We start from the raw sequence: 53,531 nt of genomic DNA on the forward strand, positions 1-53,531 counted from the left end.
AGTACTGAATTTCATAAATAGATTTTCTCTTAATTTCTTATACTATTCAGCTACTTTCATTCATGTATTCATCATAATATTTAGTGAATGCCTATTTCATGCTAAAAATTATTCTAGGTACATAGGATTATAACTGCAAACAAAACCAAAAAAAAAAAATGTGTGTGTATATACACATATATACTGTGACTAGACTGTGAGCACACACGAGACTTCAACTTCCTTTTTTCTTGGGGAGTATGGTTGTTCTACAGTGTTGTGTTGGTTTTGGCTGTAAATACTTTCCTCACATCTGACATCATGTGTGAGTTCTGGTGTTCCCCAAACCACTATCAATTTTAATAATTCACTAGAAGAACTCATAGAACTCCTTGAAAGTTGTATAGTCACAGTTATGGTATGTTACAAGGAAATGATACAGATCACAGTCAGCCAAGAGGAGAAGCACATACAGCAGAATCCAGAAAAAAGGCCTAAGTGTGGAGCCTCTGTTTTCCTTTCCCTGAGGAGTCATGCACAGCACTACTTCACTAGCATCAATGTGTGACAACATACATGGAATATTGCCAATAAGGAATGAATCTTGCTGTGCAGCCTTTAATGGGGCTTCATCATGGTAGGAGTAGGGCAAATACGGTTGACTGCTTACAAGACTGATCTCAGTTTCCATCTCCTCAGGAGGTAAAGCTTATATGGAATGAATGACTCAAATTTACTAGACTAAATCACATTTTTACTATCTGGCTGATCTAAGGACTTCAAAGCACTTCTATCACGTATAACATTCCAAGGGTTTAGTTACTTCCCCAAAAGAGCAAAGGTCAGGCCTCTCTTTGGATAGGATTAAGCTCTTCACTACATATATGTACACTGGTCACATACAGCTCTTATACAGGTCATATATAGTGCTTCACTACATATATATGTTTATATGCATATGATATATCTCAGGTAATGCTAAGTATTTTGACATAAAATAGGCACCAGATGTAGTTTTAAAAATTAGAATAAAGGAATAATGACAGAAGAAGTGTTGTTTTCAAATATTTCAGTGAGGAAAGCATTCACTGATTAAGGTAACATTTCATCAGAGATGCAAGTCAAACATCAAGGTGTTAACTGATTGGTTCTTGGTAAAAGCTCTCTTCTTGGCTTGTAGACAGCCTCTGTCCTCACATGGTCTTCCTTCTGAGGAAAGAGAGAGCAAGCTCTCTGGTGTCATTTGAAACATTATCTCAAACAATCCACACTATTTCCTTCTTCTTTTGTTCCTATCATCTCCAATGACTATCTAGTCCTATACTGAAAAATTCACATACTTGTATATCGGCTGTGCCCAATGGGTACACTTATTTGAACTATTCATTCCTATAATTTTAATATTAGCTGCTGCTGCTGCTAAGTCGCTTCAGTCATGTCCGACTCTGTGCGACCCCAGAGACGGCAGCCCACCAGGCTCCTCCATCCCTGGGATTCTCCAGGCAAGAACACTGAAGTGGGTTGTCATTTCCTTCTCCAGTGCATGAAAGTGAAAAGTGAAAGTGAAGTCGCTCAGTCGTGTCTGACTCTTAGCGAACCCATGGACTGCAGCCCACCAGGCTCCTCCATCCATGGGATTTTCCAGGCAAGAGTGACGGGGTGGGGTGCCATGCCTTCTCCGTAATATTACCTAGGAACTCCCAAAACATACACTCAGTCTTCTCTCTCTACACTTTTAACTCATATAGCCAACTGCTCTCTAGACATCAATTTGTATGTTTCATAGTTGCCTCAAACTCTACAATTATTAATTACATATATTAACTCAAGCCTCACCCCTCCAACGTCCCCCCACCAAAATCTTCCTCATCCTATGTTCTTTATATTTTAGGATACAGTACCTCTCTGTTGGATCATCTTTCAAATCTTCAACTTAGGAGTCACCTGACCCTTTCCTCTAATTCTCCACATTCAGTGAATTACCAAATCTTGACCATCTTTGTCCCATTCAGTTCAGTTCAGTCGCTCAGTCATGTCCGACTCTTTGCAACCCCATGAATTGCAGCATGCCAGGCCTCCCTGTACATCACCAACTCCCAGAGTTCACCCAAACTCATGTCCATCGAGTTGGTGATGCCATCCAGCCATCTCATCCTCTGTCATCCCCTTCTCCTCCTGTCCCCAATCCCTCCCAGCATCAGAGTCTTTTCCAAGGAGTCAACTCTTCACATGAGGTGGCCAAAGTATTGGAGTTTTAGCTTTAGCATCATTCCTTCCAAAGAAAACCCAGGACTGATCTCCTTTAGGATGGACTGGTTGGATCTCCTTGCAGTCCAAGGGACTCTCAAGAGTCTTCTCCAACACTACAGTTCAAAAGCATCAATTCTACGGCACTCAGCTTTCTTCACAGTCCAACTCTCACATCCATACATGACCACTGGGAAAACCATAGCCTTGACTAGATGGACCTTTGTTGGCAAAGTAATGTCTCTGCTTTTGAATATGCTATCTAGGTTGGTCATAACTTTCCTTCTAAGGAGTAAGTGTCTTTTAATTTCATGGCTGCAATCACCATCTGCAGTGATTTTGGAGCCCCCAAAAATAAAGTCTGACACTGTTTGCCCTGTTTCCCCATCTATTTCCCATGAAGTGATGGGACCAGATGCAATGATCTTAGTTTTCTGAATGTTGAGCTTTAGCGTTTCTTAATCCCAGTCCTTCTCATATTCCATCCTGTTCTGTCATCCCATTCTGTCTCCCTAAAGTCTCTCTACATCCATTCTTGCCTTCTCCATTCCTTTCTACTCAAACAGTCAAAATAATATTTCCCTGATTTAAAATGTATTATTCATTCTGTGACATGTAAGGTCTTTTATGGCCAGGCTCCTTTCTATTACTTTGGCCTTAACCATCAATTTCTTAAGTTTCAGTGTGGAATTTTCTCACTCTCCAGCATTTTCATCATCTTTATTCAAGCACAATGTTCCATCCACCTGTAATAATTTACTGCTTACCCTCTCATTCTTTAGAAAGAACTAACCTGATTCCAAAATTGTATTCTTTTGCTATAACATCTCATGGCTATTGGTGAGTAGGGGAAAAACTTTTTTCTTTACCTTATGTTTAGTTCTCTGGGACTTGGCATACTAAATTGACAAAAGATGGATTAGCAAATGAAGGAAATGAAAATCCACTTCAGTATTCTTGTCTGGAAAATCCCATGGACACAGGAGCCTGATGGGCTACAGTCCATAGGGTCACAAAGAGTCAGACACAGGTGAGCACACAAAACAGATTTAATCACATAGCTACAGGAGTTCCCAGAATTGTGCCTCAAGGCAGTGGTTAGAACTTGGCACTTATGTACCATCTTTTAGGGAAGGGAAGGAGGAGAAAGCTATTTATGGGAAAACAAATGGTTTTTACAAAAAGATAAATGTGCTTTTATGAGAATAGATGGAAGATATGATATTTTAGTTACCAAGTCTTTTTAGGTGTGATGCTGATTTGCAGTCTCCAGTGACAAAAGTCCATCTAGCCCATCTTCTCTGATTACTCTCCAAAGGAGGGGGTTTATGACAATAAAGATCTTCTGAGTTCTTCTGGGAGGCTGTGTTCTTAAGGCATTTCAAAGATTTTATGAATTCAATTGCTACGGTTCAAAATAATGTTTTCTGCCACAGAGAAGTATTCTGAACCCCTTCATATGGCATTTTCCTTTAACTCACAACGTACATTTCTTCTGCCTTTATCTTCTCTTAAAGACTATAAGCAAATGAAAGTTGATGCCATACTTGTCTTGTTCAGTGAGTATCTCCAGCACCTTTAAATCAGTATAAGTGAACCGGATAGTCCCAGGGAAATTTGCAAGCCTGTGTGGCCAAGCCACTTGATTATTCAAGAATAGCTCGTGGAAGATACTCAATGGCCTGCTCAATCAACAATAGACAGCTTCACCTGAACATAGCTTCACCTGAACATAGCTTCAGTTGAACATATCTTCAACTGCTGTTTTATTTAAATTGCCTAAGTGCTCTGCACTGAATTTGGGTAAGGAGGCTCATCCTTATCTAAGGAGGACTTTAGATAAAGGTAGTAAATAACAATAATCCTTCTAAAGAGCCAGGAACGTTCTTATACTTAATCATAGATTTGAAACAGGTGAGAGGCTGTTTTCATGCCATAGCCACTAGTTCAGAAATTTAAAAAGGAATTAATTTCTTAAAGACTTTAGGGCGAAAAAACATTCGACTCACAGGTTCTTTTACTGTGCCAACCGAGGTTTACAGGACCTACTGGGAAGCAAACTCCCAAGGGAATAAACTAAAACCCAAAACCCGTTTCTTCACATGCTGGACTTCGGGAAAGAAAACATGAGCCTTCTGCTGGCTTTCCCTCCAAAGGTATAAAGGTAAACATCTCTGAACACAACACAGATTTCACCTGCGCCAACCTGGCGACTTCCCGGGCCGACGTCGTGTGTCGTCACCGGAAACGTCTGCTTGTGACGTTAAATGTCCCTCCTTCCTGCGTTGGGCGCCGGAAGCAAAGCGGAAGTGGACGCGCACCGGCTTCCGGCCCCGGTCGCCATTTCCAGCGGTTGCAGGTACTCACGAGTTGAGGTCTGCTGGAACAATGAGCTATGACTACCATCAGAACTGGGGCCGCGATGGTGGCCCCCGCAGCTCTGGCGGGGGTTACGGAGGAAGCTATGGAGGCAGCTATGGAGGAGGCCATGGGGGGAACCGAGGCTCTGGAGGTGGCGGCGGCGGAGGGGGTGGTCGAGGCGGCCGAGGCCGACATCCCGGGCACCTGAAAGGCCGCGAAATCGGCTTATGGTACGCGAAGAAACAAGGCCAGAAGAACAAGGAAGCAGAGAGGCAGGAGGTAAACAGACTCGGTAGTGGAGGGAGGATGGGGTTGGACAGGTTTCTTTTCCAGCCTTCCCCCCAGCGCCCCCCCCCCCCGCCTTTTTTTTAAAAAACTTCTTTTTTTTTTTTTTAACTGGTGTATATGCTTTGTGAACTGCAAGTGCTAAAACTTCCTGTCGTGGATACTATAGCTGTAACGTTGGCCATGTGCATCTTACCTGGAGCTGTTGAGGTTTATGCGGGCCAAGAGTATATACTTTGCTTGAAAGACAGAGAACTGGGAACCAAATGTTAAATTGAAGGCCCATCCGGAATTAACTATATTGGGTATCACGTAGTATCTCTAGCCACCCGTTCTGTTATGATAATGTTACTTTAATTTCTTTGCCTGACGAACTCTAAAATAGCGGTTTTATACATTAAATACAGATTTGCCTGGGACAAAACTGTCAAGCACTATTTTGAATGTAGCTCCTTCGAGCTTTCATTTTAGTATTAAAATAGGCACAAACTCAGGGTTTTTATTATTACGGTGGGCTGCGGAGATTTTTGCTGATTAGCAACTCTTTGAGAAGGAAACCTAGGATCCTAGAAGTGGAAGAAGTTTCGAGAGTTGATTTGGTTTAGTCTTTTGTCTTCAGCTGGCAGTTGTTCCTTTGATTTGTATACTAAACACCTGTCTATAGTAAAGGAACCATTAAAGTTCCCCGAGTGGCCTACAATTGTAATAATTATGTGTATATGATTAAAGGGAAGTTTTCTTAATATGAGGTCTACAGTAGCTTTTTACTGACTTAAAAAGCATCTTTCATATTAGATGCAGTGTGATTGAATCACCATTTAGGCTTCTGCGTTTCAGTCATCCCATTTCTTTGTTTTCCTTTTATCTATGTCATTTTTATTAAATTTCGGGGGAGCATTATCCATTTACCTTAACAACTTACCGTTATTCTTCAAACGACATGTTTATTTGACATGCAAAAATTAGCGTGTTCATTGAGCAAACTTTTTTTTAAAGTTAAGGGAAGCATATCTAAGTCGTCTTGAAATTGGGAGAATGATTGAGTGATTGGTATTAGAGAATATACATAGTAACTTCCCAAGAACTCTTTATCAATTTTTTTTTACCTCTTTTTTCACACAAGGTTTTAGATGCTATGGAGATCTGAAAAGTATTCAAGGAGCTTACAGTCTAGTTAGAAAAATAAGAACTAAACAGATGAAACGTTAAGCAAATCAGGAAAATCTGTTATTTGTACATTGCATGATTATGAACTAAACTCCTGATTTCCACCACCTCCCAAAACCTTCTCCATTTTAGTACAAGTCACTGCCAGTTTTTCATTTGTCAAGGCCAAAGTGAGATTTGTTTTGATTCTTCTTTCATTTCAGCAAATCTGTTTTCCTTCTTATCTCAAACCTAACCACCTATCTCCACAGTAGTTACCATAGATCAAGCCACTATTTTGTTGTCTGTCCCTGAATCTTAACTGCCTGGTCTTCTATTTCTACTCCTTCCCATAAAATCTGACTCTTGTAGAGCCTTCAGTTCAGTCGCTCAGTCGTGTCCAACTCTTGGCGACTCAATGAATTGCAACATGCCAGGCCTCCCTGTCCATCACCAGCTCCTGGAGTTTACCCAGACCTATGTCCATCGAGTCGGTGATGCCATCCAGCCATCTCATTCTCTGTCCTCCCCTTCTCCTCCTGTCCTCAATTTTTCCCAGCATCAGGGTCTTTTCAAATAAGTCAGCTCTTCGCATCAGGTGGCCAAAGTATTGGAGTTTCAGCTTCAACATCAGACCTGCCAATGAACACCCAGGACTGATCTCTAGGATGATTTCTATTTCTGCTGCTGCTGCTGCTGCTAAGTCGCTTCAGTCATGTCCGACTCTGCGACCCCATAGACGGCAGCCCATCCGGCTCCTCCGTCCCTGGGATTCTCCAGGCAAGAACACTGGAGTGGGTTGCCATTTCCTTCTCCAATGGAGGAAAGTTTAAAGTGAAAGGGAAGTCGCTCAGTCGTGTCCAACTCTTAGCGACCCCATGGACTGCAGCCCACCAGGCTCCTCCGTCCATGGGAGTTTCCAGGCAAGAGTATTGGAGTGGGTTGCCAGTGCCTTCTCCGATTACTCCTCCCCGTAATATCTGACTCTTGTAGAGCCTTAGATCATCTCATTCTCTAGCTGACAGTTTGAAAGCCAGGTCACTTCTGTCTCAGTCTCATACATTTCAATCGCATCCTAATGTGTTTTCCAGGAATCTTGGTAATTTAGATTCTACATATCAGGTTTCCTTCTATGAATCATACCTTTCTGAGCTCATTTCTCAATTGATGTAATTAAAGCTTTCATAAACACACTTTTAATTTTGCTTTTTTATTATAGTTCTCATACCATTCTCTAAAATTATCTCTCCATTTTCTCTACTTTCTCTATTTCAATTTTTTGAAATATTTCAATAATTTGGCTCAGCCTCTTTTTTTGATCACTTTCAGCCCTAAATGGATTGCTTGCTTCCCAGTCAAGATTCCCATAACTTTTACCTTTTAAGTAACCTCTTTGCTTACAGTGACTGTGTTCTAATGATGCATTATTACAGTTTCAAAAGATATTTTTGAGGCTCTAATGTATTTGAAATAGTATCAGAGGCACTGTGTTAATAAGCTAGATACAGTCCACACGTTACAGACATTGTAGTGTATTAGGTGCTTTAGGGCAGTTAGAATACAATGTTTAAATAGTACGGTAAGGAAGCTAGCTATGGGCTTATCGCCTGACTCAAATTAGGAAGAGCTTAGTAGGTTCCCTAGAAAAAGAAACCCTTAAGTTGAAACTTGAGAAAGTATATTTGTGTTTGTGACTTGGGGTCTTGGAACGGGATTTTTAGGCAGAAGCAGCAGCATACACCACAGCCTAGAGGTCAGGAGGAATGTGTTCAAAGAACTGAACAAGTAAGGGCATGGCTGAGGGCACAAAACGGACTATATTTTAATTTGCAACCCAGTACTCATGTGTAACTGAACAAGACGTTTCATAAAATAATACTTAATTACCTTGTACATTGCCCTGGGGCTTTTATTTTTGTTTGTACCTTTCTGCCCTCTCTGCCTGCCCCCCTTTAATGCTGGTCATGATACTTTCATTGTACAGATAGCAGTATGAGAGGTCCTGGACTAGAAGATAAGCAGAGCTCTGACATTCTTTCCCCAAGAACTCTAGCAAGTCATTAAAGCATTTTAAGCAAAAATGAAGTGTTAGATTTGTGTTTAAATTCACTCTGGGTAGCAGCCGTATAGAGAATGGGTTGAAGAAGAGACAATCCTGGGACGAGGAGACCAATTAGGTAGTCCCTGCAGTAATTCAGGTGAGAAATGAGACCTTGAATTAGGACATTGGCAGTAGAGATGGTGGAAGTGGACGGCTTCAAGTATTTTAGAAGATAGACTCAAGATGATTTTATCTGGAGGAAGGGGAAAGCAGATTTGAATGAATGACACTAATGACTACAAAGAGCACACTTATTGGAGGAAAACGATGGGATCAGCTTAAGCACACCAAGTGTGGTATTATAGGGCATATAAGTGGTGGTTTCAGGGAAGTGGAAGGCTGTGTGGATCTGATGCCTAGAGAAATCTAGACTGCAGGTGAACACTTGACAAGTTTGTGGGACTGTGCCTAGTAGTTGGGATATAGAAGTGAATGGGAATAGTGATGGGGACAGACCTGAAATCTGTAGACCATTGCTTCTCAAACCTTAATCACCTGGCATCTTGTAAAAATGTAGAACTTGGGTGGGCTCAGATACAGCTTTTCTCACAGGCTCCCAGATGCCGTCAATACTGCTGGCCTGCTGAGCACTCAGGCTGTATAATGAAGAACAAGAAAAACTTAAGGTATGGGCTGAGGAAGAGAAGCTTGGAAGATCTAGGAAGGAGCCTTCAGAGAAGAGAAAAATAAGGATGTGGATGTTGTTTTGGAATCCAGGAGAATCCTTTAGGGAGAAAAAGAGTATATAAAAAAGTGAAAGGAATCAGTAGTGGCAAATGCTGCAATGATGTCAAGTAATGTAAGAGTTCAGAGTGTCTTGGATTTAGCAACAGTGTAATTGGTGATGAGAGCACTTTTCATGAGTTGCGGAATTAAAAACCAGATTACAGTGGAGTGCTGGAGAAGGAAAGTGGCAGAAATGGGGCACTTCCAGGCAGTTCTACAGTGGAAAGGAAGAAGAAAAGTTATGGGTGGGAGAATTCAAGGGAGGATATTTATTTTTGTTTTAAAAGTGAAGAGGTTTGACTGTGTTCAGTTCCTACCATAATGAATTGATGGTAAGGAGCCAGTGGAGAGGAAAGGTGTATTAGAGAAGACTAAATCATGTTACAGTAGTAGTAGATAGCCCATAGATCTTAATGAATTATCACAGTAAAGGTTTTCTACTCGCATTACTGGACCATTGGAGCTCACTGAAGAGTTCTCATGAAAATAAAGTCCACAGAACTTCTGCACAATAGTTTGGACAATATTGTGAGTCTCCTTTGCCAGGAGTTTCCAATTATAAGCTGAAAGAATATTTGAGAATGTCCAGAGCAGGAAGGGGATAATCAAATCAAATACCTTGATAAGTCATGAAACCTAAAATATGTGTATGAGAGTCTTCAGGCAGAGGGTGAGGTAAAGTGAAAAGTAATGTAACTGGAAGAAGGTTAGGAAGGAGACACCTACAGAAAAAGGCTAGATTCAGGTTTGGAATTTCAGCATTCCTGAATTCACTGCCGCAGCCTCTGGGGCCTCATTGTACAGAAAACCTCATTAAAAATAATTTGCCAAAAAAGTTTTATCTATTTTTCAGGGGCTATTTCATTTTTCGATCCTCTCACCTTTTTGTGAATATAAAATTAGTATTACAGGCTGAGAACTTTTTAAGTGAGACTGTTTATAATGTTAAGAGATTTAAATGCTTATTGCCACCAAAATATTTCTTACATTTTTTAACTTTTGTTTTTATCAGAACATTTGTGTTTATTAAATTTAATTGTATCTTTTAAATTTTAAGATAGGAAAAAAGTAATAACAGTATAATGTAAGGGTAGAAAGAGCACCAGAGTTTTAGTAAAGGATATAAATAATTCTTTCTTCACCAGTTATAGTAGAGATGATTTTATAGACACATAGTAGAAAAGTGTTTGGAAGGCAAGTGGGGGGTGAGTTTAACTTTCTTTTTTATGTTTGCTGAACATACATTGTGTTGCTTTTATTTTTTTAGTTGTCAGATGATTTTGCACATTTTCTCATGTTGATAAGGGTGCTTTTTCCTTTGCACAAAATAGAGAGCTGTAGTGCATATGGATGAACGTCGAGAAGAACAAATTGTGCAGCTGCTACATTCTGTGCAAACCAAGAATGATAAAGATGAAGAAGCACAGATATCCTGGTTTGCTCCTGAAGATCATGGGTAAAACAAAAAGTATTCTTTTTAAAAAAAATGAACAGAGTGACACTTGTTTTAGAGCATTTGCTTGCAAAAAATGATAATAAATATTGTTAGACTCTTCTATAAGTGTAATTTATCCTCCAAGTATTTTTTTGAGCAGGGTTAGTGAAAGATTTAAAAATCTAGGTGGTATCATTCCCACAGAAGAGTTTAATGGTAGGAATAATCTACTTACATAGAAGGCTGATGAAGTTATTATTTATTGTTCTAACTACCCACTATTGTATTTCTAAAATTCTCTTGTGGAGGAGATCTGTAAGAAGTTAAATTGCTGTTGTAGGAAATTCATAGAAACTATCATCAGGGCAAATTAGAAGTAGTTTTTCTTGGACTGGGTAATATAGCATCCCATTTGTAGCTCAGAAAGGGTAGCAGGAAGAAAATGAAGTTGTGAAATAAAACAAGGCTCAGAAAATTAGGTAAAGAAAAACACTAAGTCATTGCTATGAAGGAATGACTACTGGGTGGATTTTTATTGCTTTAACTACCACAAGGAATAACCTACTGGTAGTATCTATTTGTAGGGTAGAAAAAATTGAATTTATTATAAGAATCTAAGTATTTTCATATTGCTCTACTAAGATAAAAGAATAAGCCCTTGATTTTGGTGATTTTGAAATCATTAAACACCATATTGTTCAATTTGTTTCAGGGCTTGAGTGGATCTTTATTTAACCTTTATTACTTTTTTATTTTTTCAAAATAGATACGGTACTGAAGCTCCTGCTGAGAACAAACCAAATTCAGTAAAGAATGTTGAGCATCAAGAAAAAAAAATGATAAATCAAGAAAAGAGGCCATTTAGAATCAGGGACAAATACATTGATCGTGATTCTGAATATCTCTTGCAAGAAAATGAACCAGATGCAACTCTAGACCAACAATTATTGGAAGATTTACAAAAGAAAAAAACTGACCTTCGGTATATTGAAATGCAGGTAATGGAAGGAAAAGATTTTTACTTGTCATCTCTTCTGACACTTGATAAAAATGTATTTATGGTTAGAGGTAGCTGCCTGATATCTAAATGAGTTGAGATTTCTCAACAAGCCATCCTCTGAGAATCCCCCACCCCCACCCTACCCCTCCCACCCACCCCCTCATAGTATAGAGAAATAGTGAGAATGGAATTACACATAAGGAGCCTATCTCACAGTTTATATGGGGAAGAGAAGAAATATTTAAGAAATGGGTAGTGCAGATGAAAAAAAAATCATTCTTCAATATTTCTAGACTGTTAGTGAGATGTCATAAGAGACAGGGTGGTTAGAATTGTAAAACTGTTTTCTTCTGGAACATCTAATCCACTCTTTGCTTTTACAGATCTTAAAATTAAATCCCTCAAAAGTCATGATGTGCTTACTACGTACACTGACACTTTAAAGACAGAACTGTGGCAACTGAGTTCTCTTGAAATTTTTTCAGTATTTTCTTTTCCTGGGCAAGGTCCCTCCTGCTAAAACATGAAATTGAGTGCTTTGTGGATGTTCTAGAGATAGGTGTAATAAAATGTTCACTTTTTTTTTTAAGAGGGAATTCTGAGAGCCATATCTTTTAATGTGCAGATATGTACTGCTGTTTTTGAGAAAGGCAGATCATTGTCTCCTGTAGGAAGGAAAGGATCTTTTGGCTCAGTGAAGCTTGAATATCCTTATTAAAACAGATCAGCTGAGGTTGTCCAGGGACCAAATGCTATAGCTTTTTGATGCCTTTTGAGTAAAAATATGTATTAGGGACAGAGAAGATTTCAAGATGAAGTTATTGAGAATATTTTACCTGAGAGCTGAGCTGCTTGTGTATAACCTTAGGAACACAGAGTTAGCTGCCATCTCTGCTTTGTATGGAGGACAGAACTCAGATATTATTGAAGATGAGTGATTGATCTAGTGCAGAGAAAGTTAGGAGAAGAAATGGTTGGTCTTCCTTTTGGTCAGGCATGTTAAATGCTTCCTGTGTACCACACCATTTAAACCTCTCAGCAGCCCTGTGCAGATTACACGTGTCTGTTTCACAGGAGGAAAAAGAATCTTAGGTTCAGTGACCTACCTGTGCTTGCACAGCTAGTACCAGAACCAGGTTTAAAATTTAAGTGTTTTTAAGAGCTCAACTTTTTTTATCCTTGGTAATATGCCATATTTTTTTTCCTTTAAGTTATAATTTTTTTGATAAACGTTTTTCTACTTGCTTGATGCTTGTCATTGTGCTATTTTCCAAGATAAGTCTTGACACCTCAAATAAGCTATGTGGTAATAAAAAATACTTTTGGACTCTTAATATGTTTATCTATGATATATTTTATTTACCAGGATTATAATTTGATTATATTTATTGTAAAAAATTAAAAAAAATTTTTTTTACAATTTCAGCGTTTCAGGGAAAAGCTGCCTTCATATGGAATGCAAAAGGTAAAATTTATATACACTATTTAATATGATTTGCAAAATGCTTAAATCCATTTCTTTTAAGCTCTGAATCAAGAAGAAATATAAATTAATGAACTTTTCCCTAAAGGATAGTCTTGGAAGTTCATTTTATTCTTTTGAATTGTTGAAAGACCAAAAAAAAAAAAAAAATTCCTGAAGCAATTTTACTGAAAATTTTTCTTTATTTATGTCCATGATAGAGTTTGAAAATAGAATTTTCACTTGTAAGTTTGTTTCCTCATACAGTCACCCTGTATAGAATAATATAGTCTCCCATCCTTCCCTGACCTCTCAACCTTCCTTTGTTTTGACTTTACTTTTCTTGAGGACAGTCTGTTTTGGTCACTATGTACTTCTTTACTCAGAACAGTGCTTTACATTATATAGACCCCTAGTAAATACCTTTTGAATGAATAAATCATGGTCTGCTTCTAAGTACTTCTAGCTGTTACTTTGTTGGAATTTGTTCTGATATATACGAGGTATTAGATAAATTTTTAAATGGTGAGTTTTCAAGTTAGAGTGTTTCATAAGTTAAAAATAACTCCTAACACCCTTTTGAAGTAGTGGTGGGATGGTTTTGTTAGTACTACTAATTTGAAAATATTCATGTTTATCTATAAGAAGATCTTTCCTGAGTAGGCAGTTTTGCAGATAGTACCTGAATTTTAGCCATTTGATGTAGTTACTTAAAACTTGGCTCTGTTTTAATTATTTAAAAGGGAATAGTCTTAAATTACACTCTTCATTGTTCTCAAACAGTATACAAAAGTTGTCCTGTAGACAAAGCCCTATTTATGATTTATAACATAAATCCTTGATGTTCTGAGTAGGTTTTTTCAGGGGATTTGCCTTATATTCAATAGACCCACATGTCAACATTCTTTTTAATTAATGTTAATTCTTACATGAATTTATAAGCTGTCTCCTTTTCCTTGTGTGCTTTTCTTTAACAGAGCCATGGCTCTGTTCTTCTTAAAATTTGGTGCCTCATCTCTTGAAAACTGGTAGATCCAGATACCCAAACTGTCAGTATTGCATATAACAGAATTTTCAAATATTAATATGCTTATTAAAAGCAGTTAACCTTCAGTCGGTAAGATTCAGGTAACTTTTCAGACTTAGTCATCATGTGATGGATGTTCTTCACTTTTTTCTCCTTTTGAAATAGGAATTGGTAAATATGATTGATAACCATCAGGTAACAGTGATAAGTGGTGAAACCGGTTGTGGAAAAACCACTCAAGTTACTCAGTTCATTTTGGATAACTACATTGAAAGAGGAAAAGGATCTGCTTGCAGGATAGTTTGTACTCAGCCAAGAAGAATTAGTGCGATTTCAGTAAGTAAGCTCTCACTTGTTAAAATTCCCAACTTTTTTTTTTCCCATTCTTCTATGTAGTCTTGCTAGAAATTACTGATTTTGATTGTTGAGGTGATTCTTAATTAGGTTTAGGATGTGTTGCTATGAAAGCAAAATTTGGTTAGCAAGTATTTGGTAGTAAAGACCAAGAAATTGAATGACTTCTCTCTTATTGATAACAGATGTTTAGGAGTTGAAGATAAATTGCAAATCCAGGCAATTTTCTATAAAACTAAATGAAAAGCTGATAATGTTTATAGAATTGAGTATGAGCTTCAAATAATCTCCATCATTAGATACTTTACATTTTACTCCTTGATTCATTTAATACTGTGTTCAGCTCTTTTTTTTTCAGTGTATAGGTACTGAATGATAGCAATATTTCTGATTTTTTTTAGTGCAGTTCAGTATTAGGGTCAGAGAAGGAGATGGCACCCCACTCCAGTACTCTTGTCTGGAAAATCCCATGGACAGAGGAGCCTGGTAGGCTGCGGTCCATGGGGTCGCAAAGAGTCGGACACGACTGAGCTACTTCCCTATCACTTTTCACTTTCATGCACTGGAGAAGAAAATGGCAACCCACTCCTGTGTTCTTGCCTGGAGAATCTCAGGGATGGGGGAGCCTGGTGGGCTGCCGTCTGTGGGGTCACACAGAGTCGAACACGACTGAAGTGACTTAGCAGCAGCAGCAGCAGTATTAGGGAATAAGTCATAGAAAATAAGGTATTTGGAGTTTATTTTGAAACAGATAATAACTACATGTTTATATAGATAACATTGTGTTTAGTTAGATGACCTAGTTAAATATATGAGTTATATGTCCTGTAAAGATGTTTGGGGTTTCTTACAACATCAGGTGTACAGTACATTTACTTCAGTGTTATGTAATTCTTTGTGTAAATTTAAATTATGAAGCTTTCCGGTTGTATTTGATTTTATGATAGTGTTATTTATTACTTATTAAGTCATTTTATACAGAATCTGTGGTCAGGAACTGCATTACCAATTACAGCAACATTTTGTAGAAACTACAGTATACGTTTAAGTTATAGTTGCTAAGAGATAACTATTTTTAAAAAGTAAAGCTGCCATGTGTGTGGGAGGATAATATTCCTAGAAATGGCATAAGTTCACAGAATGGTGAAAAATAAGCCACTTTCATTGTAACACTATTATATAGCTAGACTTTGGTTAAAAATCTAATTTTATCGTTTTCACTAAAATATGACTGTCAGTTCAGTTCATTCGCTCAGTCATGTCCAACTCTGTGACCCCATGGACGGCAGCACGCTACTATAAATTGACAGTAAGGAGAAATGTTAATTAGGTTATTTCGTTGCTTATTTTCCCCCCAAGATCTGTTGATATTTAAATGGGCAGTTTAATCAACAGTAAAAAGTGAAGTAATGGTCTTAAGTTAATGTATACAGGATATGATGATTGGGAAATTTTACTTCTGAAGTATTTCTTAAAAGCTAATTGTCATTTTCTATTTCTAACCTCATAAATCACTGCTTTGTCACTAAGTGACTGTTGGTTACTTTCAGTTGCACAAATCAGTATTAGTTTATAGGATTTCATCTGTTTAGAGCTTATCTTTAGCAGCCATAATTCTAAGAACTTAACCAAGAGTTAAGAATTAAGCCTGCTAATCTACAAAAAAGAATCAGATAAGAAAGTGTATCAAGTATATAGTTACTCTCAAATCATATTCAATCTGTACGAGTTTAGATTAAAATTTCCAACTTTTTAAGACAACGATAGAGCGGACTTATGGAAAGTTGCTTTGGAAATAGTTAGGAGGGAGAGTTTCAGAGGAAATGAAAAGTAAGCATAAGCAGGTAGTCTTCAGCTCTTACAGGGAACAGTTTTAGATACCTCAGATTTTAATATGTTTCTCTTGTTATCTAATGAGTAGTATTTCAACAACTCCAGATTTTCACAGACATATAGGATATTTACTCTAAAGGAAATGTTTTCTTTGTAACTGTATTTTATTTAATTAAAGGTTGCAGAGAGAGTGGCTGCAGAAAGGGCGGAATCTTGTGGCAATGGTAATAGTACTGGATACCAAATTCGGCTCCAGAGGTAAAGAGTGTTCACTTGTTTTGTTTTTGGCCATGCCAGGCAGCTTGTGAGATCTTAGTTCACTGACCAGGGATTGAACCCAGGCCCTCAGCAGTGAAAGGGCTGAGTCCTAATCAGTGGACCACCAGAGAATTTCCAAGGATGTTCACTTCTTGTTTACAGGTGGATTTTAGTGAAACTTTGAAGTTATCAGAGATTTAAAAAAAAAAAAAAAGATTTCCCCCCAAATTTTATGCTCGTTATTGTTTTTAGAATTAACATTTGTAGTAACTGCGACATAGGCTTGCAACCCACAAAATCATTTTTTTTTGATCCAAATTCAGATTTGAATTGCCATTTTAAGATGTCTTTCGATCCCTGGGTTGGGAAGATCTCCTGGAAAAAGGAATGACTACCCACTCCAGTGTTCTTGCCTGGAAAATTCCATGGACAGAGGAGCCTGGCAGGCTACAGTCCATGGGGATCTCAAAGAATCGGACACGACTGAGGACTAACACTTTCACTTCACTTTTTTTCACGTTAAGATGTCTTTTACACTAGGAAATATTCAGAAGGATAGCATTTTTCCTGGATATGTTAGTAGACCATCACTCGCCTAAAGGAGTGGCCTCCTGTACGTTTTGGTACCACCACACAGCCTCTGACTACCTTAAGTTAGTTTGTATCTTAACCCTCACCCCCTCCACTGTATTTTTGTAGCCCTCTGCAGCTCAAGATTCTGTTTATCTTTTTAAATGAACTGATTTTCCAGTCACTAAACTGAAGTTGAGTTTCCTAAATATTTGGTCTTTTTCTGAATGCTAGGTCTTGTAAAGAAATCATTAACGTTGTATTTATAATAAAAATAACGTATAATGAACTTGAAGCTAGTATTTCTTATTATTGTGCTGTAGTAGTTCTGATAACTGAAAAATTAAGGATGAAGTTTTTCATTAAAACTGAAAGCATTTTTTAAATTGAAGATTATCTCTTAAACGTTTTGTGGTATTTAATAGTTCATCAGTAAAGAAAACCAAGAATTAATTCATGTCTTTTATTCACAGTCGGTTGCCAAGGAAACAAGGTTCTATCTTATACTGTACAACAGGAATCATCCTTCAGTGGCTTCAGTCAGACCCGTGAGTATGTTTCAACACAGGACATCTAGTTAAATAAACAACGTCAAAAGATGTCATTATTACATTGGATTTTATTGTTATGTAAAAGTAAAATGGTTCTGTTTTTGATTTTGTGCCGAATAGCAAACTTTATGCTTCTATTGTAGCCATCTGTCCAGTGTTAGTCATATCGTGCTTGATGAAATCCATGAGAGAAATCTACAGTCAGATGTTTTAATGACTGTTGTTAAAGATCTTCTCAGTTATCGACCTGACCTGAAAGTAGTATTGATGAGTGCAACATTGAACGCTGAGAAATTCTCTGAATATTTTGGTGAGTACAATTTGTTACTTTACAGAGTTATCACAAAACCACTGAATTTAGAAGCAGTTTTTAAAAAAATGTTTTTAGATGTTTAGTGATGCAAGTAGTCAATGTTTAGCAATGCATTATATTTGAATATTTATCTACTCTCTGCTGCTGCTAGTAAGTCATTTCAGTCGTGTCCGACTCTATGTGACCCCACAGATGGCAGCCCACCAGGCTCCCCCATCCCTGGGATTCTCCAGGCAAGAACACTGGAGTGGGTTGCCATTCCCTTCTCCAGTCTACCCTCTAGTAGTTTTTAAAATACTTATTTATTTTGAACTATGTTGCGTCTGTTACTGCACGGGCTTTTCTCTAGTTGTAGGGAGTAGGGGCTACTCTCTAGTTGTGGTGCGCGGGCTTCTCATTGCAGTGGCTTCGCGTTGCAGAGCACAGGCTCTAGGTCCTCAGGCTTAAATAGTTACAGTATATGAGCTCAGTAGTTGTGGCACATGAACTGCTCCAGAAGCATGTGCTGCTGCTGCTAAGTCGCTTCAGTTGTGTCCGGCTCTGTGCAACCCCCTAGACAGCAGCCCACCAGGCTCCTCCGTCCATGGGATTTTCCAGGCAAGAGTACTCAGTGGGTTGCCATTGCCTTCTCCGCCAAAAGCATGTGGGGTCCTCCCTTACCAGGATTGAACCCATGTCTTCTGCATTGGCAGGCAGATTGTTTAGCACTGAGCTACCAGGGAAGCCCTCTCTAGTAGTTTTCTAAATGGTGGCATCATCTCTGGTCTTGTATTAAAGAGATGTAGCCTTTTGGTGCTACCACCAGATAATTAAGGTGACATTAATGAAGTCAAACCACAGATTTGAAAAACTTACTAACTTCTGTTGATAGTCTTCTGTAGCTTTTATGTAGTTCAGTTCAGTTCAGTCGCTCAGTCGTGTCCGACTCTTTCTGACCCCATGAATCACAGCACGCCAGGCCTCCCAGTCCATCACTATCTCCGGGAGTTGACTCAAACTCATGTCCATCGATTCTGTGATGGCATCCAGCCATCTCATCCTCTGTCGTCCCCTTCTCCTCCTGCCCCCAATCCCTCCCAGCATCAGAGTCTTTTCCAGTGATTCAACTCTTCACATGAGGTGGCCAAAGTACTGGAGTTTCAGCTTTAGCATCATTCCTTCCAAAGAAAACCCAGGGCTGATTTCCTTTAGAATGGACTGGTTGGATCTCCTTGCAGTCCAAGGGACTCTCAAGAGTCTTCTCCAACACCACAGTTCAAACACATCAATTCTTCGGCACTCAGCCTTCTTCACAGTCCAACTCTCACATCCATACATGACCACTGGAAAAACCATAGCCTTGACCAGGTGAACCTTTGTTGGCAAAGTAATGTCTCTGCTTTTGAATATGCTATCTAGGTTGGTCATAACTTTCCTTCCAAGGAGTAAGCGTCTTTTAATTTCATGGCTGCAATCACCATCTGCAGTGATTTTTTGGAGCCCTAAAAATAAAGTCTGACACTGTTTCCACTGTTTCCCGATCTATTTCCCATGAAGTGATGTATCTCAGGCTAAAGTGGCAATTTGCTAATAACAGTGATAACTTGTGATAACTGTGGTATCAGTGATAACTGTGGAATACCTTCAGCTTGCTGGGTAGCGTATTTGGCCTATCTTCATCAATGCTCATTGATATCTTGTGAAGTAGGTGCTATTATTCTCATTGTTACAGATGGAAAACAACCTCAGAATAGTTAAGTAGCTTACCCAAGGTTGTATATTTAACAGAGGATCAGGATGATTTGAAACCAAAGTTGAGGGAATTCCCTGGGAGTTTTAGTGCTTTCACTGCTGGGACCTGGGTTCGATCCCTGGTCAGGGAACTAAGATCCCACAAGCTTCATGGAGTAGCCAAGAAATAAAAGCGAACCTAAATTTGAGTAGCTGCAGAGTACATTCTTCTAAAATTATGCCTCACTGTCTCTACTGCTTAAATTGTTTGGGGAAGGAGGAGAAATGGGAGGATGTTAAAATGGAATAGCACTGTATTTAATGTGTTTGTAATCAGCCCAGTTGGCCCTCAGAACCTGGCTTTGTTTTTGTCTCTGTCTCAGTCCTTTTGATGAGAAATCCATAACTTACATTGAGTAAGCTTGCACAGGTCAGAGACATAAGTGTACTCAGAGTTGTGCCGCTTCAGTTACTTCCATCTGTGCTGTACCTTTGGCCTTTGTTTACAGAGAATATGGTTTATTTTGTTTGGTACAGAACCTAAATAACATTTAAATAACAGTACTGAGAGACTTCTTTTTTAACTAGTGATTCTAAAATAGTAAGCAGTAGTTTAATACTTGGTTAGTTCTTGCTGTAACTACTCCTTTCTTTCACTAATCCTGGATGCCACAGAGGTCATTTCACTAAAGGCAGGTTTCACTAAAACTTAGGTTCTCATAGCACCATCTTGGCTAATGATGAAGAGAAATAGACTTAATAGGTCTTGAATCCAACTTAGAATGTGCTGTTTTTTTGTATTCTGGGTTACTTTGTAGAACTGTGAGGTGTGTATACAGTTTGGTAACGGTAAATTGCTACTGAATGAAAACTAAACTGCTGTTTTTATTAAATGAGATATGGAAAAATAAGGTATAGCTGTAAAAGTGTCAGGACCCTTTTCTGAAGTTAAAACTAATGTAGTCATTGTCCTATTTACAGTTAATTTTTTTTTTTTTACATTTGAATACAGATTTATGTTTTATCTACCATAATAGGTAACTGTCCAATGATACATATACCTGGCTTTACTTTTCCGGTTGTGGAGTATCTTTTGGAAGATATAATTGAAAAAATAAGGTAAGTAAATATTAGGAAGTAAAAGATTACTTGGTGTCTTTGAAAATCCACATTGATGCTCATACCATATTATATTACAGAGCTTGGGCTTTAGCCACATATCAGTATTGTCTAAAGACTCCTGGGCAGAAAAGTTTGTTCATTTCTGTCTTTAGTGTTAAACTTGTGTTCTGATTCTCCTCCCTGGTATTCATCCTCCTTTGCTGGCCTCCATTTCCCACCCTTTAAATATGATACTGCGCTAGAGTTCTCACCTTAGATGTTTCTCAGCATTTTATGATTTCACTGTGCAATCTTATTTTCATGATCATAGTTCTGAATTTTAAGAACTATTTTCCTACAGCTTTCAGAACTCCGGTTTCAAAACTGAATTCTTCCTGAATTCTAAACTTAAATCTATACTCAGCAGCATTCCAGTATCACAGATTTCTTGAACCTCACATTTTTCAAACAAAAACTGTCATCTTGTATTTGATTTCCACTGTGTTTCCACCAAAAAAATTAAAATAATCTATGTTGCTTAGTATGTTTTATAATGGTTGCTCCTGTTGTCTTCCACCCGGTTGTTTAAACTCTAAATCAAAGTAGCTGGTGTTTCAAGCAGTTATGTTCCATGATACGTTAACTGCTTTACATGCTTAGTAACCAGAGTACTGTAAGTCATTCTGTATCCCATCCCACTTTCCCCCATGAAAACCCTGAGAGCTTTCTCCTTGAACATAGCTTCTCGTTTTCACTTCTTCTACTTGAGGTCCTTATTATCTCTCCTATGTTAGCAGAAGAGTTTCTCTGTGGGCACTGGGGTCTTCACTCTCACAGATGCTGCCATCTGTTTTCCCCAAAACTCTGGTCATGAGTGCTTTCTTCCCTAGGGTATGGCCCTTGAGATTTCTCTTTGAAAACTAGTTGAAGAACCTTTGTTGCTTTGTCATGGCCTAAAGTGGAGTACCTCAGCTGGTATGCCTGAGTTGTGATCCTGTTCACGCTGGCCTTTAGCTGCTAGCAGGCTTCTCTAGGAGCCATCAAAATTACCTTAGTATCACTTGATGAGAGAGGGCTGAAGGCACAGACCCACAGGATCAGGTTCCAGCTTTTTAGCCTGTCTCCCCAAGGCTCTCTACAGTCTGGCCCTGTCTGTCTAGTGGCACACATTATGCCAGTTCTCCTATCCACTGTCTCTTCTATGCCAGCTTATGCCCTTTCTTTCATGACTTTATGCTTTGTTACATTCTGTTTCCTCCTTTCAGAGTTACATTTGCCACCTTTTCCACTTTTCATCTGTAAACTATTATGTAAGAACAAATGCCTGCCCATTCAGCCTTCTCTGATACCTCTCACAGTGAGTTACCTTTTCAGCAAGACTGCGAGGACACTTGTATCATATCTCTTGTACCGCTTACCTTATTGCCATGTGATGTATCTTGTTATATATGTCTCTTGCACTAGATTTCAAATTTTCAAAGTGGAAGATTTTGTCCTATGCATCTTTGTAACTAGTACGTAGCACAGTGCCTGGCCTATAGTAAACATCTGAGAACTAAAAGGACAGATGTAGAAACATTTGTGCTGAGATTTTTCAAGACTCCACAGCTAACGTGTTAAAGGAGAAAACCAGAAAGTGATGGTGGGAAGGTGAGAACAAAGATCCTACCTACTGCATAGTTTACTTGGAGAAAAGTCAGCTGAATTTTGAATGGACATTTATATAACATATTTTTGAAACTATATGGCTTTCACTGTGCACTAAGATCTGAGAAAAAACAAGGGAATGACTCATTACACAACTTCGGAGCTTGTATCTAGTTAGGGATACGTATTGGCTATTACTCTTAAGGAGTATACTCTGGTTATACTCACATGACCATAGTTTTGGGGAAAATAGATGGCAACATTTGTGAGAGTGAAGACCACAGTGCCCATAGAGAAACTCTTACACAAACATAGGAGAGAGAAAAAGGACCTTAAGTAGAAGTGAAAACGAGAAGCTATGTTCAAGGAGAAAGCTCTCAGGGTTTTCATGGGGGAAAGTGGGACGGGATACAGAATGACTTACAGTACTTTGGTTACTGTTCTGGGTAAGCGAAGAGTGTGTAAGGCAGGGATAGTGTGGACAACTCAGGAAAGCAGTGAGGTCTGCACGGCAAGGAGGGAAGTGTGTTTCAGGGAGGAACATGTTAAAGTGGAAGAGTGTATGTTGGTCTTCCATGCTCTGGTTATATCATCAATGCTTATAAATTTTTATGCTCTCCCTTCTCAGTTCTACTTTCAACCATGTGGCCCCGTTTCTTCCCATAGCACATTTACCAGTTGTTTTCTAAGGTAATAACAGGCAACGACCTGACAGCAGAAACAAAGATTGAGGGATCAGTAATCTAACGTTACAGAAGGATGAGTTGCTTTCTTAAGGTCCCTGGAAGGCAGCGAATGTACATGGAACTGTAGTTAAGGGGAGTCTGTTGAAGCAACAGATAGTATTTGTGCACTTGTTCTGTAGCCAGCGCAAGAGGGGAGGTGAAGTAGGGTGGTCATTGGATAGAAGTTTTCAGCAGAGGCCCCAGCTATTCCTTTTCCAGAGGAAGAGCTGCTCTGCAGGGAAGTAGGAAAGAAAATAGGTGAGATATTATGGAGGGTTGTGATTGGGTACTTCGGGAGGGGGGCTAAAGGTTACCTCTGATCCTATAATTGCTGGGAAGGGAGCCAGCTGTGGGTCCATCCTGCTGACTGGATTAATTTCTGTCTCAGGTTGCCCTACCTCTCGGTGGTGCCTCTATATGTATCGAAGACTTAGGGGAGTCCTGGGTCACAGGTACTGAATAGGGAAGGGGATTGATGAACTCTTTGGGGTGTCTGCTATATGTCAGGCACCGTGCTTTATCACTTCTTTTTCATTCTTACGTCAGTACTGTTGAAGAGTATTAATCTCTCAAGAAAACTAAAAGCCAGAGGCTTATACCTTGTCCAAGGTCACATGGCAGAGCACGGACATAAGTCCCATTCTGTCTGACTCACAAAGCCCATGCTTCACACCGCCCGTTCTGTCTAGATGCTCTCATCTAGGTAAACTCCTAGGGGCTTTGGGGTTAAAGTATAGGTTTATTTTTCTTTGTCTCGCTCCACTCCCATGCCTCTCAACTCACTTATGGTAGGTGACGTGCGCTGCAGCATGGAGAAGTCAAAGCATAGCACTGGACTGACTTGTAAGACATCTGAATGCTGATTCTGGCTCTGCCATTGTCTGTGTCTATAAGACCTAGCAGAGCTAAGTAGTTCTCAAGCATGAGTCTATGGATCTACAGACCATTATAAATACACTGAATCTCCTGGAGCACTAAATAAAATTGCTGGATGAGCAGACCCCAGCCAGACCTATTGTATTCAAATCACAAGGTAGAGGATTGAGGAATCTGTTTTACAAACTCCCCAAGGAATTATTTGTGCTCACATTTAGAAACCACCTATATTCAAAATCTGAGTCGTCTAGGCAAGTGTTAACTATTATTTTGAACCTATATTAATGCTAACTTCTGATATAAAAGTGAATTCAAACTTAAAGATGGTAGTTACTCTACCATTTAAATTTTTATTGCTGAAGATTATCTAGAGCTTTGACATACTTTCATAAAGAATGATTTTAATCTAAAATGTTATGTGTTTATATTTGTAAATAAATTTAACTAGCATTTACTAGAAAGTATAGTGAAGATGTTCTTTAAAATTTCTTTCTAAAATCCTAAAAAGTCAGAGATATTACTGAAAACCAATTTTAAATAAAGTGAAGCTATTTAAGAGTATTTTTATTTTAGATACGTTCCAGAACAAAAAGAACACAGATCCCAGTTTAAGAAAGGTTTCATGCAAGGGCATGTGAATAGACAAGAAAAAGAAGAAAAAGAAGCAATCTATAAAGAACGCTGGCCAGGTTATCTAAGGGAATTGAGACAAAGGTAAGTCTGTTTTTGTTTGAAAGCGAGAACATAGTGGCTGAGTGACTAAAACAAGATGCAGGTTCGTCTTGACTTTGTACATATTTAAGGGTAGCATTGTTGTTTAGTCACTCAGTGGTATCCAGCTCTTTCATTATTTAGTCACTAAATGTGGCCTGCTAGGCCTCTCTGTCCGTGGGGTTTCCCAGGCAAGAATACTGGAGTGTCATCTACATTGGCAGGCGGATTCTTTACTGCTGAGCTACCAGAGAAGCCGTGAGGATAACATTTCGAGTCTCGTAATTATAGCTGGATACTCTACTGATTTGACTTGTAAACACTGTCATAATCCCAGTATTTCTTTTTATTTATTATGTTTTCCCATTTGCAGATTGAGTTAATTTTAAAATTTTATAAATAAGTTAAATGTCAGGAAACTGTCAAGTATTTCATGACTTTATATTTGACTTGATAGGTATTCTGCAAGCACTGTAGATGTTATAGAAGTGATGGATGATGAAAAAGTTGATCTGAATTTGATTGCTGCCCTTATTCGATACATTGTTTTGGAAGAAGAGGTTAGTTTTGTTTTTCTTTAATTTTCAAAAGTGAAACATTTCAATTTCATATCAAGGACTTGAAACAATTTTCTTTTAAATGCTTTTAAAAAAATAATCTTTGGAAGAAACAGCTTTTGATACCAGGAGCAAGAATTTCAAAATACAAAATCATTTAGCAGTTTGACCTGTTTGAAGAAAAGACTCAACAAATAAAATGTCTGGATTATAAATCCTATTTTTAAAAAGCAGACTCTTTCTTTAGTTATAATTAGTAACTAAAAGTTATCTTGAGCTAATATAATTTTAACAAAGACTTAATTGTGCACAGAATTATACTCTTTATTTTGTTATGTGATCCTTTATAACAGTTATTTCCCCTCTGCATAGGATGGTGCAATATTGGTCTTTCTACCAGGCTGGGACAACATCAGCACTTTACACGATCTCTTGATGTCACAAGTGATGTTTAAATCAGGTATTTTAGAAATGTATTTTTATTGCCGTTCTAAGAATGATAGTTATGTGTAGCCTGGTTATTTTCTTTCATTTGAGCTTATTATAGTCCAAGTTGAGTTTTTTCAAAAGTTGGATTTTTTTCCCCCCCCTAAAGTTCTGGGTCAGAGATGAAGATGGTAGATACGTAGTGAAGTTCCTTATTTAGTTTTACGGTGAGACTGTTTCCCCTCTCTGCCCAAATTTGCCCAATAAAATCAAGTCTTTAGCATTTGAGGTTTTTATTTCTTCACTTACTTGTGCATTTAGTTGGGCAGAAAAGAAGTTTGAATTTATCCTCTTAGGCCAGTATTTCTCAGCTCTAACTGTACAACAGAGTTACTCATGGGACTTCTTTAAAAATGCAGACCCAGATCGCACCCTCACGCCAGATATTAGAACGTGACCTGCCAAATGTTAGAATGTGACCTGAACATCTGAAGTTTAAAGGAAAAAAAATTCTCAGATGATCTGATTGTTGAATAGGATGTTTTGAAAGATACAGCCTCTTATGTTTTAGAGAAGTGCATTGGAACGTTTTTCTCCTGTGAAATTTAAGTTATAGCTTTTTCCAGAGTCACTGTTAACTTTAGTAAAATCAAAGCAAATTCCATTTAGTATTTTAAATAGTTCTGAATATACTTCCTAGCCTTACTGTGTTGCAGTGCTTTGATACATTTTATTTTTAAAAAATACTGAAAAATATTTTGATCTAATTTTATTGGCTAAAATACTTCTTAAATCCCATCATGGTAATGCCCTCAAATCATTCACTATAATTAATTTTCTATTCTCTCACTGCAAAAATATTTTTGTCTGATTACTATGACTTCTCTATAATGAAATACTACTTTCTGTTTTCCTCATCATTGGTAACTTCTGTGTAGAAAAAGTATAGGTCATGATTAAACTATACAACCATGTAAATTTTTTTAAAACAGAAATACTTCTCTGGCTGAACCTTCCAACTTTGGCCTTTCCTTCCCCCATCATAAACTATTATATGATCTACTTTTAGTTTTAAAAATGTGAGTGTGTATGTATTTTCCAAGAAAAATGTGGAGATCATTTTGGAGGAAGTAGGGAAAGGGTGTGATGTTAAAGATTATTATAATTCATTAGCTTTCTGATTTAATTATACTCAGGGATGGAAGTATTAATTTATAGTTCTACCACCAGCTTCAGTTCAGTGCAGTTGCTGAGTCGTGTCTTACTCTTTGGAACCCCATGGACTGCAGCATGCCAGGCTTCCCTGTCCAAACACCTGGAGCTTGCTCAAACTCAAATCCATTGAGTTGGTGATGCCATCCAACCATCTCATCCTCTGTCATCCCCTTCTTCTGCCTTCAATCTTTCCCAGCATCAGTGTCTTTTCCAGTGAGTCTTTTCTTTGCATCAGGTGGCCAAAGTATAACCACCAGCTTAATTTCTCTTAAAGAAAATCTTTCAAAAATTTCAAAGAGAGTTCCAGAAAAACATTTCTGCATTATTGATTATGCCAAAGCCTTTGACTGTGTGGATCACAATAAACTGTGGAAAATTCTGAAAGAGATGGGAATACCAGAACACCTGACCTGCCTCTTGAGAAACCTCTATGCAGGTCAGGAAGCAACAGTTAGAACTGGACATGGAACAACAGACTGGTTCCAAATAGGAAAAGGAGTCCATCAAGGCTGTATATTGTCACCCTGCTTATTTAACTTCTATACAGAGTACATCATGAGAAACGCTGGGGTGGACGCAAGCTGGAATCAAGATTGCCGAGAGAAATATCAGTAACCTCAGATATGCAGATGACACCACCCTTATGGCAGAAAGTGAAGAGGAACTAAAACGCCTCTTGATGAAAGTGAAAGAGGAGAGCGAAAGTTGGCTTAAAGCTCAACATTCAGAAAACGAAGATCATGGCATCCGGTCCCATCACTTCATGGGAAATAGATGGGGAAACAGTGGAAACAGTGTCAGACTTTATTTTTTGGGGCTCCAAAATCACTGCAGGTGGTGACTGCAGCCATGAAATTAAAAAACGCTTACTCCTTGGAAGAAAAGTTATGACCAACTTAGATAGTATATTTAAAAGCAGAGACATTACTTTGCCGACTAAGGTCCGTCTAGTCAAGGCTATGGTTTTTCCTGTGGTCATGTATGGATGTGAGAGCTGGACAGTGAAGAAGGCTGAGCACCGAAGAATTGATGCTTTTGAACTGTGGTGTTGGAGAAGACTCTTGAGAGTCCCTTGGACTGCAAGGAGATCCAACCAGTCCATTCTGAAGGAGATCAGCTCTGGGATTTCTTTGGAAGGAATGATGCTAAAGCTGAAACTCCAGTACTTTGGCCACCTCATGTGAAGAGTTGACTCATTGAAAAAGACTCTGATGCTGGGAGGGATTGGGGGCAGGAGGAGAAGGGGATGACAAAGGATGAGATGGCTGGATGGCATCACTGACTCATTGGACATGAGTGAGTGAACTCCGGGATTTGGTGATGGACAGGGAGGCCTGGCATGCTGTGATTCATGATTTCGCAGAGTCGGACACAACTGAATGACTGAACTGAACTGAAATCTTTGTCATCATCTGATAATCCCATCCATAATCAGATTTTCCCTTTTTTCCCACCAAAGTATCTTTCACAACTAGCTTGCTCAGACTGTAGAAAAAGTCAGAATGATAAATCGTTTAGTTTTAGAACGGCACTCCCATCTTCCCTTTTCTTTCCTAATGGTGAAAAAGACTAGGTTCTACTTTCTGGAGATGTCTAAGTCTTTATAGTATCATTTCATTTGATCATCTCTTAATCCTGTTTTCCTGCCAACTGGAAGTTATATCTGAAGGCTTGATTCAATTCAAGTTAAGTTAAAGTGGATGTATTTCATACTGTGTCACAGAGATATGTAATTGAAGATACTCTTTGTCAAGCACTATTCGACAGCTTTTTATGATTTAGGAGGGTCATAGAGGCTGTGGGAAGCACTGTATCTCCTGAATAACAGAAGTTCTTTTTCTTGGAAAATACAGCTACCTAGGGCAGGACGGAGGAGTCTGGTGGGCTGCAGTCTATGGGGTCGCTACGAGTCAGACACGACTGAGCGACATCACTTTCACTTTTCACTTTCATGCATTGGAGAAGGAAATGGCAACCCACTCCAGTGTTTTTGCCTGGAGAATCCCAGGGAAGAGGGAGCCTGGTGGGCTGCCGTCTCTGGGGTCGCACAGAGTCGGGCACGACTGAAGTGACTTAGCAGCAGCAGCAGCAGCAGGGTCTTCTGGACATTCTTGCCAGAGATTTAAGTTAGGTTGCACTTTGGTAGCTATATCTGGCTTAAATTTACCCTTGATTCTGTAACACTCTCTCTCCTTCCTATGACAGTACTACATCAAACTGTCTGTTGACTGATAATCATGAATGGGCTTGAGCAACTTGATTTTGTAACCTAAAACTAACTATATTCCTAACAAAATTATTATTTTTTTAATGTAGGCGACTTTTGGAACGTATTACATTTTACCAATGCTATTTCATTATTTTTAAGTGGGCATGGAAATTTAATAAGTAATTTGCTTTAAAATTTAAAATTTTCTTTGATTAAAGTAGGATTACCCAAAGTCTACAAACATATTCACCCATATTAAATAAAATCCTTAGATCTTTAGTTAGTGGTGGGAATGGAGTTAATGTTTTGTTTTGTATTTTTTTTAATATAATTTGAAAAGGTTGCTACCAACTTTTCAGCATTGTATAAGAATTTAGAATTTGCAGAAAAAATATTAACAAGTATATAAAATGTATATAGTTGGTCTGATTGTACATAGGAATATAAGAATTAATGTGACTTAGCATCTGAACTCATTGTTCCATGTATTTTTTATGGAATTTTCTGCAGCTGTTTATCTTAAAGTTTAATTTTCTTCTTAATTTTCAGACAAGTTTATTATTATACCTTTACATTCTCTGATGCCAACAGTTAACCAGACACAGGTATGTTGTTAAATTTATCTTTGAAACTGAGGCAAGCTTTAAGGACTGCTTATTGTATGTTTTATTTTCTTTTATTTTTGAAAGCACATTTTAAAATAGTAATCCATACAAAAAATACTTATTTGAGAACCTTTGCAAATGAGTCTTCAGGGAATGACTGCACAAAAATTCGGATAAGAGAGGGTAATCCATGAATCACATTAGTTTCATCAGCATTAGAGAAACATTTAAAGGTTGCTTTTATCAATAGCTTGTTTGGGTTTCCTGAATAAAATAAAAAGTTATGTGAAAACCAATAAAAATAATTCAACCTGGCAATGAATAATCTATGTCATACACAATTTGATACTGAGATTTTGATTTAACAGAATTAGTACATTTATAGGCATGAGATTTCAGTGATGTATTATTAATTATGGTTTTGGATGTTTTGACTTTGTCAGATTCAGGGATCTCTAGTTAGAATGAGGAATGCATTCCCAAAGGAAAGGTAATTTTCCACTGTATTTGCAGGCCCTGGTAGAATGAGATGGATCCATTTTTTCCACTCTCTTTGTAAGAAATAATATACGTATTTTTAATGGAAGGCTTTTTACTATCTCTGCTGGTATGATGATAGTTCTGAGTAAGGCTCAGCTAGCTGGATTAGATACAGTGTGCATGTCTGAGGGAAGAGAAGAGGAAAGACAGAGCTCTTGATCCCAAAGACTGAACAAAAGAGTATCTGGTGTGGAAGTACTTCACCGCTCATGCCGTAACCATAAAATATTGATTCCTTTGCTAGAGGATATATGACTAGACTGGCAAATATTTTCTTTTATTACCATTTTTATAAATGAGACAAGTTTAGGCTGTTTTTTTTTTTTTGCTTTTCAGCCAAGTGGTGTCTACATGATGACGTAAGATGTATTATGTGAAGGGGATCTTTTTAAGTCCGTTTCAGTCTCAGTAGCTGGTATACAGTGGTACAGCCAGCTGGCATTCATTCTGATGATTGGGCACGTGCCTTGTTGGTTGGTGTCATCTGTATGTCTGTACATGCTCAGTTAATCAGTTGTGACTGACTCTTTGCAACCCAGTGGACTGTAGTCCACCAAGTTCCTCTGTCCATGGAATTTTTCAGATAAGAACACTGGAGTGGGTTGTCATTTTCTACTCCAGGATAATCCTCCCGACCCAGGGATCAAACCCTGCATCTCTTGTGTATCCCCCATTGGCAGGTAGATTCTTTACCACCAAGCCACCTGGGAAGCCCTGTTTTTATCTGTATAGTTTTTAAGTAATTCATAATTCTTTACACTTCTGTCCTTCTCCCTTAAAAAATTTGACAGCACAGTAAATGTTTGCATTCTGCAGCATTTGTTAAAATTTTTTTAAGTTACCATATTTAAATATCATATTAATAATTTTGTATATTAAATATCAAATATCAAATATCAAATATTAAATATCAAATATTAAATATCAATATTTTGTATGACTTAAATATCTATAAATTAAAATAATCTTTAAATTATAACCTTTCATTTGAAATCTCATTTGTGATAGGGTTTTGATATCTATGGGAGATTTGGTTTACCGTAAGGGAATTTTGTGATATTGAAGATGATGTATAAGATATGAATATATCTATAAATATTAGATGCATATGTCAGTGAATGAACACAAAATTGCTAAAAGTGAACAGTACTTGAAGTAATTAATTGTAAGAATGGATGTATCAGAAATTCACTCTTGGGATTTTGATGTATGTATTCTTGCAGGTGTTTAAAAGAACTCCTCCTGGTGTTCGGAAAATAGTTATTGCTACCAACATTGCAGAGACTAGGTAAAAATTGTCTTTTAATTACCAACTACTAATGATTACATTTGTTTTGAGCACCATAACAGTTAACATACCTTAATCTTTTTTTTTACAAAATACTTAGTAATTTCTTTAAACCTATTTTAATTTAGTTGCATTGAACATGGGTTTTTTTTTTTTTAACTTATACTAATGTTTTAGCCTCTTCAGAAATAGGCTTTTAAGTGATTGTTTTAAAGCTTCTCTAAAGAAGCATGAGGACTGAGGTCAGTACTTCTGGTTGAGAGTAGAATTGATAGATTGTTTGGTAATCCGTTATATATACTCTTTAAAATTATTCCGTTGGAGATACTAATACACCAATACAGTCATTGGAACAGATTGTTCTGCAGAAGCTGGTGTTAAATCATGGCACTGGAAGGCTCACAGAGCTAGTTACAAAAGTCAGCAGGCAAGCTATGAAGTTTGACTGAGGGCAGATAAGAATTGTGCACATGATCTGTAACAAGGGCACTGAGTGCTGCCATCGAAGCTGCTGATAATGCCTGTGATGCGCTGTCTGATCCCCATTTGTAAATGTGGAAGAGTGGTGAAAATCCTAAACTACTGAAATCAAGTTGATTCAATAAAAAGTGTTTTAAGATCCCTATCTGTAGATCTGATATAAGCTAATATGCTTTAGATGTGTTTTTAACAATTTTTATGTATTTGTTTTCCAAACAGCATTACCATTGATGATGTAGTTTATGTAATAGATGGAGGAAAAATAAAAGAGACGCACTTTGACACACAGAACAACATCAGTACAATGTCTGCTGAGTGGGTTAGTAAAGCTAATGCTAAACAGAGGAAAGGTCGAGCTGGAAGGTAAGATCATACCTTTGAAGTCTTGACAAAAACACCCAAAATTTTGTGTACCAAATTTATTTAAGGAAGTTCCCTTTCATCTTTTTAAAAACTTACTGAAGCATGTTTTTGCTCCGCAGCAGATGGGGGAGTCGTTTCAATCATAGTTTTTCCAAAAGGAAAAAGTATCTGTCAGGTTTTTTATTTTATGATTTTTCTACCTCTAATTCCTCAGTCTCGTTAATTAAAGTTAATATTCTTTATCTTATTAGCTATATTATCTGTGATTGTGTTTCTTTTTTAAAAAACATATTATTAATAATGATTGCTATTAATAATACCTGAATGTCAGATCATCCTCTAGAGGCTTATACACATTAACTTGCTTAATCCTCCCACAGTGCTATAAAGTAGGTTATTATCTCTATTTTGAGGGTAAAGAAGCCAAGGTATAGAGAAATAAAGTCATCTCTCCAAAGTCACACAGTGTTACAAGTAGCAGAGCCAGGAATTTGAATTTAGGTGGTTTGGTTCCACAGCCTGGGCTTCTAATCACTATACTTCACAGCTGTACTGGTTTTTCACTATGAATTACCAAGGAAAATACTTTTTCCCACTTATGTGATAGCATGAGAAATAAAAAATACCTTTTTTTTGTTTTTTTGGTTGCCCGTGGTATTTTTTGTGGTGAGCAGGAGCTGCTCTTCGCTGAAGGGCACATGCTTCTCATTGTGATGCTTTCTCTTGTTGGGGTGCACAAGCTCTAGGCGCGCGGGATTCAGAAATTGTGGCATGTGGGCTCTAGAGTGCAATCTCAGTATTTGTGGTGCATGGGCTTAGCTGTTCTGCAGCATGTGGGATCTTCTTCGACCCACGGATCGAACTTCTATCCTCTGCATTGGCAGGCAGATTCTTATTCACTGTACCACCAGGGAAGTCCAATACCTCTGTTTTAATGATTGGAGAAAAGATTTGCCTGTAACACAAATAATTGCACTTATTACTTGTTTTAATGCATACTTCAGAATATTTTACACCCTAACTCATACAAGTGATAGAATCATGTGTGGAGTTTGAAGAGTTTTTATTTTACCACTTAACATGTAGAATAAAAAGTTTTCCCATAATTTTCAGATACTAGCTTAAGTAAGGAAAGAAGAGTTAAAAAAAAAAAAATTGACAGACCATTTATCAGCCTTTTAATAAGTTTATACTATATATTTAAAGCTGTCACTCACTTGTTATAAGGTTTGCAGATTATTCCAGTATAAAGTATTGCATTGTATAGAATTCTTCATCCCCACTAACCTGGTGAAAGTTAATTGTGGAATTGCAGTGCTTTTGTTGATGTTTTTAATTGAAGTATATTTGGTTTACAATGTTGCTTTAGTTTCTGGTGTACCACACAGTGATTCAGCTTATATATGTATGTAGTATTTTAATTCAAAGGGAAAATAGTCCCCTGTGGGCTCTGTGATACAAATTTCCTTTAGCAAAGCTAATTAAGATTGATAATTATTTTGACGGCCAGTGCAAACTATTTATTATGTGGTCCTTGGTGGAGATCCTATAGATAGATTAATGGGTCCTCTGAGCCACCAGATAAGCCCATCATTCAGATCAGTAGATGCAAATAAGGGAAAAGATTGTTTCCAGCATCTCTCTGAGAGCTCATTAGATAGCACATACCTAACAGCTTTTAAAATAATTATAGGTTAACATAATACCAGGATTTGTTACATAAAGTGCTCATAAGGCTCAAAGAGATTAACCTATGTATACTGCTGATTTTGTGTCAACCAGTCTGGAATCTGTAAGAAACAGGTAACCAAATTATTGGTAGGAGGAGGGAATCCTGTCTTTTTTAGAACTAGGATTTAGGATTAGTGGATTTAAGCTTATTCAAAACAGATGAGGAAAAGGAATATATGAATAACAATGAAGTAACAAGTAAATTAGTTATGATGTGGCTTGTAAGAAATAGATATTGACTGCTTTCCCTGCCTTTTCTTTTCTCTGGAATTCTAAAAAGTCACTGATAATACTTACCTGCCCCCCTCCCCCTTGTTGTTGGGTTTTTTTCTTTTTAAAGAGTTCAACCTGGTCATTGCTATCATCTATATAACAGTCTTAGAGCAAGCCTTCTAGATGACTATCAACTGCCAGAAATTTTAAGAACGCCTTTGGAAGAACTTTGTTTACAGATAAAGGTAAATTAAGTGGGAGAATTAAACTAAGTAAGGTTCTAGTTTTCAGCATGTTTTATAGAGGAAAGTAATATGTTAATCTGCCAGAAAGAATTTAGACCACCATATGTTTTTGTGTTAGTACAGTTTGACCCTGAGCAGCCTGAAGGTTAGACTTGCCAGTTGTCTCTTCTCTGCCTCCAGAAAATGACTCACCCAGGGGTGGGTCATTGAAACAGCTTGGTTAGAGTCCGGAGTCAGACCCTAGTTCTGTTGATTCTACATGTTGTGTTTGCTGATTGAACACAAACTTTCCCCTGCACTTAAAGTTCTGTAAAATGAAAATGCAAGTACTATATTTATTGAAAAAAAAATCTGCATTGACATGAACCTATGTAGTTCAAAATCGATAAACTGTAAACTGTTTTTAAGCTTCTGTCATGTGTATATTAAACAGCTTTTAATTATATATTGCTCTAGAGCCAGACTCTCTGGGATTGAATCCCAAGTCCTGTGGCAAGCTAGTTCTTTTATATTGGGCAAATTATTTAAATTAACTTCGTAAAATTCTTAGAACAGTGCCTGGCACATGGAAAGTGTTCAATAAATCTTAGCTACTGTCACTACATCTTAAGATGCCCTCATTATAAACTACTTACCTTTTTTCAGCATCATATATTTGATAAAATTTGCCACCTTATTTTGAAGATAATTGGCAATCAACTTATTGAGATTTTAACCAGCTACTTTTCTCATTAATAGAGTTAGTGGGTGTTGAAAGTAGTATGTTGGCCTTTAAACATTTAGAATCACAAATAATTGTAACTTATTCTGGTAAAATATCTAACTGGAAAATTGTGTATATGTTTGATGCTTTATTCGAGTGAATGACATGGGAAAGACTAAACTCTATGTTCATATATGACATGTTTAATTATATTTGTCTCTCCCCAGATTTTAAGACTAGGTGGAATTGCTCACTTTCTTAGTAGGCTAATGGATCCACCATCGAATGAAGCAGTGTTACTCTCCATAAAACACCTGATGGAACTGGTAAATTTGTTTTTAAATAAATTCTAACTTAGATTTAGAGTGTTTAAGTAAAGCAAGCTAATTATGAAATTTACTCTTAATTATTGCAAAGTAGGCCAATGAGTATGCAGGACCAAATTGATTCACTATTTGGCTGTTCAGCTTTAAGTATGAAATAGGTTATAAACTGATACTGTTGTGATTTACTTATCATACTGGGCTCTTTCCACACAAGTTTTTTCATTATAGGCATGACTTAAAATTACATACAATTTTGAAAGCTTTGCATTTCAATCTTTTAAAACTTTCGAATGTTTTAGTTTCCTGTTTTGATCCTCTTCACTTGTATTCTTGAAATGAATTTGGTTGCTGTATTCTATTCTTTCTGATTTTCATAGTGTTTTTATAGCTTTGTCAAATCTAAGCAACTTAATGACAGTATGGACATCTTATAAAGGCAGCTTTTCTATTTTTGAAGGAATACTAGCAGACTTTTTCCCAGACTATATCCCGCTACCTATCATTTTCTTAACAGCTTTTTCCCGTTGGTTTATTTTATGAAGTCAGTGTTTTGAGGAACAGGTTTCATTGTCTTAGGTGCCCACTTAGTTGGTAGCCATCCCTATACAATACCATGCTGAGAAGCTGCACATGACTGGCTGTAAGTTAGTGCCCAAAGTAGAGAGAAAGAACAGAACTGTGCTGTCCAGCTTAGTATCCACTAGCCACAGGTGACTGTTTAAGTTTTGAATTAAATTACAAATTCAGTATCTTGGTCATACTCACACATTTTAGAAGTTGAATAGACACATGTGGCTATTGGTTACTGCATGAACAGTGCAGAAATGACATTCCATCAGTGCTGCAAGTTCTGTTGATTAGTGGTGGGTTAGAGGATGCTAATGGGTGTATTTTACATATTAAAAAAATTTTTTGAGCCATCTGTGTAGATAGTTTTGAGAATTTGGTCCATATGAAAACATTGAAATAAGCTTGTAATGTGAGCAATAAGTTATTTAAATGAAAAGTATTGTAACTGATCTGACCATTTTTGTTTGAATTTGGGTTAGATTTAGTGAGGTTGGCGATATTTTAGGGAACAGTATGGTTTTACTAACTGTAAAATTAAAGTCTTCCCCTCCGGATTTTTCTCTAATAGAACATAGCAATAGAGAGCTAGATGGTGATTAGAGAATCCGCTTACTTTTGGTAGAGACAGATGACCAGAGGATAGCTGGAGTCTGAAGCCAGAGTGGGTCTGACTGAATTTAAGAACCAGTCTTTACTGAGCCATTTGCAAGCAACAAAATTATGAAAAGGCCTGGGACATCCTTGCCAACAGTAGGGTCTGAAGCCTGCATTTTGAAAAAAACTTTTTTATTATGCAATGCAGAATGCCCATCCAGGATAAAAAAGCAAAACAAACCATCCAGCTTAATGATTTATTACAAAGTGAGCAGTGTTATTTTTTTTCATGTCAAGAAGTTAAGAACATCTCTGGGATACTAAAAGACCACTACCTACCCTCTCCCATCACTCCCTGAGTCTCAGAAATAATATTTATCATGACTAATGGTAGTCTTTTGCTTTTCTTGATGATTTTACCAACCAGAATACATCTCTCTAAAGAGCTCGATTTAATTTGATTCTTTATAAACTTTACAGAAATCCACATAGGATGTTGGGACTTGTGGAAAAATGGGGTTCTGAATTCTTTCAGTGAACATTGTGAAATTCATGTGCATTACTGCTTTTAGGTGTATATAGTTCATTCGCTTTCATTTCTTTATATGGCTACTGAAAGGTATTTTTGGTGGTTGTTTAATCGATAAGTTGTGTCCGCCACTTCTGTGACCCCATGGACTGCAGCCCACCAGGCTCCTCTGTCCCTGGCTTTTCCCAGGAAGGAGTACTGGAGTGGCTTGCCATTCCCCTTCTCCAGGGGACTTAACCTGCATCCCCTGCATTGGCAGGTGGATTCTTTACCACTTAGCCACCTGGGGCTTCTGGTGGCTCAAATGGTAAAGAATCTGCCTTCAATGCAGGAAACCCAGGTCTGATCCCTGGGTCTCGAAGATCTCTTGGAGAAGAGAATGGCTACCCACTCCAGTATTCTTTACTGGAGAATTCCATAGAGGAGCCTAACAGAGCCCATGGGGTTGCAAAAGAGTCCAACACAACTGAGCGACTAACACTCACACTTTCACCTGGGAAGCCCCGAAGACATTTTGCTTATTTCCAGTTTGAAGCAGTTACATACACTCGTATGAAAAGTATTTTATTGTTTCTTAGTGTACATGTTTAAGTGTTTCTCATAGGTATATGTGTAGGAGTGAATTCAGTAGGTAATGCCCAGCCATTTTCCAAAGTTGTCAAACTACTTACATTCCTACCAGGGCCAGTGGTAGGTGAGTATTCTCATTGCTCTATAGCATCACCAACCTATAGTCTTCTATTCTAAGCATGTTGATAGGTATGTTGTAGTTGAATAGTTTTAATTTGCATTACAGTGAGTACTGTTGAATTTGTATGCAGCTTTTCATGCTTCCAGCCCATTTGGATAGTCTCATTTGTAAATTTCTGGTGCCAGTTTTTGTGTTATGTTATAGGAAGTCATTATATATACTTTCTGTATACTATTGATCTGAGCCTTTTGTCAATTGTGTATTCCATATGTCTGTATTTCTACCTTATCACTTTTTACTAGTGTTTTGGTGAACAAATTCCTAATTTTAATGTGCAATATATCAGTTTTTTCTTTATTGTTACTGCTTTTTATCCTTTCATGAGTCTTTCTCTACCCTGGAGTCGTGGTGATAATACTGTTTTCAGTTTTTCTTCTTCACACTTAGAAATATAATCCATGTGCAATTGGTGTGTGTAGGCAAGGTAAGAATCAGTTTTTAGATATGTGGAACAGTTGACTGAAACTGTTAGAGAAAAGTTTATCCGTTTCCTTCTCTGCTTTGTTCTGCAGCATTGTCATCAATCAGGTGTCTGGGTTTGTCTATTTGTAGGCTCTGCTTTATTCTATTGATGTTTATTTTTCTTGAGCTGGTATCACACTGTCTTAATTACAATATTGAGTCTTAACCAAGCAAGAACATGCTCTTTCCCATTGATTTAGTTGTTTAGTCTCTTGGTGTTTCAGCATTTTCTGTGTATCATACAACTCTTTTTTTTTTTATTTTTTTTTTATTATTTTTATTTTTTTTAATTTTAAAATCTTTAATTCATACAACTCTTTAAGAGATTGAGATCTTGATTAGTGGTATTTTTGGTTTCTATTCAGACTTCAAAATTTTGCATTTTCTTGTGTGTCTGCTATACAGAAATCAAGTTGGTTTTGAATGTTGGCCTTGTTTTCATTAATGCTGTGAAACCCACTTATTCTAATAACTGTATGTAGATTTTTTTGCATACAATCACATCTATAAATAATTAGAATTTTATTTCCAGCTGTCATCCAGGATCCTTAGTACAATATTGTGCAGAAGTGATATGATAGTGTACATACAGTCTTATGTTCTTATCCTCAAAGGAAAAGCTATCAATAATTCATTGAGCATGTTCTTTGAAGATTTTTTTGTAGAAACTCAAGGAAGTTTCTGTTTTTATCAAATACCTTTTCTTCCTCTAATGAGATTATCCAGTTATGCTGCTTTTTATGTTTAATTTGTAATGTATTGAATTACATCAGTTTTTCAGATGTTAAACCAACTCTCATTCCTGAAAGAAACCTAACTTGCTGTGATTCAATTTGCCATTGTTTTAAGTTTCTCATGTATGAGGTTATTTAGTTTCCCTTTCTCCAGACGTTCCTGTCAAGCAGGAACCAAGATTATTCTAAACTCAGAAAACAAGCTTGAAAGTTTTGTGTTTTTCCCCCTAGTCTCTGAAAGAGTTTTTGTAAGATTAAGGTAATTTCTTTCATAAACTTTTAGTAGAGCTCAATATTGGCTGTGGTCCCTGTGTTGTACAGTACATCCCTGTAGTCTGTCCTACACAGTCCATTAGTTTGTACCTCTCATTCCCCTACCCCTGTAACAAACTACCAATGGGTTGCCAGAGTAATAAGAGTTTTATCGTTTGCTGTTTTTGTTGTTGTTCAGATTTTGTCATTTTGAATGTGTACTGGACATTGTATTTACAGAGATCTTTGTGGATAAAAACTTGGAACTTGGAGTGATAATTTCCTCCAGAGAGGATTTATGTTGCCTCCTCTGGTAAAAGATACTCCAGTGTTGTTCACCTCTCTAGACTTCTTTCTCTCCCCAGTTACTGGAGTTGTAATTTTTGTAATTCTTTTGTAACTCTTTTGTAAAAGAATTTTGTAATTCTTCTGTCAATGTCTTCAGGCAACTTTTCTCACGTGATGATTGGATCACATTACCTAGGGAATCAGAGCAGAAGTCACCCCCATTTGGAGGACTCTAGATGCGTCTTTTATCTCTTGCCCTGCTGTTGGTTTCATGTCTCCTAAAGTACTGCAGTTGAGGGCTGGGCATTGTATACTCTGAGTATATGTTTTGTCTTTTGGGTTCCCCGCCCCCAACAACTCTTGTACTTAGTGATTTTCTTTATCTTATTGAATGCTAATACATTATTTCTCATTTTTCTTCTAACATTTATAGCAAAGCTGAATTGTGAGTTAATTTTATTTTTGTTTGTTTAAATAAGTTTCTAACCTTTGCTGACCTCAAAACTAACGTTTTGATGACGAGAACTAAAGCTGAACAATATAAGGGCATTTGGACATGCGTGGCCTGTCACTTTTTTTTTTTTTTGAGCGAACTAAAATATGCTTTACAATGTCTGTTTTAAACATAAACTCTTACTTTACAGAATGCTTTGGATAAACAAGAAGAATTGACGCCTCTTGGAGTTCACTTGGCACGATTACCAGTTGAACCACACATTGGGAAAATGATTCTTTTTGGAGCTCTGTTCTGTTGCTTAGACCCTGTACTCACCATTGCTGCTAGTCTCAGCTTCAAAGATCCCTTTGTGATTCCACTGGTAAGAAGTATACAAATAAAAAGCTAGGTTTTTCTTTCTTTTTTTTTTTTTAACACAGGGTAGTTATTTGCTTAGATACACTTTTTATTAGAATGCCATTCTCCTTTATATACCATCAGAGCAATTTAAGCTGCCTTCATCTGTTTTTAAGGGAAAAGAAAAGGTCGCAGATGCAAGAAGAAAGGAATTGGCAAAGGATACTAAAAGTGACCACCTGACTGTTGTGAATGCATTTAAGGTAAAATGGACACATTTTAAATTTAAATTTTTAAAATATGTTATAGTTATCAGGAATAAGTTAAATTAGTGAAAATGTTTAAAATTAGGTGAACATGTGAAAAAAATTATACACTTTCCAATTTTGTGATAGTGCATTATTACATTTTCCCTTTTGGAAAAAAGTCTGTTCTTTGTGTTTTGATAACAGAACAAGTGAACAATTTATTTTAAAACATTATTTACTATTATTTATTTCCATCTTTGTCTTATTCACGTTTATGATGGAAGGTTCTTTCCTGTTCAGTAATAAACTATACCTGTATTCAGGTTTAACATTTTGATAGAGGATCATAATCATGTATACTCTTCAAGAAAGAGAGACGTTTTCTCTTACAGCCAGGCTTTTCTGAGGATAAATATGCCTCATCCATCTTTGCAACATTTAAGTGTAATTTAGGGTATGGAGACAGTATCTTTTTATTGTAGTTCTAGACTCAGTTTCCTGTTATGGGATTGTTTATGTATTTTTTTTGTTCTTTTGAGCTAATTCAGTATTTTTTTCTCCCATCTTCCTCGCTTTGCTAACTTAAAGCAAAACATATTTGTGAAGGTGAAAATATATAATAGCATTGAAATTTGTCTAACAGGGTGTTCTTTTTGATTAGTATACCATGTGCAGAATGGTGCTATTTTATGTAAATGAACAGTACATTACTTTATAATTTGCTCTTATTTGTGGAAAGAAAGGTCTGTAAATTCAGTTTTGGTTACCTCTTAATGACTAGGATCATAAGGAGTTCACGTTTTTGTAGTTTGTTATTTTTTAAATTATTTGGGTTTTTTTACAGAGAAAATTAAAAATCAGAAGGTAAACATTGTTACTAAAATAAAGACAAACTACTAAGTAATCTTTGCTTTGGGGAATAAAATTAATACTTTATTTCTTTGCCCCCTAGGGATGGGAAAAAGCTAAACAACGTGGTTTCAGATATGAAAAAGACTATTGCTGGGAATATTTTCTATCTTCAAATACATTGCAGGTAATGATGAGTGTTTTGAAGTAATTCTCATATATGTTAGATTAGGGGATATATGTATCCATTCTGTATAGTCAGCTCTATACCCAAAAGTTAATTGTGACTATCTTGTGAAGTTGAATCATACAAAATCATAGAAGAGACTATTAAATCAACTGCAGTAGCACAAGAAAAAGAGGTAAAGCATAATAAAATAATGGCTAAGAGAAGAAATAAGTCCAGAGTTTAGCAAGAAAACACAGAAGCTCGTTTACTCTTTCTGCACTCATCCTTGAGTTGCCATTTTGAAGATTTGTTCTAAAATTTTCACTGATACTTCTAAAATGTTTTAAACTCAAATAGGGCAAGTATCTCTTTTTAAACTTTAGATAGGTATTTTTATCCTGAACTGACGTAATGTAATGAGAAAACACTATTGAAGACATTTGTGAAACAGAAGAAAGTAAACAATTAAGGCAAATGCAACATCAGACACTGTGCTGAACTAGAGAAGTGATCTCAAGCCAGCAGGCGTAGGAATATCCACACCTTTTCAGCTATGTGGCATGAACTCTGGTAATGGACATTTAGCAGATCTACAAGAGGGGTAAAGAATCCAGAATCCAGCATATTTAAACTTGCCCAAACATTAACAGAATTAAAAGAAGGATAATGACAATTCTGAAAGATGCTATAGCCAATGGATAAAAGAAGGGAACCTGGCATATCTCAGCAGAAGATACAACTGTTTCATAGTTAGGAACAGTTGAAGAATGCGGTTTCAGTACAAGTTAAGAAAATAAACCAGTAAAAGGAATGAAAAGACTGCTGAGCCAAGAAGACAAATTGTAGGCCATAGCATCATAAGGAGCAAAATGGGCAATCTTTTAAAACAAAATATTACCTAGAAGGAAGGCTTGAGATAATCACAGCCTGTATATGCAGCCATGAAAGAAAAAAATAAAGCAATAAGTAAGAAGCTCATAAACAGAAGGACAGCATTGATCTATCATGAAGGTAACAGGTGTCTCTTCATAGAAAATCCAGGAGTAATTGAATATGTATTCAGAGATACATGTAAGAACATGTCCCTTGAACTACAGTATGAAAAGATAGTTAAATCCAAGTGTTATTTGAGAATACTATATCCTGTCAAGATATTCAAGTATAAAGAAAAATTACAGACATTCAAGAAAGCACTTGAAATAGGCACTCATGAGCTGACCTTGAAAACTTACTGAGTAAAATGCGTATTATGAGGTGAATCAAAAAGAATCTAGGAATGGAGAATACATGCTGAGTATACATTGAAATTATTTAAATATGGAAAAATACAAAATGGTATTGAGAATTATGGATATAGAAAAAAAGGTATTGTCCTGAACAATATAATGGTTATAGAAATCAGGAGGTAGCCTGGCGATTCAGTTGTAAGAGAAATTAGGTAGGAAAACTAAAGTCACACAATTCGTAGAAAGGATATATATTTAAAAATGACTTGGGACTTCCCTGGCAGTCCAGTGGTCAAGACTCTGAGCTCCCAATGCAGGGGACCCTGGGTCAGGGAACTAGACCCCACATGATACAACAGCAAGATCCTGCATGCCACAACTAAGACCTGGCACAGCCACATAAATAATTAAATTTTTTAAAATGACTATATTTCATAATCTATTTTAAGCTCACAAGGCTTCTTTATTAAATATCTCTTATGATTATAAAACTGTTGCATTCATCTAATTCAATTTTGTTTAATTGCCTTAAATTGAACTAAGATTAAATGCTTTTATTAAAACAGCTTCTGTACTGTTTATCGTAGTTAAGATGGCATTTTTGTCCAATTCTGATGAGTATCTGCAATATTGTTTATTTAATGATATTTCTGATGATATTGAGATTAGGGAAGTCTTTTGTACTTTCCTGTATTATTTGAATGCTTTTTATAACAAAGCATGTATTATTTTACTCATGGTCATTTTCTTAAAAACAGGAAACAGGCCTTAAGCTTTTGAACCAGGATATAATGGTAGTTAGTTCTCAGTAGTACATATGTGAATGTTATTTACTGTATGCTTTTCTGTATTTTTTTTCCCCCAAAATATGGGATGGAGAGCAGTTTTGAAAATTAGTCTTTTTGCCTAATAAAGTAATTCTGAAACATCAGTTACTCCCTACAGCAGGCAAGCCTTTTCTATAGAAGATGGGACGATTAATATTTTCAATTTAATATCCACATGTTTTCCCTGGCAGCTGCTCATCTTTGCCATTGTAATGCAAAAGCAGCCAAAGATAATACGTAGACAAGTGGGTGTGGCTTTGTTTCAATAAAACCCTGTTGACAGAAACAGATTTTTATAAATTTGTAGTTAACTATCCCCTGCTGCAGAACATCACATTTTTGCAAGAGTATTTTATAAAGCAGGGAAAGCTCACCATGAAATTTATTTATGAGTGCACACTTTATAACCCCTATAGATTTGTGTGGAAGGTATTCTAGTTCTGTTTGTTACCATTGCTCCCTAGATGCTGCATAACATGAAAGGGCAGTTTGCTGAGCATCTTCTTGGAGCTGGATTTGTAAGCAGTAGAAATCCTCAAGATCCAGAATCTAATATAAATTCAGGTACAGCAGGAAATACAGTGTAAATAACTTGCTGCTATTGTCAGTTGTATCAGTAGTTTACTTTTTTTTTTTCCCCTCTCCCTTCCCACCCCGAATAGATAATGAGAAGATAATTAAAGCTGTCATCTGTGCTGGTTTATATCCCAAAGTTGCTAAAATCCGACTAAATTTGGGTAAAAAAAGAAAAATGTAAGCATTGAAGATTATTATAATTATTTGTAGTTCTCTCAAACTTTTGAAATCATCTACTACAACACGGCTTGTGTTGTACATTTGCTCTTACTTGTAGTAGGTCCCTATTCTTAACTTTGGCTATTTAAGGGAAGGCAAACTGTTTATGGTAGATACCACTGTCCCTCACTGCACATCCCGAAGTCTGTTCCTTTGTCACCCAGTATTCACAAAGAATATTAGTAATGCCAGTGTAAACGAGCTTCCCTGGTGGCTCAGATGGTAAAGAATTCTCCTGCAGTGTGGGAGACCTGGATTTGATCCCTGGGTTGGGAAGATCCCTGGAAGAGGGCATGGCAACCCACCCCAGTATTCCTGCCTGGAGAATCCCCATGGACAGAGGAGCCTGGTGGGCTACAGTCCATGGCGTCACAAAGAATCGGACACAACTGAATGACTAAGCACGTAAATATGAGAACGGTAAGCCAGCTGTTAAAAAGCAGTACCTCAGTGGAACTTGCTTTGGAGTAGATTATGTTTCAGGATTTTTTTTTTTTCCTTTCTTATGAAACAGATAATCTTGTACTTTAGCTCTTTGGATGAAATTGTGGGGAGTTTACCTATTTTGAGAAGCAAAGTATAGCTTTAAATATAGGTCCAAATAGAGTCAGCCTCGATAGTAATTGGAGACAACAATAAGGCATATTTTTGCCCAATAAGCTAACTCATTCTATTGAAGACAAAAGAGAAACTGAAAGTCACATATGGGTTGTAGTATGTGAATTCGTGCCAGACTTTTAGAAGACACTTTAGAATTAGGTATCAGCAGTCATTAAAGTAGTCACTGGCCCAGTGGTTTAATATGTTCTAAGGAAGTCATTCCAAATGTTTTTCGCAAAGTATATTGTAAGCAACATAGATGTCTAGTAGCAGTGGGAAAATTATGGTTTTATAAGACCATATTGTATGGCATTTCTGTTAGGTGTAAAAAAAAAATCATTGTATATTGACATAAAATATTTGAACTAATGTTAGGTGAAAGAGTTGGTTGTTCTATACACATGAAAAAATATAGACCTCAAAGGCAGCCTAAAGTGCAGTCATTGTTCTAGTGCAGTGGTTCTCAGCATGGGTGATTTTCCTTCCCAGAGACCTTTGACAATTTCTGCAGACGTTGTGGTTTTATAACTGGAGACATAGGTGTTACTGGCATCTAGTACATAGAGGCCAGGGATGCTGTTAAGCATTCCACAATGCACAAGACAGTCCCCCATAACAAGGAATTCAGTAGTTAAGAATGCAGATGTTGAGAAATCTATAATGTACCTGAGAATAGGGTAACATGAATGTTAATCATTGTGATTGGATTATTCACATTTTATGTGATCTGAGTATTTTTTAACTTCAGTACTTTTTCAAATTCTTATTCATATATATCCCTAAAATGTACAGGTAGCTTAACATGTTACAAGTAGCTTAAATGTTTGAAATACATTTTGTATATCCCTCTGCCATCCTGGGAAGACTTGATGAAAAAAAATGTATCAGTAGTTCTCTTTGGATTGATGCTTTGTTTTGTAAACGTGCAGGGGTCAGCATATTTTGGCATACTGGCTGAAAAACATCTTTGTGTAAATTTTTGTTGGAACACAGCCATGCCTATTCTCTGTCTGCTTACTAGCTACATTAGCAGAGTTGAGTAGTTGTGACAGAATCCCCCCAAAGCCTAAAATACTTTGTCTCTGGTCCCATATAGAAAAAGTTTACCAAATCCTGCTGCTCTAGTGATGTAGGGTTGCAGGATGACATTGGTTAAATAGATTGTGTGGTGAGGAAAAGTAATTGATTTTATTCTAAATAATGGCTTATGGCTATGATTGATTTTATGGATCCCTAAAACCATGAAAAAGATACCCTCAAAAACAGAGGAAGCATTAATGGATTAACCCTTTATAATGTAATTACCAATGATTATATAACTACTGTTTCATATCTCCCTGTTGAATGATATTAACTAAAGACTCCTACAAATTGAGGTGAAATCTTTAACTATCAAAGGAAGGACTCCCTAAGAATGGAGAGACCGTACTGGAGCTGTGTATGTTTATTTCAAGTATTCCTGTTTTGAAATGGGGCTGGAGGTACAGTGAATGTGAGGCCATTTAAAACATATTTTAGAATAGGGTTTTAAAAATCAGAACTACGTTTTAAACAAAATTCCCCGTTTTTAATTTTACTTGTCTGGGTGTGTGACCTGTGGATTTTTTTTAATTGATCATTTCAGTTATTATGTAAATTGAGGGCAGTTTATCAGTCCATGGGGTGGTAAAGAGTCGGACACGACTGAGCGACTTCACTTTCACTTTTCACTCATGCATTGGAGAAGGAAATGGCAAACCCACTCCAGTGTTCTTGCCTGGAGAATCCCAGGGATGGGGGAGCCTGGTGGACTGCCATCTGTGGGGTTGCACAGTCGGACACGACTGAAGCGACTTAGCAGTAGTAGTATCAGTATCATGGTTCATCAGTATTATGGTTTACAGTGAGTGAGTGAGTGAAGTCGCTCAGTCGTGTCCGACTCTTTGCGACCCCTTGGACTGTAGCCTACCAGGCTCCTCTGTCCATGGGATTTTCCAGGCAATAGTACTGGAGTGGATTGCCATTTCCTTCTCCAGGGGATCTTCCCGACCCAGGGATCGAACCCGGGTCTCCCGCATTGTAGACAGACACTTTACTGTCTGAGCCACCAGGGAAGTAAAATGTACAGATTATTCTCTTGGTCTGATTCACTTAGAATTCTCTCAGGTATTTATTTCATTCTTTGTCTTTTAATGGTATATATATTAACATAATGAAGGAATATTTTGTCCCTTTTCTAACATGTTGAGTAATTAAACCTATAAGAGGATTTATTTTATGATTTAGAGTGTTCATATTTATCTGATACTTTTCCATGTCTTATTAAAGTAAAAATTCTCTTTCCTTATATATAAGTTTAGAAATATATAATGCAGAAATAAGCTAAACTCATCTGTGGAGTTTCTTTTGATTCTGGGATGGTTTGGAGTCCTCCAGAGGGTTTTTTTTTTTAACTACATTTTAACTTTTTTTAAAGGGTGAAAGTTTACACAAAGACTGATGGAGTAGTTGCTATTCATCCTAAATCTGTTAATGTGGAGCAAACAGAGTTTAACTACAACTGGCTTATCTATCACCTGAAGATGAGGACAAGTAGTGTAAGTGAATGTATAAAATAGCCATGGATCTGAGTAACAGTCTGTGTTTTAAAAATTGTTTAGTTTTCATAATTCCAAACAAGACTTGTTTTCTTAATTTTTTTTTAATTGGCGGATAATTGCTTTACAGTGTTTGGTGGTCTCTGCTGTATTATCAGCGTAAATCAGCTGTAATTATGTATATATATCCCCTCCCCGCCATTCCATCCCTCTGGGGCATCACAGTGCACCAGGCTGGGCTCCCTGTGTTATATAGCAGCTTCCCACTAGTTAGCTGTTTTATACTTGGTGTGTATATGTCAATGCTACTTTCTCAGTTTGTCTTAGCCTCTCTTCCCCCCACTGTGTCCATGAGTCTGTTCTCTACATCTGCATCTCCATTTCTTCTCTGTAAATAGGTTCATCAGTACTGTTTTTTTAGATTCCATATATATGCGTTAATATATGATATTTGTTTTTCTCTTTTTTATTTTCTTCATTCCGTGTAACAGGCTGTAGGTTCATCCGCCTTACCACAGTTGACTCAAATTCATTCCTTATTATGACTGACTCTTATTCCATTGTATGTATATACCACAACTTCTTTATCCACTCATCTGTGGATGGACATCTAGGTTGTTTTGTCCTAGCTATTGTGAACAGTGCTGCAATGAACACTGGGGTACACGTGGGATTGCTGGGTCATCTGGTAGTTTTCTTCCTAAATTTATTAAGGGATATCCTAAAAAAAATTTTTTTTCCAATAAGACTTATAATGTCCTCAAGCAAATAACCTGTACTTTTAATGTGTTTAGATCTGTTGTGATGGGTCTATTTTAATTAACAGAAGGTTATTTGATTTTCATAATTTTCTTTCAGAACCTATTTTTAAAGAAATACTGACATTTTATGGTATATAGGAGTTCACAGTGTATGAAGAATTTTATTGACTTGTCAATATAACTTATAAATACTGCTCAGAATATTAAGTGGGAATTTTGTTAATATATAAAGAAAAAGAACTTCAGCTACATTATTGTTTTGGTTTTATCACTTAGAAAAATACTTTGTTTCCAGAATAGTGCTGTTGATTGAATTGAAACAAAAATATAAAACTCCTTTGTTGTCTGAAGTAATGAAAAATGACTTGTTTAAAATTATATATATTTTTAAATTAGTCTGTAATTACACCGACAGGATGATAATAATACCTATTTTAGAAGAAAAACACTCATTGATACTAGTGATTTTACTGGATTAATGTGACAATAATCCTTTCTGACTCCTTAACTGTATTAACTTGCCTTACTTTTCATTATAGATATACTTGTATGACTGCACAGAAGTTTCCCCATACTGTCTCTTGTTCTTTGGAGGTGATATATCCATCCAGAAAGATAATGATCAGGAAACTATTGCTGTAGATGAGTGGATAATCTTTCAGTCTCCAGCAAGAATTGCCCATCTTGTTAAGGTGACTGACTTTACATGATTGTCTTTGATTCTGCATGCAAGTTAGTATACAGTCTTGTGTTTTTGTTTATCCAAGTGTTGTACATGTTACATTAAATATTTCTTGCTTTATTTCAACAGATGGAATTGTGTTGAGAAATCGATTTACAGTTTTTCTGAATTGGTTTTTGAGATAGTTATAGAGCAACCATTCTGAATAGCTAATAGCTTATGAAATTTCTTGTACCAGATCAAGTCACTTTTATTTATTACACTGTTTGATAGTACATCTGCCTTTGTTGAATGTGTATACTTTTTCCAACTTCAGGAATTAAGAAAGGAACTAGATATCCTTCTGCAAGAGAAGATTGAAAGTCCCCATCCTGTGGACTGGAAGGACACTAAATCAAGAGACTGTGCAGTACTCTCAGCTATTATAGACTTGATCAAAACACAAGAAAAAGCAACTCCCAGGAACTTGCCACCACGTTTCCAGGATGGATATTACAGCTGACAGGTTTTCTCTGGTGCCCTGAAAAGCCAATATTACAGCCATCTTCCATCACGGTTTAACTTTGGGCCAGATGCCAAACCCCAGGACATGAATAATTTTAATGTGTATAAGATAGAAACCTTCAGTAGGTAGTAAAGACTTAATGTGCATGAATTAACAGTTGTCTGTAGCTACTATAAATACACCATAAACAACAGTAAGTTCTCTGATCATACACTCTTACTGTGGTCATGTCCACATTTTGAGAATATTCCTTTTATGTACTTTGAATGTTGTACCACTTGAGAAAGTCCTTTGTTATGAAATATTAATCTTTCTGCCCATAATGATCGAGCATAGAATCAGTAAAACTAGAATGATTAGCCAAAAGCAGTGTCAGATAAGAATTTCAGCACATCCACATTTTTTCTAATGGAACTTCTGTCAGAAGTTAATTAATTTGTTGTAATAAAGTCCACTATCTAATAAAATGTACAGTGTGTAAATCTCAGCTAGCTTTTTGGCTTGGTTTCTGCATCCCCACCTGTCCCTTGGTTGGTTTGATTTTTTTTTAGTCTTTTCAGAATATATTTTTAGCCTTTTTATATCACCCTGTGCAGCATAATGTAGCAACAGAGAGCATGAGTCTAGAGCCTGACCACCTAAGTTCAGATTTTAGCACTGTCACCTACCTAAGACCTTAGGCAAATTACTTGGCTTCTCTCTGTTCCCATTTTCTTTATCTGTAAAATACAGGTAACAGTTGTGAGAATTAAATACCTTGTTATATGTAAAGTGCATAGCCTAGTGTCTGGCACGTATTGGGTACTCACTAAATGGTAGTTACGTACTCACTAAATGGTAGTTACTCGTCCATAAAATATTTTTAATGATCCATTAGGTTACGCTTTTTCTCCTCATGCTCTGAGTGCTATTTTATACTCTCAGCCAGTGGTAGCTAGTCTGACATGTACTGTGCAGCCCTGTCAGATTTAAACTAATACAAATACTGTTATTTGTCAAACAGCCTTTTCGTCCTTCCCTTCCTGTTTGCTTGTCCGTGTGTCCCGTCCTCTGTGCAGCCTTGTTCCCAGGGCTGTTGGACCCTCTTCCCCAAGGGTGAATCATGCTTGGTCTAAGCCAATCATGCATGGTCTTATTCTCCATTTAAGTAACTGTTCAGGCATGAATATGTGGACCTGTCTTCTCTGATGTCAGCTGAGAAGAGGTCTGCACCGGGGGCATCTGAGAAAGATCTTCCTCACTAATACTTCGCGGAGGAAATTCTGCACTCCTCCTTTGGACATTTTCTTGTCTGTATTTGGCACTTAGAACTGCTGTAGCCATCTTAGAATCACTAGGTTGGCTCAGCAGGCAGGTGGAAATCAGCCTTGTCCTTGATAACACTAGTGAGCTGTTGAATTATCCAACTCTGCAACTGCCCTGCACATGGACTTACTCTGATAACAGTAAACCCTTTATTGCTTTAGTTAGCCACTTTTAGTAGTCTTTTGTATAACTTGGCAGAAAGCGTGTTAAGTGCAACACCTAACTATCCATCATTGAGTGTTGTTTGCTGAGGCTTCTATCTCTATCATTTATTTTGTGATATAACAGGTTGACCTTTATATCTGAGAAAAGATGTAGTATTGGAAATACTGTAAAAAGACAAACCTTGGAAGAACACCCTGGTATACCATAAAAACTACAAATTTTATTGTGCCTTCCAAAGAAGCCAGGGGAAAAGGAGTATCATGATGACTGTGATGATCTTAACAGCACTGCTTCAGGTAGTGCTCCCATTTCTGGGAATGTATGTCAACCCATCATTTCCTCCTAGGGTCCTGAATATTAATTTTTGTGTTCTAAGTCCATTCTCTTGGCTAGTATCCCCAAAGTGATTTGTCTCACTGAATTCTTATTCTGCATCATATTGTGACATGTTAGTTTTGGCCCTAAACTCAAGGTGATAATTAGGTACTATTTGTTCTGGAAGAATGTTTTTATGTTCGTGTTTTTTTTGTTTTTTTGTTTTTTTTTTTGCTTGCTTGCTTTTACTATACAGTTTAAATTCAGTTACTTGGCCAAAATGGTCTTTGCAGAAAGCAGTTAAAACAGATTACTTGTTAATTAGTTCTGTGTTCACAGACCAATATTTAGTCTCCACAAATGGGGAAGATATTCCTGAAGGATTGTTTAACAGATGAGCTATTTAGAGAGGTCAAAGGACTTATTTATCACCTCTAATTTATGTCTTCTCTACAACCAATCAAGATGGAAGTTTTAACTGATGGTGCTATTTGTTTTTTGTTTACAGAATAGGATGTAACTTAGTGAAAAATGTATTCCATGTCTTAGCATTATCTGTTATTTGGTAGTTTTAAAGAATAAGATATTAAGAAAAATCTATTTGGCTCACCATTCTGATACCAAGGATAACTCTTGGAAAAAATAACTCTGAAACAGAAACTTATGAGGGGAAAAGGCACTGAATAATCTTTTTTTTAAAAAGTCTTTGAAAAGTGAATCCATATAACACCTTCTTAATCATTAACTTGGGCAAAAGCTCTAGATGCATTTGTACCAATTAATGCAAGTGATTTTCTCTTCTTCATTTTTAAAACAAAGTCCACCCTACAAGTTTGAATAGTAAGAGAGTTGTAGGAGGAATTTATGTACTCTTGCCCAAAGTAAATGGTAATCCTTCTGCTCTTGAGCTCTAGTTTATGTATATTTAAGTAATTGTGATCATGTAGTATAATCATATTTTTAATATACTAATTGTTTTTACATGGCATTTTTATTCTGATTTTAAAAATAAATATTCATTGTAGAATATTTGAAAATTCAACATATAGAAAATGTTACTACTGTTACATACTTTTTAATAAGCTTGAAGATATTATTTTAATAAAGTTACCCAAGTATGATTCTGTTAATTCTGTCAAATGTCTTAAGTCGTAATTGTTACCCTGATATGGAATATTCCTGTCACCTAAAAATGTCCTTTGTTTCCTTTGCAGTCAGTCCCCTGCTCCCACTTTCACCCATTGGCAACCATTGATCTGCCTTTGGTCACTAGAAAATTCAAAAGTTTTGCCTTTTCTAGAATTTCAAATAAATGGAACAACATATAGTCTTCTGTGTTCGGTTCTTTCAGTTAACAAAAAATGCTTTTGAGATATTTACGTTGCTATACGTATCAGACGTTAGATCCTTTTTATTGTTTAGTAGTATTTAGTAATAGTGTCTGTTACACTGTAGCTTGTTTTATGTTGTTTAGGATTTATTTTTGTTTTTACTTATGGCTGCACTGGGTCTTGGTTGCTGCACACTGGCTTTTCTGTAGTTGCGTTGAGCAGGGCCTACTCTCTGGTTGCGGAGCACAGGTTTCTCATGGCAGTAGTTTCTTGTAGCAGAGCACAGGCTCTAGGCACGCAGGCTTCAGTAGCTGCAGCTCATGGGCCTTGTTGCTCCACGGCATGTGTTCTCTTTCCAGACCAGGGATTGAACCTGCATTGGCAGGTATTTCTTTTCCACGGAGCCACCAGGGAAGCCCATCACAGCTTGATTATCGATTCACCAGTTGATGGAGCTTTGTGAGTTATCTTTTCTTTTTTCTTTTGCTGTTATAAGTAAAGTTATTATTTTATATGTGTACAGGTCTGTGTGTAGATAGATACTTTCATGTCTCTTGGATAAGTACCTATGGTGAGGATTGCTGTGTTATATTGTATTTAAATTTATAAGAAATTGCCAAACTGACTTCCAAAGTGGGTGTTCCATTTTACACACCTACCCTCCATATGTTACGATTCCAAGTGTTTCAAATCCTCACCAGTACTTGGGTGTTTTTAGTTGTTGTTTGTTGTTTTTTGCCTTGAATGGATGTGGAATCTCATAGCTCATTGTGATTTTGTTTTTTATTTCTATAATGATCAGTGATGAACATACTTCATGTACTTACTTGCTGTTTTCCTTGGTTGTCTTATATGTGTGTTCTGATCTGATTTTCCATTAGGCAT

The 53,531-nt window shown here is 37.0% G+C and overlaps 1 protein-coding gene across 1 annotated transcript; it reads left to right on the forward strand.

The window, feature by feature from the left end:
• Window positions 1-4,614: 4,614 nt before the first annotated feature.
• Window positions 4,615-50,053, forward strand: DHX36 (DEAH-box helicase 36). The gene is made up of 25 exons (XM_052636673.1): window positions 4,615-4,866; window positions 10,177-10,301; window positions 11,047-11,278; window positions 12,707-12,745; window positions 13,935-14,105; window positions 16,135-16,214; window positions 17,258-17,332; window positions 17,479-17,645; window positions 20,396-20,477; window positions 24,281-24,421; window positions 24,876-24,978; window positions 25,348-25,435; window positions 29,375-29,430; window positions 31,194-31,258; window positions 31,958-32,101; window positions 34,173-34,290; window positions 35,221-35,319; window positions 40,144-40,317; window positions 40,469-40,555; window positions 41,493-41,576; window positions 44,076-44,175; window positions 44,274-44,364; window positions 47,462-47,582; window positions 48,883-49,035; window positions 49,342-50,053. The coding sequence occupies exons 1-25, from the start codon at window positions 4,615-4,617 to the stop codon at window positions 49,525-49,527; spliced, it is 3,033 nt and encodes a 1,010-aa protein (XP_052492633.1). The 3' UTR covers window positions 49,528-50,053.
• Window positions 50,054-53,531: the final 3,478 nt, after the last annotated feature.

The sequence above is a fragment of the Budorcas taxicolor genome, chromosome 1 (genome assembly GCF_023091745.1).
Source record: "Budorcas taxicolor isolate Tak-1 chromosome 1, Takin1.1, whole genome shotgun sequence".
NCBI lineage: Eukaryota > Metazoa > Chordata > Mammalia > Artiodactyla > Bovidae > Budorcas > Budorcas taxicolor.

Bases quoted from the DNA above. Each gene is read 5' to 3' on its own strand.
- DHX36 (XM_052636673.1), top strand. From the start codon at position 4,615: ATGAGCTATGACTACCATCAGAACTGGGGCCGCGATGGTGGCCCCCGC. The intron at 17,333-17,478 runs GTGAGTATGTTT...CTTCTATTGTAG, and splicing joins CAGTGGCTTCAGTCAGACCC to CCATCTGTCCAGTGTTAGTC. The intron at 47,583-48,882 runs GTAAGTGAATGT...TTTTCATTATAG, and splicing joins TGAAGATGAGGACAAGTAGT to ATATACTTGTATGACTGCAC.